This window comes from Papaver somniferum, chromosome 9 (genome assembly GCF_003573695.1).
Source record: "Papaver somniferum cultivar HN1 chromosome 9, ASM357369v1, whole genome shotgun sequence".
Classification (NCBI taxonomy): domain Eukaryota; kingdom Viridiplantae; phylum Streptophyta; class Magnoliopsida; order Ranunculales; family Papaveraceae; genus Papaver; species Papaver somniferum.
In genome coordinates, this window is record NC_039366.1 from 145583319 (window position 1) to 145655407 (window position 72089).

At 38.0% G+C, this 72089-nt stretch overlaps 2 protein-coding genes across 3 annotated transcripts; one reads left to right on the forward strand and one right to left on the reverse strand.

The window, feature by feature from the left end:
- Nucleotides 1-22357: 22357 nt before the first annotated feature.
- Nucleotides 22358-24901, forward strand: LOC113308766 (very-long-chain (3R)-3-hydroxyacyl-CoA dehydratase 2-like). 2 transcript variants are annotated; one of them, XM_026557229.1, is made up of 9 exons: nt 22358-22447; nt 22520-22605; nt 22703-22750; nt 22842-22930; nt 23119-23172; nt 23844-23911; nt 23997-24046; nt 24149-24246; nt 24505-24901. In XM_026557229.1, the coding sequence occupies exons 1-9, from the start codon at nt 22389-22391 to the stop codon at nt 24607-24609; spliced, it is 657 nt and encodes a 218-aa protein (XP_026413014.1). In that variant the 5' UTR covers nt 22358-22388; the 3' UTR covers nt 24610-24901. The 2 variants fall into 2 exon arrangements, with proteins under 2 accessions (XP_026413014.1, XP_026413015.1); XM_026557230.1 differs by lacking the exon at nt 23119-23172.
- A 690-nt stretch (nt 24902-25591) lies between these two features.
- Nucleotides 25592-30102, reverse strand: LOC113313551 (eukaryotic translation initiation factor 3 subunit C-like). The gene is made up of 4 exons (XM_026562339.1): nt 29940-30102; nt 29730-29789; nt 27861-29651; nt 25592-26884 (listed from the first exon to the last, which is right to left on the reverse strand). The coding sequence occupies exons 2-4, from the start codon at nt 29745-29747 to the stop codon at nt 25910-25912; spliced, it is 2784 nt and encodes a 927-aa protein (XP_026418124.1). The 5' UTR covers nt 29748-29789; nt 29940-30102; the 3' UTR covers nt 25592-25909.
- Between the last annotated feature and the right edge of the window lie 41987 nt (nt 30103-72089).

The following is a 72089-nucleotide window of genomic DNA, read 5'->3' on the forward strand; positions in this document are numbered from 1 at the left end:
CAACAGAGAATGATGAAACACTAATCGTAAAAGAAATCATTATATATCACGGGGACTTGGTTTTCGCATTTTGAATTAAATCGAGGTGTTGGTTTGTTTTTAATTGTGTACTTTTGATTTTATAATTTGTATTTTACTTTTTTTGTAATTTTAAAAGTACTATTAATTTCATTTAAGAAATTTTATCGAGTTTGAATTTCATATATTTTATGTACTAAAATATTTTAAAATGAAAAGCCTGGTCCTATTACGAGTGGCGGTCCAGAAATTTGGACTTGCTAGCGGAATCGGACCCGACCCACAAGGTTAAATCCGTATCCGCTGGAAATCCGAAAATCCGGACAGTCACAGTAAATGAGCGCATGAGTTGCATATCCTCTGAGCTGCTTCAGGCAGTAAGTTTCTCACCACCTATTGATGTGCGCACATTTAGTTTTGTTTATTTTTTTTTTATTTTTAAATTATTTATCCTTCATCTGTTCCTCTCATGATCCTGATTTATGTATGAGATCAACAAAACTGGCTATGGACACAAAAATCATGGCTGTCAGCGGATGGTTTTACTGGCCTTGCAATGAGAAAGTGGCCAACAATGAAGGTAATTACTGGTGCACAAAGTGCGAGGCCGAAGTTTATCAGCCTATTCCTCGATATTTTAAAAGCCATGGCCCATTATTTCTTTATACAAATGTTGGTGTACAATATTTACCTTCTATTATTCATTTTATTCTTTCTCAAACGAATAATTTCATTTTTCCAAGATTATCATGATCATGTAAGGTTTTCTGGGGTGGTTATATAACCTTAGATTACATCCTGAGTCGTTTTATGTGCCTAATTTGTGCGCCCTTTATGGCTCCCTCAAACTGTTGTCGCAATTTCAGGATCCAAGGTTGTTGGATTTCCCATTATTATCTTTGGAAAACTTCAGTTTAACAGAAGCGGTTGCGTCATTGTAGGTTCCACCTGTAGGCAAATGCTCTTTATACGTCCGGTCACTTCGCATGGGAGGTGGCGCAGTTCTTGGTCTTGCACCCGCTCGGCCGCTCCTGAGTACACATTCGACATTGCAAATTACTTCAAGGTCATCAATTTACTCATTCCTGATTACTCTTTCTTAGTTGCAATGTCGAGCTTTCATACAAAGGAGGATATCTCTTGATATATATGTGTTTTTTATCTATATCCTTGCTTTTTCTGGATGCCTCTTATTTAATGAATTGTTAGCAATTAAATGGTTTGGGTTTTTCAAAACCGAATGGATTTTAATATACGTCTGAATTATGAACTTCTGAATATTAAAACCATGTTGTCTTTGAAGACCTCTGGCATTGGTCATAAGTGTTAATTGTAATCTTATATAGGCAAGGAAAATAAAATCAACATATTTTATTCATCGTTATCTCATTATCTTGGTGTATCCAAGGAACACGTCGGGGAGTTTTTTTCGTCTCTGTTAATATTAAAATATTTCATATTCAGAATGCATATGTTACTTTAAAGGATCAGCAGGGACTCAATACTGACTTATTCTTCCTGTACGTTCTCACCTTTTCAAAAATAACTACTTTTTGTGTTTTTTCAGAATGTCAATACATAACACTTCTATTTACTGTGATATATTAATCTTTCCTTAAATCATTGTATTCTAAAGCTTCGACCACCCAGAGGATGACAAACTTTTGGACGAGGGGCATCCGTAGGAATGTTGTAATATGTAGTTACATTCACTTAACACAAGATATGGTTTCACCATAATTTCACTCATTTTGTTGTCTTGAAACTCTCGATAGTTTAGAATATTAGGAATTTAGTGTCAGTTTGGTTAGTTAGTTTCTGATAATTTCGGGTTGGGGTTGTATTGGGGTATTTGATTACTATAGTGCATGCTTCAGATACAAGTTGAAGTGGTCATATTTGGCTGAGATGTCTTTTAATTTGATTATGGTGTGGCCATACTATCGTGTTTCCTAAAATAACGTAACATTTGATGTGCCATAAGGTGATGAACTGCATGGGGTTGTTCCTAAAACACTCAGACGGAAATTCAAGGCCCATCCATCAAGCATCACTGCGGTCGATTTTTAAACACACAAATGTGAGAATGCTTCTCATTATGATGATAATCAGAATCGAATTTCCTGAAAAAAGTTGGCGACGAAGCTTCCGTGTGGATCTTTGGTGAAGTATGATTGCTATGTAGTGGTTCATTTTAGTGATACTGTTACCACGCTGCAGATGTGAACTGCTAAAACTTTGAAGCAGACATTTTGTACAGTACTTATTTCTCTATTAATTTGAATCTAATACCACCTTTAAGTTATTTACCGATTACATGGGTGGTATACGACTTTAAAGGTCTTGATTTCTCTTCAATCGCCGATTTTCTTTAAGATAATGATGGTTTTGGATTTTTTACTACCTGATTAGATGATGAATCTAATGCTTGTTTCTTTTTGTTCTCTTTGAATCTCTTGATTTGTTTTAATTCATTGATTTCGATTTAAATGATGATTTTGAACTGTTTTGTTGTTGCATCTTCTTCACCATGATGTTACTGCTGCAGCGGTGTTCTTCCATAGCTAGGGTTTTGATTTGAATCTTCACTAGTTTTTGTTTCTTTTTTCCTCAGTTAAATGATTTTTTTCTTCCAGATTTTGTTCAGGTTTTGACGAATATAATGGTTTTAATTCGCATCACGTGTGGATTACGGAACACGTGTGAAGGATATTAATGTCTTTGCATATTTTTTGGACTAATGTGTACCTAGTCGGATCGGGATGGACTAATCCGTATATTTGGGGACGGTTTTGGACTAAACCATATTTTTTCCATTCGACTTCTGTAAAAGAACGAGGCTTGAGATTAAGTGGAGGTGTACAAAATAATAATAAAATATTTATTTATCATCTCTTTCCGTTACGTTCAGTGCTTGTGAATATATGATAAGTTTGTATCTAGCATGAGCCTGTATGAATATTGTATTGGTATCCTAATACAATACCAAACTAAATGAAGAAAGTGAATACAGTCCGAACCTACATAGTCAAGCTTTAACACGTTATCAGCACGAATTGCTCTATGGAAATCGACATGGGGTCAAATGATGCGGAAAATGATTACTCTCTTCAACTCATTGCATTTTAATATTATTAAATAGTTTTATGCACAATTTTTTTTTAGTGTATAATTTCGTTTCCTATTTTGATTAGGACTTGTTAAAGGAGAAGGTAGGCATCTTGTTTACTCATTATCCCATAAATAATTTTTGAGAGATAAGAAGAGATATCGAAAAATAGGTATGTTGTAGTAACGTATCATATTTGTGATATTATTCGATTTCTGAACTTAGCCACATATTTGAGTTTTGCAGTGTTTTGCTATTTTACTATTTAAACAAAAATTATCTTTGTTTGTACGCCAATGATTTTTGTGGTGTTAACGGTCTTAATATCGGCAGAGCGAGGAATTGTTGCATCCTGAAGGATAGCAAAATTTTAATATTCCTTTGCTATAGTAATCTCCAGAATTCAAAGTCGTTCCACCTAAGGTCGGAATGTGACGAAAAATGGACATCGGGTTAACACGGTTAGCCTGTCTCTATCAACGGTCCTTGAAGTGACCCACAATTGATATCGAGGCGATTTGTTTTATGGTATAAAGAATGTGTTCATATTTCAACTTTGATAAATTAGTATTTCGTCGATCCGAATAGACGAAGTTGGAGATTTGTCGGTATTATGTTAGAACCGTATATATTACATTTTTAAATGTTTTCTTCATTGTTTCACCATTGATTTTTGTAGTAAATATTTCGGCTTGATTTTAGAGAATATATATGTTCTATATAGACCGTTGCGGCGAGCGACAAGTAGAGCTGCAAAATTCTGCGCCCTTATATGCTCCGCTAGTTTTTACGGCAGTGCATAATATGCACCAATTATATGCATCGACGAAGCTTTAAAAATCTAGTTTGTAATTTGCACTTTGTATATGTCAACAACAACGAGTGTTGCATATGTTAACTGCGCCTCGTAGATATACAAATGTCGAGCGACAATGAGTGTTGCATTTTTGTAAATGATATTTAGAGTTAATATCATGTTTTCTCGTTGCCTGAGCTATTACCTAAAATCACGAATTTGGTGAATTAAATTTGCAGTAGTACCTATGCAATCTTTGGCAAAGAAGGAAAATACAATTGTGGTAGGCATATTGATATCGAGGCGATTTCTTTCGCCTGTCTCTATCAACGGTCCTTGAAGTGACCCACAATTGATATCGAGGCGATTTATTTTAGGGTATAAAGAATGTGTTCATATTTCAACTTTGATAAATTAGTATTTCGTCGATCCTAATAGACGAAGTTGGAGATTTGTCGGTATTATGTTAGAACCGTATATATTACATTTTTGAATGTTTTCTTCATTATTTCACCATTGATTTTTGTAGTAAATAATTCGGCTTGATTTTAGAGAATATATATGTTCTATGTAAATCGTTTCGGCGAGCGACAAGTAGAGCTGCAAAATTCTGCGCCCTTATATGCTCCGCTAGTTTTTACGGCAGTGCATAATATGCACCAATTATATGCATCGACGAAGCTTTAAAAAGCTAGTTTGTAATTTGCACTTTGTATATTTCAACAACAACGAGTGTTTCATATGTTAACTGTGCCTCGTAGATATACAAATGTCGAGCGACAATGAGTGTTGCATTTTTGTAAATGATATTTAGAGTTAATATCATGTTTTCTCGTCGCCTGAGCTATTACCTAAAATCACGAATTTGGTGAATTAAATTTGCAGTAGTACCTATGCAATCTTTGGCAAAGAAGGAAAATACAATTGTGGTAGGCATATTTGAATATGGGAACCATAATAGTTATCAGGTTTCAGAATCTGATAAACCCCGTACCACCAAAAGTGGAGAAATATGGGACGGTAGCATAGTGCTTGGTTTGAGTAATCCATCTTTGAGACTGGTAGACCTCTGCTATCGTTGTGACATAAAAGACGCGGTACGTGTATTTGAAATGTCGTTCATCGTTATTGATCTCTATCGGTCGTCTTGGCAGGACTTGGACTGATATCGAGATAGTGTCTGTGTTCACAGAATTTATTTTACAGTTTACTATTGACTTTACATGATAATGTAAATTCTTAAAATTATTCCAGCTGGGCAGTAAATGAGAGAGGAAACCTGATCAGTTACCTCTCACGGGTTGTGTGTTATTGTTGCTTTCTGCACCCAGTTTCTCCATCGATAGGTAAAATAATGCGGAACTGAAGGTTCTGTTGATGTGACATTCCCACCTTAGGATCAGGAGGAGAATCGTCGGCGATATTGGTTAGTTCCAATTGCGTTTCAGCTAAATTCCCACACCAAGAAATGCTTGAGGTGTTGGAGATTACTATGTTGCTAAATTTAGCAAGAGTGTGCTTGCTTGTTTCGGAATAAATTAAAGTCCTTGCAAGGCATGTCATGCAATCGCAGTAGTTCTTTTCGTCTGAAAATATGCTTAGAAGCATAGACGAAAACCTCTTGTATGAGGTATGCCAATCTAATCTTTTTTTTTTTCTGAATCACATACTTTTCATTGAAAAAATCAAACTTCCAAGTCAATTACAAGAAGACTCAATTTTTAAAATCAAATGATACAGACCTATATCAGGCCTGAATTCTAGACTTTTAAACTAAAATGTACAAGACTCAGGCCCAAACAATTCAGACCCACCAATTACACTTCATTCTTTTTTTTTATTCAAATCTATATTACTCAACATTTGGCATTTCAACTCTTGGCAAACATTGAGGTCTTCCAAGGTGAATTTGTCTAACTCCAGCTGCCAAAGAAGCACCTTTCTTTGCCATATTATTTGCAGAAAAATTAACTTCTCTATAACAATGTTGATATCTTATTTGATTGATCTTCCTTGTAACAATACTCCATCTTCCTTTCAGTAACCATGGAACATTTCCTTGAGCAAATTCTGTCATGACAGTTTTAGAATCTGAGATAATTACAATATTCATCATTTTCCATTGCACGACCAGTTCCAATGCACACATGATCCCATAAGATTCTGCTAGATAATTTGAAGCAATTCCAATACCACCAGAGAGAGCACCTAACACCTGACAGTTTGAATCTCTAACTACAACTCCAAAGCCTGCTGACCCAGGGTTACCAAAAGAAGCTCCATCACAACAGAACATTACATATTCTTGTTCAGGAGGGAACCATAAACATGTTTTAATAAGCTGAAATCTAGAAAATCTTGATCCTAACTGAAACTTATCAATAATTTCTAAATCATATTTTTGATTCCATTTAGTGCCAGTTATTCTTAATCCCCCTTCATTTACTAGCTTCATTATTCTACTTTTGAACCTGTGCATATTGGGTTTAATATTCTCAAAGAATCTTTTATTTTTTTGAAACCACAGTTCCTTTAGAATATTGCAGGAAGCAGTTATCCATACTTGTTTAATCAGAGGACTGTAATTAGTGGCTCCCTTCCATATGTCTTCAAAAGAATTTGGCTTGTTGAACTTAAATATGGTGCAAATCCAGCTCCAAATATTTGTGCTAAAACTGCAATCCCATAGCAAGTGTTCCATATTATCCTGTGCAGCTTTACAAATGCAGCATCTTGACACAACTTCACACCCATTCTTCATCATTATATGATCATCCACATATATCCCCTGAATGAGTTTCCAAACATTACTAGCTATTGAAGGATGTAGAAACTGAGACCATATGTTCTTGGACCAATGAACTGGTTGTTCTTTATGTCTCATTTTATCAACTTCCACAGCAGTCAAGAATTCTCCTTTTAAATTTCTTGTCCAAACCATAGTATCCTCTCCCCCCATTATAACAGGCATTTGAAGATTGTAAAAGATCTGATGAAGTTCACTATTGATGGTACACTCACCATTTGATAAGATGTCTGAAACTTTCAAGTGTTTATTTTCATTGACATATCTATGATGTTCAAATCTATCTATTAAGGCACCCTCTTCAATCCAAGAATCAAACCAGACAGATATTTTTTCTCCATTCCCTATAATCCATCTGATATCTTCTTTCATCATTTCCCAAGCCCATTTCAATCCATACCAAACTGAAGATTGTTGCCACTGATTTTTCCATCTCCCATTTTTAACTTTATATTTAGCCTGAAAGAATAAAGCCCAAACATCTTTAGAAGTATTGATTTTCCACATCATTTTCATAAGTAGTGCTCTATTGATTACCTCAAGTCTTCTAATTCCCAGACCACCTTCTTTAAATGGAGTACAGACTTTTTTCCAAGAAAATTTGTTATACTTTCTTGTATCTCCATCACCTGACCACAGAAAGTTTCTCATGATTCTTTCACAAATCTTTATCACTGATGTAGGCCATCAATAGACTGCCATATTATAAACTGGAATACTACTCAAAACAGATTTTATGAGAACTAATATCTCTTGAAAAGATAATAACTTGCCCTTCCAACTAGCTAGCTTCCTATGCATCATTTCAACCATTGGTCATATTGTTTCCACTTTCACTCTCCCTATTGTAAGTATAAACACCAAGATATTTGTCAGGAAAAGAACTCCTTTCCATTTGAATTATCTCCTTAATCTGATTTTTCCTTAATTCAGAGGTCCCATCAATAAACATTTTACTTTTACTCTTGTTTATGACTTGACCAAAACTTTTTTGGTAATCCTCAAGAAGATTCATAAGATTCAAAACACTCTTCTTGGCTCCATTAATGAAGATAAATACATCATATGTAAAGAATAAAGTGTGTTGGATGAATACCTTTCCTTTCCACCATAGGACAAATCAAACCTTCTTGCACCATCTGAGAAATTCTTCTACTCAAGGCTTCCTCCATTAAAACAAATAAAATGGGAGACAGGGGATCACCCTGTCTTATTCCTCTACCTACAGAGAAGAACCCACAAGGTCCACCATTCACCATTACAGAGATTTTAGCTGATTGAAACAAGATGAGAAGCCAATCACACCAACATTTAGAAAACCCAAATTTCTGCAACACTTGAAATAAGAATTCCCAGCTCACTGAATCATAAGCTTGGATATATCAAGTTTAAGTGCTACATTTCCACATCTTCTCTTTTTGGACATTTCATTAACCAATTCTGAAGCCAATAATATTTGATCTTGAATGCATCTCCCTTTAACATAAGCTGCTTGTCGAGGTGATACTAATTTATTCATTAATGTACCCAGCCTTGTAGCAAGAATTTTTGTAAAAAATTTGAAGCTGACATTGCTCAATTGGTCTAAATTGATGTGGATTCCTTGCTCCTTCAGATTTAGGAATTAGAACTAAAAAAATTAGAGTTTAACCTTTTAGGAATGAACTTCCTTCTCCAGCAAAATTGTATTGCATCCACTACATCTTGATGAACAACATTCCAACAAGCCTTGTAGAAACTCATAGAAAACCCATCTGGCCCTGGAGCACTATCTTCATCCACTGCAAATAATATTTGTTTAATATCCTTTGCACTTGGAATTTCCCCTAGCATCCTTTGATCCTCATTAGTTATTACTTCTGGAATACCATTAAGCATATGGTCAACTTTTTCAACTTCTTTATACTTGAATTTGTCTTCAAAAAATTTAACCAAAACATCTTGTATTTGCTTCTGATCATCAATGGCATTACCATTACCATCCTCCAATTCAGTTATTAAATTTCTTGCTTGTCTGATCTTAAGCTGAGTATGTAAGAACCATGTATTAGCTGCACCATGCTCAATCCATTTACTTCTAGATTTTTGTTTAAGAAAAGTATTCAGCTGAACTTCTTTAGAGTTAAATAAATTTTGTGCTTCTACCAGATTATTCAGAGCTATTTCATCAAATGGATTATTATCTGAAACAACCATTGCTTCTTGCACTTTTGCTTCGGCTTCCTTAATTTGAACATTAATATTACCAAAAACCTTTCAATTCCATTCATTGAGTACCTTTTTTAATTCCTCTAGCTTCTGTTGAAATACAAAAGCAGGATCACCTGCTATTTGCTCAGACCAACATTCTTCAACAACCTCCATAAATTTTGGATGAGAAATCCACATTTTCTGAAACCTCATTGGAGCATTATGTGGTTTTGAAATTTGAGTTCCTCCACCCAGCAAAGGAGAGTGATCAGATGCCACTCTTAGTCCCACTTTGTAACTCCAGTTTTCAAATTTTTGTAACCATAATTAGTGAATACAACTCTGTCCAACTTACACAAGATCATTTTATTACCATGTTGACAATTAGACCAAGAATGATGAAGACCAGTATTGGGAGCTTGTATTAGTCCACATGTATCCAGACAATTATTGAATTCCATCATAGAGTTTCTATTAGGACTTTTACCACCAATCTTCTCATCAGCTGAAAGTATAGCATTATAATCTCCAATAGCTAACCAAGGCTTATTTAAGCCACTTATAACTTCCATTTCTGACCATAAGTATCTTCTTTGAACAAGACTTACATGAGCATGAACACCAGATATAAGAACATCACCAAATTCCACAGTTATCATTTGACTTGATAGACACCACTGTAGGAGTAGGTAAATTCCTATTCCAGAATAACCAAATGTTACCTTTATTATTTGAGACTGAATTATGAATCACCATACTATTCATACCTGGAAGATTCAATTTATTACAAAAGGAAGAAGTACAATAAACTTTTGGTTCTGCAACCCAAACTACTGAAGGATTAAATTGATTTATTAATGCCCATAGTTTATTCTGAGACCTGGGTCTTTTTAGGCCTCTTAAATTCCAATATAAGACTCTAATGGTTTGGAATGGAGGCCTTTAGTGCCTCCTTTTCCTTGGTTTTTCCTTAAATTATACTTGCTAGGCAATTGAGTACTAGAAGAATCTTGAGCATTAGTTACCTGACCAATTGAGATTTCTTTGTCCACTGAATCATTCTTTGTAGATGGAGGTTTTTGAACCACTCTTGACCATGAAGTTACAAGGATTCTTTCAGTAGACACTGTACCATTTTTACCATTAATAAACTTGACTTCACTTTTTTCCAATGAATTATCTTCAACCACTTTAAGAATTTTTGCAGGAGTCAGATAATCTTGATCTTGTCTGGGACTACAATTTTTTTCAGCCACAATTACTTCATCATCCTGTAAAGAGCTAAATCTTCCACTTGAGATAGGAATTTCATTACTCACTGGAGGAGCGCCATTATTAGGTGTTATACTTTCAACCACCTTTTTAGGAACTTCTGAAGGTGGACAAATATCAAAAGGATTTTGAATGTTATTAAATTTAGGTACTTCAGCTTGATTTTTCACTCCCTGAGGTGAAGATGTTGTGGGATGAACATTTGCATATCCTTTCTAGAATCTACATTCTGATAAGCTATGACCAACAATCTTACACTTAGAACCGAATTTTGGAAGATTATGCAGTAAAATTTCCCGAGAAAAACATCCATACTTTGTAATGATCCACAACTTGTTAGGAATTGGATTGGAAAGATTAATTTCTACCAAAACCTTTGCAGCAAAACCACTTGAATATTTAAGAGTAGCAATATCAACCTTCACAGGATTACCAATTGCATCACAAATAGTAAACAATGTCTGTTCATCCCAGTATTCCAAGCTTAACCCTGGTAGAGAAACCCAAATCAATGCATGAGATGTTCTTTGATTTGCAGGCCTGAAATTTGGTATCTAATTCCTAGTTCTCAATACCTGATCCTGAACATCCCAACTATAATTTATAATATAATTCTGATATACTTCATTGGATAACTTGATAATAAAAAAATCTTTGCCCAAAGGAATCAATTGACATTCACCAGTTAACTTCCATTGATTTTTTAAGATCTCCATTGCATCACTAAATTTAATTCGAAGAAAATCTAACCTACCAATTAAAGAGAATTTCCAAATATCATACTTGTTATTATTATTATAGATCGAAGGACATTTTTCAGATGATTCTGATAGGTTTACAACCCTAGAACCATTCACAGGAGCTTCGATATCCATTTCATTTTCCATTACTTCCACTAAGTATCCATTTTAGTCTGTAAAAAACCTGAATAACAAGTTGAATTTTCACCTGAAATTAATGAAACACCTGAAGCAATTAAGAACTGAGGATAAATTTCGAGATTTCGGGAAGAAATTTCCACCGATTCTGTCGCCCGAGTCGCAGAGCTCAACTCAGCCGATCCTCTTGCAATTGTTCAGTTTTTGTCTCCTATGCCAATCTAATCAAATAATGCCCATATTCTCTTTGAGTTGTGAGTTGATATCTCATGACGAGGAGCATGTCTATGAAATTTGCATGGATATCTCATGGATAAGAATATCCGGAGATTGAATTTTGGTACCAAATGGATTAGAATATCCTCTTATTCGAGAGAATGATGTGAGATCGTTATTAACTGATTCTTAACTGGTTGTCGATAATGTTCAAAGTAGCTACTGAAATCAATGTGTATGGATATCCCCCCTTTGCAAAACAATTATCGACATGGTTCATATGATTGGATAATATGGATATCATTCCATATTGAGTTTTTTTATCACTTGTATGTGCTTTTAGGACCTTGGTCCTAGGTCCACGAACTTTAGTTCGAAATTTGATGCTTATAGAAAAGCATATATAATGAGAGAATTAACGGTGCTTATTGTATAGCGCCAACCTTGGCATTGAGTTTCCGCAGATGCTATGAGTTTCTGCATAAGCTAACCAGGTTGATGGGAGTATAGTATGGTAGTCATAAATGACTCGACATCTCACCTGAGTGGTAACTGTGTATATATACTCATATAGATTTTAAACGAAACTCTTGATTGTCAGTCGTTGATGTTGTATCATCTTAGTAAACACTCTAAGCATTGATGATGAGTATTTTATTGTTCTTGTGCATTCATTGAATAGTTTAGTTGATTCATTCATAAAGCATTTTGAACTTATTACTCATGAAACCATTGTCATGTTTTCTGTTTGAGACGTACTATAGTCCACTGCATGTGATACTATGATAATATTTACAAAATTTGATGAGAGAATATTCCCACCATTTGGGGGAGGAAAGGCTACCGCCTGAAAAAAGGCGTGAAGTATCCTGGTTTACACAAAGATAAACCAGGATGTATCTCATCTTTATGCTTTCATTAGTGAAAGACATGCAGAAGATTTGATATCTTCAGAAATTACAAATCAAGTTTCTTTCATGAGAAACTGTGTATGTAGTAGTTGTGTCAGTAAAAACACTCCACAACATGGAAAACCAATTGATTTAAAATATTTTGCACCTCTGAAAGGAAGAACCATTCATAGTCATTGAAAGGTAGAGCTCTTTAAGAAACTATCAAAGGAAGATCTGATTTCTCCGAGCATAGTTTTCATTATATGAGAATGCCTTTGCAATGGCCATGGAACCTCAAAATAAAAGGATTTCCACAAGGCATGAATGCCATACAGAAATTTGTGATCATAATACAATGATTGTTGGTGACATACATAAAGTATCCAATGATGTTTTCATATATGATGTTAGTGTTAAACCACTCTCTATATGAGAATGTCGTCAAAGGAATGATTGGTTAAACTTGAAAGGAGAGATCTAAGTGGAATAACCGTTTCTCACAAAGATGTATAGTTTTGGTATTGCATCCCAAACACTCGATAATGAGAGTTACTCTTGGCCACGGACGGGTGTTTGCGGTCCCAACATCCGATAATGTAACCCCTAGTGGCTACAATCGGGTGAGTGCGCATTGAGAAAAGAAAAGTCAACTAATGGCACAAAGTCTTTCGCAGAAACATGAGATGGATTTCATTATAACATATTCCCTATTATGTATGCAACTACCTCTTTGGTATTTGTATGACAGTCTTTAAAGATTCAATGTGCATCTATTGGATGTGGTTATTGCAGATATGTATGAAAGACAAGATACAGATAATTGCATACAAATTCCTGAAGGTTTTCACCTATTAGTAAAATTACCATGTCATATGCATTTGATCAATAAGGACGTGAGTAGTCAATCGTCTAAGTGAATGCGTATATTATCCTGGAATGTGTGAGCCATCTTATATACCCATATAATGTGCACTTACTAGAATTCATACAACATCTATTTGATTGGAACTTCTGAAGAATTCTCCAAAGTACAAAAATGCTTAAAGCAGGAGTTCGAGATAGAATTCTCGGTAAAACAAGGTCTCGATCTATTGGTTGAGCATTGGAGTTAGCAATCCATTAATTTCGTCAACCTTAAAGGTTTAGACATATTAAATGGATAATTTGACACAATTGCAGCTACGCGATCTCTTACTTTTAAGATTGATCGTTTATATCTCAAATGAGATGTAACACTCTGTGGTTTGTACACAAAGATGTGCAAATGGATCATTAGCTGAAATATGATATAGATACCTGATATTGGGTATGTAGTGAACATGTAAGCCTGGTTTTATCCAACACCAATATCGAGACATTGGTCCGAATAAAACTTTTTCATCTTCGTGGTACCATTGAGCTTGGTCTTTTACATAAAAGATCGTTGGATATCTCCCACAGAGAAAAGCTAATCAGACTGTTTGAGTTTTGATTTTTAGGAAGGTTTGTTAAAGCATCTAAACATTTTTCTAGCTAATTGTCTGGTAATAGAGGATACTTGTTTTCTTCCAATTTTTTATGATTGTATAGACAAAGCTAGTAGAGATGAAAGGCTGGAAAAACCAGATGATCATTAGAAATTGCACAGAATAAAATCGGACCAAGTTTCTCAAGTAAAAGGAAGTCACTGAAGACATTCAAAGATGGTTCATGGTCTTTATTAAGTGTTATCGGGCAGAATAGACAACTGAGAAGGCTACTCACCAGGGGGAGTAACGCCGTAGAAGACTATGGATATTGGCCACGTTGGACCTTACGTCGTGTACTCTTTTTCCTTAGTCAAGGTTTTCTCCCACTGGGTTATTCTTGCAAAAGTTTTAATGAGGCATGCGAGTCCACTGCTCTCCGCAGTTCGAAATGTTGTACTATTTTTCTTTCGTTCTGGTTTTTGTCCCACTGGGTTTTTCCAGACAAGGTTTTAACGAGGCCACATTTGCGGGTCTATCATTGTTCTGAGTATGCTCTCATGTTTTCCTAAGTTTTTGTCCCTCAGGATTTTTCCTGTCGAGGTTTTTAATGAGATAACAACTTTAGAACAGTAATCATTATTTAAAGGGATGTATCCATAAGTTTTCTCGAGCTTCAATTATCGAATAACCGCCTGTATTATCTAATTCAGTTTTTTTTTTCAAGTTATTTTTTCCTGATAAAGATTTTTCAAGGCACCATGTCAGTGATAATCTACAAGGCTCGAAGTGTTATACCTTTTACATTAATTCAGTATTGAATTTTTATGGTGGAGGTTTTCATGAGACGGCATTTTTGGGTGACCAATAGCACTTCGAAACTCGCGGTTTTGCATTCTCTTTCCAAACAAAGCAGTGGTACTAGATTGGTGGTCATCCAAGGGGGAATGTGATGAAACAAGTGTCTCAAAGTGGCTGACCCACCAAATGCAAATAGGGACTAAACACCCAAGCTGAATCTAAGTTAAAGGATTAACATATTGAGGACACATCCTCTTGTACGTGTCTTCATTATTTCTGTCCATGTGTCGTCATTATGCACATGGGTTATGCTATAAATAGCCATTCGAGTTTTGTAAAAGATTGAGCCCAGAGATTAAGTGCCTCGTTTAATTGGGGGTCTAAAAACTAATTAGGGTCCTCACCCATTTTATTTTCACCCCAAAATTTTCAGGGGAATATCAATAATAAAGTGAAAATATTGTTTTACCCCTTATTATGAACGCGCGATTGGGGGATATCAAAGCTAATTGGGGATAGAGGAAAAGGACAAAAACTGGATCCAAATATCAAATCAGGATCACCCCTTATCTAATTAGTTTTTTAATTCCTAATCTACCCCTCACTAATCAGGTTTAGTGGTTAATAATAATTAGTAAAATCTTAAGATTTTTGATAAATGATTAGTGTGTATTTTTATTTGAATTTGTGTGAGTGAGGTGAGAGTAGAAGGAGGGAATTTTTTTTTTGAGAGGGAACCTTTTTTGTGAAAATGGAAGATGATTGTGAGAAGAGAATTGCAGCTGCTGAATCTTTAGCTCAACTACAACAAGAAGCATATCTTCAATCTTCAGTTAATGATAACAACTCACAATTAGAATTATATGAAGAACCAACACCCTTGGATCATGATTTTTGTGAGCATGAAGTGTTTTTTGAAGAACCAACCCAAGAAAGTAAACCAGTTCAACATACAAGCATCCCCAATACACATGTAATGCTGCTAAGAGGTCGAAAATTTGATTTTTTTTTTTTTTGAATCCGCCATTTTTTTCTCTGAAAAAGCTCTGTGCCGGCATAGAAATAGTATGAATACCATGCCGGCACCATCAATACCGGCATAGTATTCATACTATTTCCATGCCGGCTAACAATATCCCCCATTTTGAAACATTTACCGGCGTGGTCTTCAACCAAAAATTACATATCGGCGCAGAGTTAACTTTTTACCTACCACCGAATATTCTATGGAATATTCCACCGGCATGGTTTACTCCTAACTTTACCATGTCGGTTCCCCAATAAAAACATCCAGGAGTTAAAGAATTTTGAACTTCAATACCGGCGTGGTATATAAATTATCGAGCACGCCGGTTCTACATTCCGGCTTTGGACCTTATAAAAAGAGCATGGTGGTACCACAAGAAAAACATCCAGAAGTTAGTGATTTTGGTAGTAATATACCAGCGTGGTTTTTAAATTATTGACCGTACCGTCTCTTGGTTCCGGTGTCGAAACTTGTGTAATGAGCATGCTGGCAATTCCATTTCCGGCATTTATCTTCAAGAAAATACAATGCCGGTACTGTTTAAAATTAGGTCCTATTTTTCAAGTGCAGTTCCGGAATTCCGGAACATTATTCGAGAATGCCGACACCGGTTTCCGACTTTGGTTGTTTTGAGATTAATATGCCGGAGTTGTCGTCGAGCATGCCGGAACTAGTACCCGGCATAGTAATTTAATTTTATTTGGAACTAATTCAATTTTCTTTTCGTTCATTCCTTAGATTGTGACATACATTGATCCAACAAATTCCAAACCGCTTGGTCCGGATACGTCCGAATACTATAAAATACCTCCGGTATGTTACCAAACAGTACTTTTCACCTAGTTTTTAGAATTTTATGTGGGGATTGCTTGTAATGAACCTTATAATATCCCATTGTTGTCCTTATGTAGGGAATAAAATCTCCAGAGGAAGCAATTGCTTGGGCCAAAGAGACGGCTCTTAAGAACATGTGTGTGTTGGTGAGGAATACCCAACATTCATATAATCGTTTTGAGATGGTTTGCGAGAGAAATGGGCAATACAAGAAGAAGGATAGCCATAAGAGAAAGGGTTATGTATATCCAAAGAAGACTAATAGGGTATACAAGACTCGTATGAGGAAGGATAATTTCCCCTTTAAGCTTGTATTCCATTTAAGAGACAAAGAAAAGGAATGGGATTGTACGGTGTGGTTTGGCCGTCATAACCACCGGGATCCGAAAGATTTTGTTGGTCACTCCCTAGTTGCGAAGCTAAAACCTCATGAATTCGAGGATGTAAAGATAATGACCAAAGCATGTATCAAACCAAGAGTGATTCTCAGAGGCTTCAAGGAAAGGGATGATTCGAACGTTTCTTCTCTAAGTACAATTTATAGCACACAAGCAACCATTAGAAAGATGGAATGGGAAGGGAGGACCGTAATGCAATATCACCCGAATTTTAATTTTTTTCATATCTATTCCTTGTCGACGGAAAAACGGATGCACTTAGCACGTGCATCAAGCCTTTGAACCCTTAGGTGACCCTAGTGTACGAGTTATAGTATCGTGAGGGTTTACATAGAGGTCTACCCACAAAACCTAACCAAAAACTAACAAACCTATAGATCTTGTTACGAAGAATCCGTCTCCGATTCACCCAGCTGGTGGTACTCCGTAACTTTGGTTACTATGTGGTGGACGTTTTCATTAAATGTCAATGCTTCCCCCTTTTCCACCAAGTATCGCGCTTTGACGGCTTCGTTCTTCAAAAACAACACAAGGAGGTTTCTTGTTAAGAAAATAGACTAAAGAAAAAAATGGAATTTTTCGAATAAACAATTAGACACTTATGAGTTGTTGAGGGGTTAGGCTATTACGGTTACCATGCTCGATCCGGTGTTTGATTTTTAAATACTCAACCATCGAATCTAGGATGATGTCGTGTCGTTGATCGATTTGTTGAGCAGTTCTTCCTTTCGGGTTCCCATAATCGTGAGTAAATTGGTTAAAAATCTTCAACCACATTGAACCCCGCGGACCGTTATCTATAGTTGAAGGACGAGTTGCGGCGTACCATGCTTGGGTGATTGCTAGATCTTCTTCGGAGTCAAACGATGCCATTTCTTGTATGTAGATGAGTAGGTTAGGGTTTCAAAACTTAGCTACTAAGATTGTTAAGATATAGACAACACGCGGTTTTGGGCCATTTGGGGTATAATATGAGATCCATATATATAGAGAACCACTTCAACGGTCTTAATTTTTGAAATTCTCAATACCGGCACTGTCGACAAGCTATATTGAGCGCCGGAAAGAGTACCAGTTTTGATGTTGTATAAACCATCTATGCCGGTACACTAACAATTTCATACAGCAACATTGGCCAATCTGCAGATAATGTCGGTGTTGTTTATTTATATAAAATACCATGCCGGTAAAAATCCCGGCATAGGTTTTGTACACACGTCCATGCCGGAATAGGTGGAATTCAAGAAAAGCTCTTGCCAACGGGAGCCTTCCTCATTTCCCCAAACAAAGCTCTTGCACTCGGGTCTTCAATTTTATCAAGCTTTTTCACGACTTCCTTCATTTCTTCAATGGATAGCACCTCTCCTTCGTCGTACTCGCAACCAAACATCTTCTTCAGCTTGCCAAGTCGACGCCGCTAGTTTCATACATACAACACATAATTAGTATATGTATGTTGATATAAAATTATGTGTAAATTAAACGACTAAGCAATTAACAATACTTACTAGCAATCCAACGGTCTTATTAAGTTGGGCCATCGTAGGTGGTGCCTCTGTAGGAGTTGGAACGAGAGGGTTTTTCTGGGGTGGAATTTCGACGTCGTCCGGTGCACGGAAAAAGGATGTGACCATTCCAAGTAATTATCAATGTAGGCGGGATCGTCTTCATCACTGTTGTTCACAAGCTTCCAATTACTAGCATTTACCAAATGACGTGGTTCCCTATTCCTCCAATGTGTTGGTTCTGGAATCGTATCATACTCTACCCTCAACCTTGTGGAACTTGTCATGAACACAGAAAGGTCAAGCCGATACCTTTCAGTAGAGGATGTCATGAAGCAGGGTAATTGCTTATATCCAAGTTGCCGCATCACACGTCGAGGATCAGCCATAACGTATCCCTTTGGGTGGAACAAAGGCCCATTGTAAAATGCAACGTTATAAAACCTCAAATATTTGTGGTTTTCTCTAGCTTCCCTGTAAGGTTCGAACACAACATCTTTGGCAGTCATCGCGTCCAGAGCCAATCTCGTATCTGTTAGTTGACGATTGTTATCGGGATTCGGATGGTTGTTGAACTGGTGTCTCTTGGCTCTAGGATCCTCGGGGTCATCAATGGGTATAATCTTCAAGAAGGGGTTGTCCTTGAACAATGTTGGGAAATGTTCATAAGCCCACACTTATACAAATGTGAAATGATACATATAAAAATCAGTAAATTTTGTTTCTAAGTTCATGATAAGGGTACATGTGAACAATATAAATAAGAACATAAGTTTAAAAACAAAATTACCTGGAGTAGAGTGAAATTCCCGAAAAATTGGTTTGTAACCGCCTTAGAGGCCCTTCTCATCTCTGTCATCAAATGTGCCATTACCACGGTGCCCCAAGAATAGTTAAAGACCTCTTCCAACGGATCCAAGTATTGAAGGTAGTTTGCGCTAACCCTGTTTCCACTAGTGTCAGGGAATACCCTAGTGCCCAAGATGAATAACAGGTACGCAGCGGATGTATAACGAATCTGTGCAGGGTCTCATCCATCCTTGTCTTTTCTCTGCGCCGTGTCTTCAAACTTCTTCTTAAGCAGCGTCAACTTGATGGTCTTTGTCCTACTAGTCTTAGATACATAGAAGCTTTCCACAGAAGTTTTGTAGTCCCAACCAAATAGCTTGTTAGTAAGAGTGTGCAACTTCGACCATTCTAGCTCCGGACAATGATCTCCTTCTGCAATTGATTTGCCGGTAACACTCAAGCCTAGAATGTTCTGAGCATCATCAGGGATCAAGGTCATCTCGCCAAACGGGAAGTGCATGGTATCTATTTCACCATGATACCTTTCGACGAAGCAATTGACTGTCACGATATCTGGCTTCACATAATTTTCAACCAAAGGATATAGACCAGAATCTTTTACTAATGTTTGGACCTCTTCACATTCCTTAGACAAATCCCAATGAGACGCGGCTTTGTTTCGGCAAACACGCACAACCTTCTTATGACCCTACAATTAGGAGATAATACGATTAAGAGATTTTATATAAATACAAAAAAATACATATGCACGAGATAAAAATTCTTACATAGGTCATACGAGCCCAAGATTCCTTGTAGCCAAATAGATGCCCTGGATCAAAAGAAGTTGCACCCCAAATTCTACCACGATCAAGGTCAGGTATCATGTCATCAATATGAGGAAGGTGTGAACCTTTAACTTTTACTTTGCATTTGCCCTTGCCTTGTGTCGGTTGTTGACTTGGCCCACCTTGTTCCACTACTACTTGGCTTTGGGTTGCTAATTGACTTGGATCAATCTCATTATCTCCCTCCTCACTTTCCTCTTCATCTTGATCATCTTCCTCCTCAACTGCTCTGGTAGGTTCACGGATTACGAGTTTACTACGGTCACGACCACTCTCCCAAACTTCACCTCTTGTATCAGCCCCCAAACGCTTGTTGCGACCTTGTTTTTTCGCTCTAGGAGGCAGAGACTAAGGAGTACCAAGACCGTCCTTCCTTCTTTTCTTAATGCCAGCATCTTTAGTTTTTCGTTTGTTAGCTTCCTTTGCTTTAGCTCTATTTCAAAAGAAGCACGAAATAAATATAAGACAACTAACTTGCATTTCTAATACCGGCATAGATACACCACATAACGACATAGAATCATAACTATCGGCATACCTTAACAAAGTTTCGGCCATGCCATGACCAAAACACGGCATGGTAAATTCAAACCATTACATGCCGAGAATCATTACCGGCATTGCCAAATAATCGTCGTGGATGCCGGTAATTTCTAGGAAGTTCCTGGATACCAAAACACCATTGCGGGCACATACGTAAAATTGAAACACATGCCGTAACAGGGTACCGGCATGGAATCTAACCTAAAACCTATGTCAGTACCCATAAGAAAATCCTAGGGTTCTGTGTTTATTAGAAGCTCACTGCCGGCGTAATCGAATAAATTCAAATTAATGTCGTGGCTGAATACCGGCATGGTATTCAACCTAATTTTAACGCCGTAACAGGGTTTCGGTGTGGTCTTCATCCTAAATTGAATGCCGTAACTAAGTTCTGGTGCGGTCTTCAACCTAAATCGAACGTCGTAACATAGTGTCGGTGTGGTCTTCATCCTAAATTGAATGCCTTTACACTGTTCCGGTGTGGTATTCATACTAAATTGAATGTCAGAAGCTACTGAAACTCAACTGTTTCAGTTAGGGTTTGCGATTTTGACCTAAACCCATAGCTACAAATCGATTGAAACACTTATAAATCACTTACCTTCTCACAGAAGCCATGTTTACGAGAAGTTGATCGTCCGAAGCCTCTTGTTCTTCGTGTTCTTGCTCTTGAGCAATCAAAGCAATCCTCTTTTCTTGTTTTTGTTGAGCAATCGATTTTGATTTAGATTCGGCATCTGATTTCTTTCGTGGAGGCATTCTTATGGGTTGGTTTTAATCGACGAAGAAATTTTTGATTTAACGATTAATCATAGAGTATATGAAGAACGATGAAGAAGAGGAGAGGAAGATGGAAGAATTATTTTTTTCAAAACCTAACCCTAACACACGAGTATGCCGGCACACAAATGGGGGATAACTGATTTTGTGTTTGGTTTTGATTTTAAGTTTTTTATTTTGTGGGAAGGGTATAATAGTCTTTTCATAATGTTTTTTAATTAATCAAAGGGTGTTTTAGTATTTTCGCCCCAAAAAACACCCCTTAGCAGACATTTTTGGTTGGGGGAAGTAATTCATATCCCCAATTAATTTTGATATTCCCCAATCGCGTGTTCCTTATTATTTTTATTTTTTAAATCAATGACGACTCTAAAGAGTCGTTATTGTTTTCAATGACGACTCTTTGAAGTCGTTAATGTTCTTTAATAACGACTTTAAAGTGTCGTTATTGTAGAGTCGTCATTGAAACAATAACGATACTTCAGAATCGTCATTGAAAACTGTAACACAGTTAGAGTCGTCATTGATTTAAAAAAAAATTAAAAAATACCATGACAATTTTTCTTACAAATCTGAGGAAAAAGAAGTTGCAAACGTAAAATTTGAAAAAAAATAATTAAACTCTAATTAAGTAAGATTAATACTAATTAAATGAAATTATCACTAAATAGATAAGGATTAAATTAGTCATTACTAAAATATTTGGATAAGGGGTGATTCAAATTAAGTTTGGGTGATCTTTTTTGTCCTCTAGTGGAAGACCCTAATTAGTTTTCAGGGCCCCAATTAAACGAGGATTAAGTGGAGGTGCACACAATAATAATAAAATATCTCTTTACTATCTCTTTCCGTTTTACGTCCAGTGCTTGTGTATGTATATTTGACGAGTCTGTATCTAGCATGAGCATGTATGCATATTGTATTGGTATCTTAATACAGTACCAAACTAAATGAAGAAAGTGAGTACAGTCCGAACCTACATAGTCAAGTTTTAACAATAGTTACGCTGTATGTCTTTTGCATTTCATATCCGTCAGTATCGACGGATACGGTCCATATTGAGGAGTGTGAATGGGTACAGATAGGATACGTGCATGTATCGGCAGGTGTTTGCAGGGGGCACACAGCAAGGGTGTGTGAGCAAAAGTATGAAGAAATGGGGAGTGAATCTGAAATAGGAAGTCTCAATTAAGAGAAGTTTCACTAGTGTAAGTCCAGAAACAGAAACAGAAGCCTAAGGATGTCTCGACCATCAAACTTCTATCTAATTGCTTACAATTCTCTTCAAGCTCTTGGATGGTATCTCTCTCTCTCTCTCGCACACACACAAGCTCTCTGATTTCTCTCAAGCTTTCTCTGTTTCTTTTGCAGGGCAGTTTCTCTATCAAGGATTTTGAACAGCTTTGTCTCAACTAAGTCTTTAAATGGAGCTTACACCTTTGCCGGAGATCTTATTTGTTAGTCTTTTTTTTTATTCGCAATTGTACTTTCAAACCCTTTAATTCTGCCTCGCTCTTCTTAACTAACTGTGGGTATTGATTATTCTTCCTGAAGGTTTTTTGCAAACACTATCTTTTATGGAAGTTTTACATGGTGCCATTGGTATGTTCTGTATAATTTTTAAGTAGAAATTTGTATCTATTAGTGAATTTTAAAACGCGGGTTGATTTTTTTTTTTTTTTTGGAAATGGAGGTCTTGTTCCAAGTGGGGTGTTGCTTCCTCTAATGCAATGGGGAGGAAGGACTCATTTTCTACTAGCAATTGTTCGTAGACTTGATGAGGTTTGGATCTCATTATACCTTAATTTTGAATTTTAGAGTGTATAAAGTATCTGATTAGTACATTGTTTGCTATCAGCTGGTAAATACACCAGTTTAATTCTTTAGTTGCATGGTTAGTATAATTTTTTGACCAGGGTTTGATGTGTCTAGCTGATTGAATATCTGTTCCTCTTTTTTTCTTCTCCAAGGTTCAAGAGCTTCCATCTATTTTCATAACTTTTTTTGCGTGGAGCATAAGTGATGTGAGTTTCTTGCACTTTCCCTCGTATTACTAATGCAGTATTTGATCTACTTGGTGTGCCTATCTACCAGTAGTCTATTTAGTTAATCCCCAGATAGATATCCAAAAAGCCGCAGAGATAAATGCAGCCAATTCTTCTATAGGATTCAAGTTCAATAATGCTATGTCTTTACGTTAATGTTCGGCATGAGTGTATGGACCGTTATTAGATGCGGAGATTCTAGTCAAAGTGCTGTAATCTTCTATTGAGCTGTTATGCTCAATAAAAAGACTCCTACAATGTTCAAGTCAAAGTGCGGACCGTTATTAGATGCGGAGATTCTAGTCAAAGTGCTGTAATCTCCTATTGAGCTGTTATGCTCAATAAAAAGACTCCTACAATGTTCAAGAACTTTCATTTGGATTCTGTTGCCTTGGATAATTAAAGATCTTTATTTTTCTTTTAGTAACATTATGTAGACGTCAATTCTATACTTTAAGATGGGCGATTAGATACTTTGAATGTTACGACTGCCACTTCTCTTATTTGCAGAATTGTTTCTGTTCCCAAAACTGTAACTGCTAGATTACCTTTGACTTGTTTAAGAGGAACCAAATGTGTTATCCATTTTGTTTGTTCTGTCAAAAAAATTTATGTTTTTCATTTACAGTTAACATTTCATGCTAATACAGATAATCAGATACTCGCATTATGCCTCAAACTGCGCAGGATTTAGTCCATTTTGGATCACTTACCTCAGGTCAGCAACAATGCTAACATTTCCACAGCTGTCCAAGTTTTTTTTAAAATTACATCTAGTAACATGTTATTGCTTTATTTTCTAGGTATACAGCATTCATTGTATTGTATCCTCTTGGTATGGCCATTGGAGAAAGTGAGCCTCATTGAACCCCAGTTCATCTTTTTTTTTTTTTGGTTAGGATTCCATTTATTGTTTACTGTTTCGTTTTTGTACTGATTTCCTGTTTTAATGCAGTGTGGATTATGTACCAAGCACTTCCACTCATAAAGGAGAAAAATCTCTATGCTGATTTCTTTAATCGATTCCCCTTCAACTACTACTCCTTTGTGATGGTATGTAAAAAAGCACGTTTACATCTTGATGAAAGGATGTGTCCCTCTTAAAAGATATCCGTTTTCCTTGCACCGGTATATCCGTGTAAGGATATCCACCTCAATAACCAGACAAGTAGAGAAAAACGTGGGACGCATCCTATCTTCGCATCTTTTCCTGGATAACATCGTGTTTACCGCCCTACTTTATTTACGTATTAGCATTCTTGTTTTGATTCTTTGTCTTTATGTATTTTTCTTTTGGTCTGTTTTTATCAGGCTGTGCTTGTATGCTACCCATTTTTGTGGCTGAAGCTGTACCTCCATTTATTTAAGCAACGCCGGTCGAAACTGGGGAAGCGCCATTCTAAGAAGAAAAATTGAGGGTGTGGCATAGTTTATTTTAGCAATTGATATTTAATTGTCCATCTAGAGAGTCCGAATTTCTCTCCATTCGAAGAGGGGAAAAAAGCTGGTTCTGGAGTGTTCGTTTCTGTTTGATTGATTATATGTAGCCTATGTAAGAACCTCCTCTAGCATAGAGGTAAGAACTATGAAATGTGTTACAGTAACATCCATAAACACTATTAGTTGAAACAACAATACAGCTGTTTTTTGGATAATTGAGATCAATTATCTTGTATATGTAGAGCTACTTCGATGTTTCCCCTCTTTATAGTATTTTCTCATGCCTGGTACAAGACTTTGTATAGACATCGCCATTTGATACTTGATGTTGATGTTAACATGTACATCAAGTTTACCCCAGTCTGAAACCAGCAATTGCGGCAAACTGAAGCTTGAGACTTGACTGTGAATTGGATGGTTCAGAAAATTCACTACTGTGATGGGAGAAGTGGAGGATAACAGCCAAAATTTACTGGCTTACAGTTAAAGCCTAGATGATACAGGTAAATAAACCTAACAAGGAACATTTACTACATGATTAGAAGTGTCTATCGCAGTGGTACTGATGTAACCAAAAGGACTGTGTTGGGGGCGGAACACATGACAAAGGGCAAAAAACTGACCCAGAACAGGAAACACAATGTAGGTGAAATTTTGGCAGATCGGTCTTGTCTTTGTCATGCCAGCATTTAGTTGACTTGCTGCCCCTGATTCCATCTAGATCCTGCAGAAGATTATTTGGCAAAAAGGTATGCTTTATCAATCTACTGATACGATTCTCACACAAGTATGTTCGAAGACCAACACTCTGGCTGAGAGTTTTACTTTAACAAATTGTTGCGATGGCGATGTAACCTGATGAAGCAATTCAATAGGTTTTTTATTGGCTAACACGTGGGACAACTCTGAACGAGAGTTGAGAGAACTGAAGAAAAAGAAAAACCAACCAAACTAGTACCCCACACAATGATATTAAAAAATTTCAAGAACTACAGCATGACATCCCTAGCAAATCTTACTCGGTCATCAAAAATTCGAACTCTTTCAATAATACTCAACACTGTAATTAACATGGAATGTAATTGTTCAGCTAAACAAAAATCACAGGAGAAGTTGATATGCTTCAAGAACCAAGACAAGGACATAAATTAAATCAATAAAGGCAAAAATCTTAACCTGACAGCTCTACTTGAGGTTCAGATTATTTCGGAGTTCTAGCAAGTAGAAGTAAAAGCAAATCTCAAATTTCTTTCTTATGTGCTGACTTATCTCTCTCTTAATAAGCACGACCTGTTCTGTTGAGACTGACCATGCGGGCTGAAGCATCTCCTCTTGCCCCTGAACCTGTCTGATAAGAAGTTCTCCCATCCTGATAACGGTTGCTTTGGTAACCAGTAGAGTAACCACCTCCGCGAGCTTGACCTCCACTTCTTTGATCCCTGAAAGATCCTCTTCCTCCGGACGAGAACTGACGCCCACCACCATATCCTGAACGTCCACCATACCCACCTTGCCTACCCTGAGAGAAGTTCTCTTGCCACCGGCCTGCAACAGCTCCAGCATAATCCTGGCCCCCATCCCTGCGTCTTTGGGGAAGCCCATCAAGCCCTCCACCTGATTTCGCCTCAAATGCCCTCTCATTGCTATCTGCAAGGATGGCGATTTTCTCTGTCAGCTGGAATGCCAGAGCCTGCAATCTTGTGTGCTTTACATCATGGAACATGATGCACTTCGTAGGCTGGTCCCAGCTTGCATTCAATTCCTCCACAATCATCATCTTGCTTACAATGCTGTGTACCTGGGCTTCGGACAGATCAAACATGGCTGTAAGCTGGTCCAAGCTCAGGGAGTTGTAAGATGAGGAGAAGGTGAACAAGTAGGTTCTAAGGGCCTCCTCCTTGAATTTTGTCTTGAGCATCTCAAGGATGCTTACTTGGTTTCTGAGGAGCTTCCACACATCAAGCGACTTAATGACATCAAAAGCTTTTTGGAAATCTCCTTTGCTTAGGGACCTGGTTGCTGCCATGACATGGTCTCGCACATTCTCTGGAGGTCCTGTGAAGGTATGTCTCTCACTGACCTCGAGTAGTCTGCGGAAATTCTTACTAATGACTCTAGCTCTGGCATCATGACTGTTGGCAGCCATGTTGGGGACTTCTAGGAGCATGGCACATATAAGATGGACAGACTCCAGAAGCTCAAGATTAATGTGCATATGGTATGGCACTTGCCTTCTGCGTTCCAACTTTTCCTAATGGCACAGAAAATTTACCAACAAACAGATAAGTTCTTTTGTGTACCAACTTTTGCTAATGGCACAGAAAATATACCAAAAAATAGATAAGTTGCTTTAAAACTACAAACTATCTTTTCCATCAAAAAAAAAACTGCAGGAGCAAACTCCCGAACCTAAATCATGAAAGCCCTGGAAATTTGGGAAGATATTTAAAATAAGATTGGTAGTGGCCACTATACAAAGAAAATAATACAGAGTTCATTAATCATGATAAGAAATGGATGTCAAAGAACTTATGCATGAACAAACTCATCAAGACAAAAACATCCTCGTGTTAACGAAATGGCTTACTACTTGTTTCTCAATGCTCAAATACATATCCATTAATACATTGCAGGTTTCGGGGCTTCACATTAGATAAAAACTGTAGCCAACAGTCCTATACCGCATCATGTCAAGAACAGAACGAAAAATTACATATAAAAATCAGGACAGTTTCTTATGGTTCCCCCACTTGTAAGGTGGGGACGACAAAATCATCTAGCTGTGGGATGCAAAACCAGTCACCATCCCTCTTTATTCCATAGAAAAAATACCAAAACACCAACTCCCAAGCAAGGTTCAAAAAGACATTGAGGCGATGTTATGTGTTTTCCTTTGAAAAGTCAAGGGGGGCATCGATGCGGCATTGACGCGTTGCCTTGTATCACTAAAGGAAAATACTAGAAGACTATACACAACTCATAATCCTATATGAACCTAGCTAACACTCGGTAAAGCCTCCTTCTTGGTCTTAGTGTTTCTGTATAAGGTTACATTTAAAGGCTAAAAAAACAAGAAAACAAAGCATCAGGGCTAAGTGTCTGGGGTTTTAGACTTTTCAAAGCCCAAAAAGTGTGTGCTTCAAACAAAGACGGTGAGTTTTTACTTGAGAAAGCATATACAGGAGAACTTTGATGATTCAGATATCGCACTAAAAGAAAATATTTACCTGCTCTGCAGTCTTTTCATGGTAGCGGCTCTGTGATACACCTTGTGCAATCAACTCCCTCACTCTTCCACCTGCATAGAGTTCTGAAAGGCAACTGTGTGCCTCAGTAATCAATCCAGCTCTAAATGCACACAAACCGAGTTGGGCCATAGTTCTATTGAAAAGTATCTGAGTTAAGATATCCATGTGCTGAATCCCATCTTGCAAGTGACTCATTAATAGTAAGTCCCTGGAACTTGCATACTCATCCATGATGGCGTGATTATATATATCACAAAGCATTGCACGAGCTTTAGTGCGCTCATCCCCATGATTGTAGATAAGAGAGACTAGTGCATCCATCATTGTCCGGCAGTTCTCCGGAAAAGTGGGTCTTCGTGGCACAAGTTCCGGAGTAGCAACAAAAGCTGGTGGGCCACTACTTTGCTTGACCACTTGAGCCTCATCTCCTGCCTCAGTTTCAACATTTCCTCCAATCTCTGTTTTTCCAGCGAGCTCCCTCATTGCATCGTAAACCCCTTGAGGCTTGTAGTATACAAGCTCAACCAGCTTTACAGCAACCTTTGCCGCTGCCCTGAAGTCCCCAACATGTTCTAAATAATTCTGAACATTTTGGGCAAGAACAAAGAAAATGGGCTCATCCCTCATCCTATCCACATATTCTCGTGTGTGGGGATCAATGGTCTGCAAGCTCTTCATGAACTCGCCATCCATACGCTCAAGGAAAGCGACCAAGTTCCCCCAAACCCGAATGGTCCCCTTATAATCTGCACCTTTTTGGGACTCATTTTCCTCGGGATCCTCGGAGTCACTAACGACGATATTTGGATACTGCTCAAGCATATCAAGTATAGTGAGCATGTTCTGCGCACACTTCTTCCACACAGTTACAGGCATATGCCCGCTAAGACTAGGGTTCACATCAAATTGAGCGGAGACAACACTGAAGAGTATCTCAAGCTTCTGGGCAGGAGTCTTAGCAACCTTTGTCAAGAAGGTGAGTTGCTCAACCTGCTCAACTCGTCCAGTACCCTTACGCCCCCTAGCAGCTACACATTCTTTCAGTTTCTTGTCGACGATATCCCATGAGATTTCACTGGGGTCTTTCTCAAAAGGCTTTGTAAAAGGGTTCTTCTTCTTGGTCGGATCCACCCATGGTTGGTCATTATCATCATCCGAGCCGCGTTCCTCTTCTAATTCTGGCTCTGACATGTCCTCAGTATCGGTACCCGATTCATCATCCTCTGGCTCTTCATCCTCCTTGGTTTCGGGCTCACTATCTACAGGATTCTCCCTGAATTTGTTAATAAGATCTTCATATTCCTTATTATTCTTCTTCAGTTTCTGTTTCATGGAATTCAACCCCTTTGCATTGGTGCTGCTCATTTTCTTTTTTGCTTCCTTGTTAGCCAATGCCTCAACCAAAAAATCCTCCAACATGACAAGGGCTCTGATGTAAAGAGTTGGAGCCTTAACAGCTTCAGTTGCTCTAATAACCTTCTCAAGCTGCTTGTTCATCTTATCAAAGTTCTCTTGAATGCTAACCCAGTCATTAATCTTCATGCCATTCTTTAGCTGCTCAATCGTTGCCTTAATCTCATCGAGACGCTTATCTTTAGCAGATTTAACCACTCTTATCTCATCGTCAGTGTTGTCGTCACTTCCATTACCTTCAGTTAGGTATTTGCTTTTTAGTTGCTTTCCAGTGGCCTCCTCTCCACGTTCGATATCAGAACCAATCTCCGATCCTATCATACTATCATCATCTTCGGTGTCACTATCACCACCTCCCTAAAAAAAATAAAAAATTATTCACTCTTCACACTCATACAGAAATAAACCTAAAAAACAAACGAACTTTTAACTTACAAAAAATCTTGAAGCCATATTTCTCTTGGTTACGCTACGAGTCTCAACAAATCCAGCAACCTGGAAAATCTCTACACACAGTAAGGATACGAGATAAAATAGATCTAAAAATACAAACCCTAGAAATATCCAAACAGGGGGAAAAACTAGATCCAATAATCTAATTGAAAAATAGAGATGAAATTATTGCTGAGAATTGAAGATACATACCAGAAAATCTCTTAAGTTTTTCAAACCCTAATTTTGATGGTGATGCTGAAACGGCTGCCGAGAGAAACGAAAGAACGGTTAGAAAGCAAAATCGGGGTTTTTTATCCTAAACCCCACACCGCCTCTCTTTCTCTCAGAGCATCTCCAAGAGAGGGTGGATATATTTATTTTTAGTGACAAGTAGGATTTTAGACCCCGTTTGGCATAAATCCATCTCCAACAGTAGGGACCTACAAGTTAGGAGGGACCAATTACTAAATATGAAGGTGTTCAAGAAAATATTATCTACACCTCCGGTTGCACCTCCACGTCGTGTTTTTAACCAATTTTCTTTTAATTTTAAGAGTTAAAATTCTCATTGTTGGAGATGATTTTTAGATATGAGGTCCTATATTTACTCTATGTGTAGACCCCATAAATAAAAGGATTAAATAAAAAATCCACATAGGATTTTTTACACCTTCTGTTGGAGATGCTCTCACTGATGTATATTCCGAATTTAATTTAATTATATACTCATCTTTTACCAAAATAAATGTTTTTGAAGAACCCCCGTGGTGGAAGAATAATTAAACATGACTCTCGGTCTTCCCGAACTTGGACGATCTTCGGGCATACGTTTGTAGGAATTAACGTTTAGTCCCCTTCTTAGCGGGCTTCTTAACGATTTAGTCAAAATCAAGGGGATTAAGATTAACAGAAACAAAAAAGATAAAATAACCATTCACCATACATCCTGTCACAGGTTCGCAACACCCAAATGCTACAACCAACTTGACAATGACAACTATGCTCCACAACACAATTTCAGCCAACTTGCACTTAGCCAATACTTCAACTTCTTGACTAATTCTCTATTCAGCCCATACTAAATAGAGGTTCTGCTCACAAATCTTCCAAGCTTTCAACCAAATACACACACTCCTCTTGACACATAAACATAAGCCAAACACAAAGGGATAAATGCACCAACAGAACTTAGCTTTAAACTAGGCCATAGCCTTTTATTTATTGCACACTTAGGGTTACACACTCTTCTTGTTCCGGATTACCCAATCCCTTCACAAGATCAGACTTATATAGACTTACAAAAGCTATGTACAAGTAACTGTCAGGCAGTTACAGATTTACTTTATGCCGGGCAGTTAGCCAACCGTGCCAACTGACGCCACTACACTCCAAAGCTAAAAAAACAAGTCATACCCTTCAGTCATGCATTAAGTAACTCAACTTCCATGTAACCAACTCGAAACCGTCAAGGCCATGTGCCCGACACATGTCATCCAGCCTTGTTGCATAATGATTGCATCTGCCAGCCAGAGTAGCGCAATCATTGTTGAGCATCATTCTCCTAATGATGCAAGTGTGCCAATGCAAGTCTTGCTTGCATGCCTGCACGCCTCATGCATACAGTTTACTTGCCAAACTCATTTGGCAACTCTTGATGCTAATCATGCCATTGTCTAGCTGCAACTCAGACATGCACTCCACATATCTGACACTTTGGCCAAGCCATCGATAATGCACCACAAGTGCGCATATTCACTTGGCCACTTGACAGCCATGTCATAGACTCACCCCCCTGCTAAACTCGACTCCCTCGTCGATTCTTTTGCCGCAGGGAAGCCTGAATTTGTTCTTCAAATTGACACAATGTAGTATCTTTCTCCCAAGAAGGTTTGTAGTCTGGCAACCCTTGCCACTTAATCAGAACATAAGTTCTCTTATTCTTCTTGCTTTGCACCTTGTTGGTGGTGGATTTTCGACAAAGGTCAAAATCGTAAAATCATGATACTGCATGTTTCTGACCCGACTTCAGGAACGCATGTGACGATTCATATTTTACGATCCGTGAACCGTTTCACGAGCTCTGATCGGGTTCCCCTCAGAGCCATGATGAATATGATTCTCGAAAGGCCTCCCACTAGCTGAGTGTTCGATGCTGCGCATTACATCATGACCTCTATGTAGAATAACATGATTGGGCGGTCCTCCTACGTAATTGTTTGTTGAGAGAGCTTAACGCCTTCAGGACGTCGGCGATACTCGTTGTTCCCTGACTACATAGAGACTCCTCTCTACATAGAAGAAAGATTGGGTGGTCCTCCTACATAATTGTTTGTTGAGAGAGCTTAACGCCTTCAGGACATCGGTGATACTCGATGTTCCCTGACTATGAAGAGAGATCGTGTATAGATTCAGGCGGCTCTCTTACATAATTGTTTGTTGAGGGGGATAAACGCCTTCAGGACGTTAACAACGCTGCACGATTGTTCCCTGACTATGCACCTTTCCGAACGAGTATGATGCTTCAACTATCTCATATCTCGATTCTACAATAGATTAATTCTACCGTGACATTCGCCACTGAATTCCTAGAAAATAATCTATTATATCTCATTACTCCGTTCCATGAATCCCCGACTGACTCCATGGATTAATAATAAATAACCAATTCATCCCATTGCCTTGTTCCCTGAATTCCCCGGCTGGATTCATGGATTGGTAATAGATGCAAAATTCATGATTATTTCTCCGTTTCATGAATCATTCTCCGCTGAATTTCATAAATTAGTAATAATTACTCAACAATCGGGCATCTGGACTATCACCGAGTAAGCCCCAATGAAATGGTGCAAGTGTACTCAACAATGATGCACGAACGAGCACCCAAATACACGAACGAGCATTCGAAAAAATATGGACAAATGAGGAATCCTACACAAAATAGGAGAGAGAAAATAAAAAATAAAATAAATAAGAGGTGCCTAGGGACCGGGCCCACCGCCGCCGAGGCCGGTCCCCCACGCCTCTTCCTTTTATTTTTCTTATTTTGTTTATTTTCATGAACTCATGAAAACTCCTTCATTCAAGCAACTTTCCTTGTTTGAGCAAAACTCACGGTTTCTCCATATTTTCACGGTTTCATGAAAAATAATAAAATAGGGAAAGGTGTTGTGGGACCGGGATACCCATCCGTGGCCGGTCCCACATCTTGCAATCCCTTGTTTTTATAATTATTATTTCCCTCATCTCATGAAACTCCTCCGTTTGAGCAAAAAATCATGGTTTCTTCATATTTTCTCAAATATTGATCAAACCATGAAAAAGCCAAAAACTTAAATGGTCACATGACCGACTAGGTTATTCACGTCAAATAATAAAATATTATTATTTTTATATTCTCCAAATTTTGATCAAAAGAGCAAAGTCCAACTTGCTCATTCGAGCAAAAATCAAGAATTTCAGACAAAGATCGAACTCTTCTGAAAATCCAAAATATTTCTCAAACGCACATCAGAAAATACCGAAACTCTCAGGACTGAGACAAAGACATTATGGTGACGCGTGCATGCTTCCATGACCGACCAAGGCCGGACCTAAGGCTTGCAAGGAGCCGGTCCCACACATTCTTACAAATTTGACCTAATTTGCTCAATTGCTCATATTGGGTCCAAACTCTTTCCAACCAACTTGGAATTTGCTCAATCGACTATCATCTGGTCCCACGACCACCAAGGGCCGATTTCGCACCCCCTTGGTCGGTCCCTCACTTCTCCATAATTAGGTTTTATCACCTAACGCTCACACGGGCACTATTTTAATAAATGATGAAACCGGCATTTTATCATCATTCTTTCACCAACCGGTCAACTAAGGACCCTGGTGCATGCTCACTCAAGCACTTGGGCACCACATGGTCGTCCATCATCCCATGTGGTCAGTCCCTCCCTCACTCATGACCTATTTTCAACAATTCATCAATTGACGAACAATTGATCAAAAAATTAGGGTTTTGAACAAACGCTCCACGAATCATCATTTTGGGCAAGTTCAAACACTAATAAATTTATGTTGATCCATCAATCAACATATGGATTAATTATATAATATTTGATAGTCTACCAGTCACGTCACCAATAAATAATTCGTCGAATTGAGAAATACTTGCTCAGTTGCTCGAATATTTATCCAACTATCAATATTCAGTAATTTATCAGCAATTCGTCGAATTGAGCAATACTTGCTCAGTTGCTCGAATATTTATCCAACTATCAATATTCAGTAATTCGTCGAATTGAGCAATACTTGCTCAGTTGCTCGAATATTGATCCGACTATCAATATTCAGTAATTCGCTGCTCGAAATATTGATCCAACTGTCAATATTCGGTAATTCATCGATGCTCAGTTGATCGAATTTACAATATTTGCTCATACGAGCAATATCTAATAACGTTTAACATGTTCAATCCATAAATCATTGAGCATTTGATCACTCATGCTCGATTCATCAAAACTTAAACTCATTGTCTAATAGTCAACGACTGACTAATCAAATACATGTATGCCTTGCAGACTCCACGTTCGTGAGACATCAATCACGTCATATGGTGCACGTGTGTTCATTTACGATGAGAAATGTGAGTAAGTCGTGCAAACGGTTGAAGGAGTTAGAAAAGTAGTGGGTGGACGGTTAATCAAGTTCTCGCACGACATGGGACTGGTTTTACCACGATCTCCCACTTTCCCACTATTTCACTCATAAAACCGTCATACTTACCGGGATCAAGGAGTTCGTTGTTCTGACAATATAAATAGGCTCTGAATCGGTGACTGAAAGGACATTCATTTTTAACAATAACAATCGTCTACACACAAGTCTCGATCAAACTTATTTACACGTATTTGCAGAAACCTTCAACACATCCACAATCCTTGATCATCATTGATCCCACAATTCTCAGCTTCCCTCTTACAGATCAACCCATCTCCCTCTTTGTGACAGAATTGACTCCGGAACAGCCATTGGCTTGATTTAGGCCCAAGTCCTACAGATTGATCTCTAAAACTCAAAGCACTCCCGTGCAGTGCATCTGTGTGAGGTTAAGCAGTTTGCTCGGTTGAGGAGTCTCGCTCGAACCGTCATCTCTTCACTTCCCTAAAAAAAACAGCAAATCGTTTTTTCCCATCTACAGATTGGAGACCACAGTGGGAGATTAATCTCTCGGTTGCAAACTCACATTTTCACAAAATGGTTGATCTTAGGTCTGGGTTGGTTACAAATGCGAACAACGCTAGCACTAACAACAATAACAATGATGGTAGTCCATAAACCATCCCTGCTTACAACAATGGTGGTGATACTACTCCTCCTCAAACCAATGATGGAAATCATCCTCTCTTCGGCTGGCATCCTGAAGAAGTCAGAGAAAATCCACCCAACATAGCTGATCTCATGAAGTTTCAGGAAGTTCTCGCTAAGAATCAAACTGATATGGCTACTACTCATAAAGAGTTATGCAATTATCTCAAAACTCTCACAGACTAAATCTCAGAGAAAACTAAGGAAGGGTCGGAGAAAGGAAAATCCAAAGAAACGGACCCTGAAATTTCACCAATCCATGTGGTGGATATGATGAGGCCTGCAAAGCTGCAGAGAATCAACCGGAGAAGGAGTCTGCAGGTTTCATCACTCGTGAAGATCTGAAACGCTTCATGGAGGCTTGAGGAAAAGATAAGATACCATTTGTTCATCGTCATCAACCTCCCTATTCATCTGTTGTACAGAGAATTTCTCTCTCCGAAAGGCTATATTTCTCCAACGTTCACACTTTACAATGGAACAGGGAATGCCCGAGAGCATGTTTCTCGATTCCTGGAGGCATTAGGAGAACATGAACACAATCATGTTGTCCGACTGAAGGAGTTTTCAAAGTCTCTGACCGGCCGAGCATATACTTGGTACAACAATATCGCACCAAGGAGCATCGCTAGTTGGGGAGAAATGATTAATGCCTTCTACAGGAAATACTTTTTCGTCCCAGAGCAGATTACTCTTTCTGACTTAGGGAGAATGACTCAGAAAAACACCAAACAGCCGAACGAATATGTCAAGAGGTTCAAGATTCAAGCCTTGGATTGTCATGATCCTAATGTTACTGAGAAACAATTGGTGGACTTGTGCATCAACTGGATGATCCTTGTCTACATAGCCTTGCTGGAAAATCTCTGGTTCCAAACTTTCTCAGAACTCCATGAAGCATCCAAGCGATCAGCAACTACTGCTCCAGCCTTACTGGAAAGAACAAAAACTGCCAAAACCGAGTAGCCACGAGACACTCGAACCAGCACCAGGCGCTTAGTCAACAAACATTACAATGTTCAACCTTCCATGAATGTTTGCCGAAGGGGGCAAGAGAAAAGCTGATGCACAGCAACATAAGAATGCTCCTCCAACGTCTACGAAACACCAAGGAAGGACAACCAAACTCGAAATGCACAAGCGCCGGCTCAGGGTCAACAAAATGATCAGGAAGTGCCGGACTTTCCTTTCCCTATTGAAGAGGTGATCAAGTTGTTAGAAGTTTGGATCCAAGACGGTGCGATCAACTTACCTCCCGTCAGGAGAGAGCCGACAGATGAGGAAGTGGAGAATCCGCGTTATTGACGCTTTCATAGGTATGTCAGTCATCCGGCCAGTGATTGCAGAACCTTGAAGCGCATATTCAAAGAACAAGCCGATTCAGGATAATTGGGGACTAAAGGAGTGCACAAGAATCCTCTCCCAATCAGAACTTTTGAAATCTCTGAACAACCAGTCAAAGAAGCAGTTCAATCATTAATCGAGCATGACTGCGAATTGCTTTATTTGTCAAAGGCTCAAAGGGAGGACCTGTTCACGGCTCTGAACCATGTAGTGCCTGAAAAACGTTTATCTATCCCGGAAGTACTCTCTGAACCTTCAGTCTCTGACAAAGAGATGTATGATTGGGGACTGCTCACTACAGTACATCTCAAAGGAAATGAATTCAGAAGAGTGTTAGTCTATGTTGGCACAACTATCAATATTATCCCTTTGAAGACTCTCAGAGCTGCAGGCATTACTCGACAAGAAACCACTCATGCTCCTGTCTCTATCAGAGATCACGAAGGAATATCCAGAGATGCATATGGTTACATCAACCTCAGAATGAAAGTCGGGGAAACCTGGTGAGAAACCAAGTTTCACATAATTAAGGAGGACCCAGGATATGATATGATCCTTGGAAGAACATGGATTCATGATGAAAAGGTAACTCCAACACTTTCAATTGCACATATCTCTGTTGAAGAAAGCTCCAACTCAGAAGAAAGCTCTGACTCAGAAGAAACAAAGGACACTCCATCATTCGAGCATCTAAAGAAAGTTCAAGCCCTGATAGGACTTGCACAAAAAACTGAAGAGAGCGCACATGAATTCGTCAAAAGATTTCGCACTCAGGCAAGTCTTATTCCCCCTCATGCGTCCATACTGTCAACTTTCAAATATGCTACCCTGGTCCGGGGACTCAAATTTACTCATAACCAAGCTATCACCAAACGTTATGAGTGGTTAGTCTCGCCTCAGCAATATTTCACCAAGTGGTTAGACGCGGAGCCTCTCCGAATCCAGAGTCTCACCAACACAATCATTGCTAGAATACTGATCGAGCACGACAATCAATATCCTAGGTACTCTCCCTTGCGTGAGTGTTCACATGTACCGCAAGATTGGAAAGCTCCACCAACATGAAATCCCACTACACGAGAAATTCCGAACCAGCAGAAGATATTCGGGCACGAGCAACCAAGCCTAAAAATTTTCATGAAGGGGATTTAGTTCTCAAGGAAACTAAGCGTAATCTCCATTCCACAAGAAGTTCTAACTGGGAAGGACCTTTTATAATTGTTAAGTCAGTAGTTGGAGGATACTGTTAGAGCATTGCTCGGTCGAACTCGCATGCGTTGCTATCTCAAGCATGTTTGTAAATGTTAGTGATCAAAAATATAAGTCTTGATTTCTAATCTACTATATCTAAGGTCTCGGACTAGGATAAAAAGTGTAGTTGAGCTCAAGAACTCCATGACAATCATCATACAATACGAAGGACCACTCAAGGAACCGGTGGATCTTCATCGACTAAAAGGTATATGGAGAATTGAACTTATCTATCACTCAAAAGTCTATTTATCTCCTATCTTGAGACAAAAGTCGTTTTGCTATATAGACTTAGATTATACATATTTGCTATTTCGAGCCGAGTTTATCTCGCCTATCTATTTCTCGAAATATGTGTTGGTAAGCTTTCACTTTAGCCAAGTTCATCTTTACCTAGTGACGAAAGTCATGACAAGTTTCAATCACTTTAAAAATTGCTTACTTTTACGAAAAATAGTTTGTGAATAACAACTATAGAATATCAACGTCCTCTAAGAATGTTTCAATGATTGAAATGAGAGTTTAGATTATATAACCATTGGAGGACATAAGCATTGTTGTGGAAACACATATATGTATAAGTCCTTATTCCTTGAACGGAAGTTTGCGAACTTTGTTGATCAAGAGAATCAGAATAGTGGCGTGAGCCAAGTCCGCGAACTGGCGGAAGTTCTCGACCCGAGAAATTCTGTTGGAGTTTGTGAACTCCGTCCGGGAAGTCCGCGAACCTAGTCCGCGCACTTGAGTAGGTTATATCTTAAAACGATGTTTGTGAACTTATTCTTATATAAACTAAGGAATGCAAATTGCAAATCGTGGCTATATAGTTCATGAACCGATTCGAGTGAATCAAATCGTTTTTGCTTCAATTATGTCTTGTGTAGTTACATAAGATTTCCTTGCAATTGAACAACTCTCTAACTAGTTCATTTGAGTCACTTGAACTAGTTATGGTGAAGAAGAATATGGTTGATATGAAAGTGATCATATGGCTAACTGTTTGGTTGACTATTGTTGAACCAACAAATGTACAAGTTTGGGTACGGTTACACAAGCCTGGAAACGTGCATTTCATTTGTGTGTAACAAGCTAGTTTTTGAGCTAACGGTTGAAAGATATTAGCTTGAATCTAATCAGGTTTTTATCTAACGATGAATATTGAATGCTTTGTTACCAAGCTAACATTGATTGCAAACCCTGATTTGAAAGACTATATAAGGGAGAACTCTAGCAACTGGGAAACCTAATCCCCACACCTTCTGTGTGATACTAGTTGTGCTAAGCTAGAGTCGATTCTCCTTTAACCTTTGGTTTCTTCCTCTAAACCAGGTTAACGACTTAAAGACTTCATTGGGACTGTGAAGCCATACCGATACTACTTTCTTGTAGTTGTGTGATCTGATCTTGTTTCTATCGTACGAGTACAATTGTAATAATTGGCTTGAGATTGATATCTCTGATAGGCAAGATATAAAAGAAATCACAAACACTTCGTCTCGTCGTTTGTGATTCCGCAATATCTTTTTCGCTGCGTCGATTAAGATTATAGCGAGGTGATTGATAATACGAGGCTGTTCTTCGGGAATATAAGTCTGGGTTATCAATTGGTTCTTGTTCACCTTGATTTATCAAAAGACGGAACAAAACTCGTAGGTATATTCTTGGGAGACGGATTTATCTATTACCATAGACTTTTCTGTGTGATACAGATTTGTTTATTAAAGTCTTCGACTTTGGGTCGTGGCAACTCTTAGTTGTGGGTGAGATCAGCTAAGGGAATCAAGTGCGTAGTATCCTGCTGGGATCAGAGACGTAAGAAGCGCAACTGTACCTTGAATCAGTGTGAGATTGATTGGGGTTCAACTACAGTCCAGACCGAAGTTAGTTTGTAGTAGGCTACTGTCTGTAGCGGCTTAATATAATGTGGTGTTTAATATGGACTAGGTCCCGGGGTTTTTCTGCATTTGCGGTTTCCTCGTTAACAAAATTTCTGGTGTCTGTGTTATTTCTATTCCGCATTATATTTTGTTATATAATTAAAATATCACAGGTTGTGCGTTTGTATCGATCAATTGTGAAATCCAACCTTTGATTGTTGATTGGAAATTGATTGATCCTTGGATATTGGTCTTTGATACCATCCAAGTTTATTATCCTTGTATTTGATAAAGACTCGCAAATTCTTATTTGCTTGAGTAAAGATCAAATCAAGTGAGAGAGATATTAACTCCTCGATATACTTTTTTCTAGATTGAGTCTGACTGTCTAGTTGATTCTTTAGAAAGTATATTGGAGTTAGTCCATACAGATTGTTAATCGAAATATTGGGTGTGGTTGTTAGACCCCCGTTTTTTCAATTGGTATCAGAGCAGTCAAACACGTTAAAGACCTTATATGTATATGTTTGTAGCGATCTGATTATGGACGAGTCTATCTCTAATAACGTACCAGTTCAGAAATTACCAGATGATTCTAAAAACTTGGATTCACCTGAGAGAACTGTCACATGTAAGTCAATATCTAAACATTCTCTTGATGTAAAATTCTAGTGTCTGTGTTATTTCTATTTCCGCATTATATTGTTTATCTTTATAATTGAAATAATACAGGTTGTGCTTTGAAGTTCAATCAATTAGAATATCTGACCTTTTGGTTGTTGATTTACATTGATTGACACTTGGAACTGTCACATCTAAGTCAATATCTAAACTTTCTCTTGATGTTAAAACTGTTGATTGGGAAACTCTCCTAGAAGAACAGTTGGATGAACTTTCTGATGAAGGTGATTCAGATATTGATAGAGATGTTGATGAGGAAGTCTCGGAGTATGTTAAGTTTTTGGATCCGTGGAATATGAAGAAGATCACAACTTCTCATGTCTCACCTCTTCTGACTCCTCTCTGTCGAGAAAACAAGAAATTGAGAAGATGTTACGCAGGTGTTTATTTTTCGAATCGTTCTAACGAATCGATCCTCAAGGATTCTGAGGAAAACCTGCGTATGAAGTCACTTGAATGTGATAATTTTATCAAAATTATTTTTTGTTGGAAGAGAAACTTGCAGAATCTGAAGAAAGGTTTAACTCTCGACAAATTAGTTTTGATGACAGAGAAAGTGCTTGTCTCGTTCGAGAAAAACTCTCTGAGGATGATTTAACTGCTGCTCTTGATAAAATCAAGATGTTCGAAGATGACTTGAAAAAGTTCAATACTAGTTCAAGCAAATTAACCACTATGCTAGGAGAAAGTAAAAATCATCGTGATACACGAGGATTGGGCTATAAGGGAATAGATGCTCCAAATATTAGCAAAGAGGTAAAATTTGTCAACGCTAGTGATTCTTCTCAACAAAAGGTTTCCACTGATGGCAAAAGTGAAATACCTTCACCGGAAGTTAAGGTTCAAAAGAGCAAAGTGTATCAACCTCCAAAACCATCACACATAAATCCGGGTAAGAACGTTCCTTATATTTGTCATTATTGTGGAAACAAAGGTCACCTGGAAAGGAGATGTCGTTTTCGTATAAGGAATGAAAAACTTCACGATATTCTTGTCTGGGTGTCAAAATAAGTGATTAAACCGGGATCATATGTTAAGGCTAACACTCTTGACATTATGGGTTGTAAATGTCCAACCTTTAGGCAAAGGAATCAGTGTTGTGATAATCCTAGATTTGCATATAAACGTCATACGAAGTCTTTTCACAATCGTAATGGTTATCAAAAGGATAACTTCGTAAAGACTAAGACAAGATCCGATGCTCTCAATTGGAGAAAGACTAACTTGCAAGAGAATAGTCAATCCAATTCTCTTCTGAGAAATCTTGAAGAGAGTAATGGGAAGAAGGTTCCGGTTGTTCCTAAACGCACTCAGAATTGGCTACCGAAGAAATCCAATGATGCTTTGAGTATGAAAAGGAATGATCTTCCAGAAAATTCCATGACTATGTAAAAGGCAGTATCCATGATGTTGGAACTTAACAAGTTTTTTGGAAAAATGGAATTGGATGTGAAAGGTTCTAAAAGCGATCTCTTGCATGATAATCCAACTATCACTTGTGGTGAGCAAGACATTGTTCACCCCAATGCAACTTGATTGTGTTGTAAGTGCATCCTCACCAAGGAATGCCCTGCTATGTATAAGGTGAGGGAAGCACGAGAATTGGGGCACACAAATTATGTTCGGTAAGGCTGTAGAATTCGACTGGATTCTTCTAAAAAGGTACGTCTATAAACCTGAGCAAGATTTATGTTTTTATTTGCTTAGAGTACTTATAATGATCCATGTACCTTGCTTATTGTTCATTTCTACCTAACTTGATATGTGTTTAAGGTTCTTAAAAGTTTAGGTTTGAAAATAGTAGTTTGGGATATTTGGACTTCATGGTATACCTACCTGGTATGCATAACCTCATTTAAAATCAAAATCCAGGGGTTTAAGTAAGCATACCCGTTTGCATACTTTCCCAGGTCATGAAAATTCGTTTGCGAACCCGTATGCATACTTAACGTCGATATTCGGTTAACTTGTTTTGGCCGTAACTTCTTCGTCCGAACTCGGAATGACCTCATTCTTTTTGAATTCTCTTCCTCTTTGAATTATCTTAAAATTGGTGATGAGAAATACTAAATTTGAATGATTTGAGGTTGGTCTTTGTCCCGTATATTGTTTTTGAGTAATTTGCTCTGTTTCGTCGCACTTGTTCTACTTCTGTTGGACTTGGGCACTTGGATTCTTGGAGTAATTCTCTTATAAGCTCATTTGTAGATTTTACAAGAATGATGTTGGAGAATCACAAAGAAGGAAGTTCAAGAATAGGATGTAGTACGCATTGTTATGGGATTCTTGAATGTTCACAATCATCCCATGTGAACTATGATGCATGGTATTTAATGACTTTGTATGTTCTTCTTTGTTAAGAAAATATTTTTATACGCTTTTGGTAACCACTCTTGGTGTAAATCCGTGCGAAAAAGATTGATTCTACCTTCAAAGGGAAAAGATTGTTGCAGTATTAATCTTTATGGTTTCATATATTGCAATATGTTATGGGATATGTGTGCTTGCGTCCGTGAACTATTATTGTCCCCTACGATGTCAAAAGTTATCTCTTTCATATGTCGGTATGCAAGTATTGATACAAGATCGATGAACTTTTGACAAACAAAAGTTAAGCCTATTATGTCAATTCTTTGATGGAAGATGGGTTACAATCTTTTGTTTACAAGGATTATGTCTATTATATGTCATTGTGCAAATAGTGATGGCAAATAGAATGAATCCTTGTATATTCCGTAGTATTGATCTTCCCTGATCCATATTTTATGTATATATTGTGCGGCTCCATAAGTCTTCTTGTGTGAGCATTTCCAACTAGACTAATCATAGATTCGTTTGTGGTTATTTTGGTTGTGTATTCCGATTAAATTAATCATGGGTTCTCTTGTGGTTAGTTTAATTGAGAATTGTGGATACAAAATCATTTTGTGGTTTTTCGTGTCCAAAGAAATCCTTATTTTCTCGTAAAAGTAAGGTCGCTCTTGTTGCTTTCGGGAATGACATCATATGGGGGAGAGTTCTTAATTGAACTTGTGCTAATTGCCAAATCTTTGTGGGGAGTGCGGCTGTGGAATATTATAGGGGTTATCTTGTATCTTTATAAACTCCTTGATAAATTCATTTAGCTTTGGCTTTATGATTGCATCTAAATAAGATGATATGTGTTTGTTTCTTTTGGTCATGAAATGTCTCTTTCGAAAATTTCATTAGCATCTCGTTCTTGTACCTTTGCCAATTTTATTGACAAAAAGGGGGAGAATTAATATGTAGTTCACACTACAAATACATATGGTTTTCGGATCATTATATAAGGGGGAGTGGTTTCCATGTGAGATGGAGTATTGGCTAAGGGGGAGTGATACATATCACCATAGTATTGTTGTTGAAGTTGTGATACAATTGAACTTTGATGTTGTGTAATGATACTATGACATTGTATAACAATGATTGAGAACTCTTGTTTTCTCGTTGTTATAGCTACGGATTTTCAACAACGATGATGCTGAACTTACAACCTTTGGGATCATTGGAGTACTTGAAAGTGACGAAGATTTCGAGTAATGTTGAAGATTAGGCATGTGGAATAGGAGATACAAAAGTTAATTTATTTATTTTTGGTATTCCATATGTATTGATAGTTTTGTCACTAAAATTGACAAAGGGGGAGATTGTTAGAGCATTGCTCGGTCGCACTCGCATGCGTTGCTATCTCAAGCATGTTTGTCAATGTTAGTGATCAAAACTATAAGTCTTGATTTCTAGTCTACTATAGCTAAGGTCTCGGACTAGGATAGAAAGTGCAGTTGAGCTCAAGAACTCCATGGCAATCATCATAAAAGACGAAGGACTACTCAAGGAACCGGTGGATCTTCATCGACTAAAAAGGAACTTGAACTTATCTATCACTCAAAAATATATTTATCTCCTATCTTGAGACAAAAGTCGTTTTGCTATATAGACTTAGATTATACATATTTGCTATTTCGAGCCGAGTTTATCTCGCCTATCTATTTCTAGAAATATGTGTTGGTAAGCTTTCGCTTTAGCCAAGTTCATCTTTAACTAGTGACGAAAGTCATGACAAGTTTCAATCACTTTGAAAATTGCTTACTTTGACGAAAAATAGTTTGTGAATAACAACTATAGAATATCAACGTCCTCTAAGAATGTTTCAATGATTGAAATGAGAGTTTAGATTATATAACCATTGGAGGATATAAGCATTGTTGTGGAAACACATATATGTATAAGTCCTTATTCCTTGAACCAAAGTTTGCGAACTTTGTTGATCAAGAAAACCGGAATAGTGGCATGAGCCAAGTCCGCGAACTCAGACTGCGAACTGGCGGAAGTTCTCGACCCGAGAAATTCTGCTGGAGTTTGTGAACTCCGTCCGGGAACTTAAGTCCGCGAACCCAGTCCGCGAACTTGAGTAGGTTATATCTAAAAACGATGTTTGTGAACTTATTCTTATATAAACTAAGTAATGAAAATTCCAAACCGTGGTTATATAGTTCATGAACCGATTCGAGTGAATCAAATCGTTTTTGCTTCGATTGTGTCTTGTGTAGTTACATAACATTTCCTTGGAATTGAACAACTCTCTAACTAGTTCATTTGAGTCACTTGAACAATTTATGGTGAAGAAGAATATGGTTGATATGAAAGTGATCATATGGCTAACCATTTGGTTGACTATTGTTGAACCAACAAATGTACAAGTTTGGGTACAATTACACAAGCCTAGAAACGTGCATTTCATTTGTGTGTAACAAGCTAGTTTTCGATCTAACGGTTGAAAGATATTAGCTTGAATCTAATCAGGTTTTCATCTAACGATGAATATTGAACGCTTTGTTACCAAGCTAACATTGATTGCAAACCCTGATTTGAAAGACTATATAAGGGAGAACTCTAGCAACTGGGAAACCTAATCCCCACACCTTCTATGTGATACTAATTGTGCTAAGCTAGAGTCGATTCTCCTTTAACCTTTGGTTTCTTCTTCTAAACCAGGTTAACGACTTAAAGACTACATTGGGATTGTGAAGCCAGACCGATACTACTTTCTTGTAGTTGTGTGATATGATCTTGTTGTTTCTATCGTACGAGTACAATTGTAATAATTGGCTTGAGATTGATATCTCCGATAGGCAAGATACAAAATAAATCACAAACACTTCGTCTCATCGTTTGTGATTCCGCAATATCTTTTACGCTGCGTCGATTAAGATTATTGTGAGGTGATTGATAATACTAGGTTGTTCTTCGGGAATATAAGTCCGGGTTATCAATTGGTTATTGTTCACCTTGATTTATCAAAAGACGGAACAAAACTCGTAGGTATATTCGTGGGAGACGGATTTATTTATTACCGTAGACTTTTCTGTGTGATACAGATTTGTTTATTAAAGTATTCGACTTTGGGTCGTATCAACTCTTAGTTGTGGGTGAGATCAGCTAAGGGGATCAAGTGCGTAGTATCCTGCTGGGATCAGAGACGTAAGGAGCGCAACTGTACCTTGAATCAGTGTGAGATTGATTTGGGTTCAACGACAATCCAGACCGAAGTTAGTTTGTAGTAGGCTAGTGTCTGTAGCGTCTTAATACAATGTGGTGTTCAATCTGGACTAGGTCCCGGGGGTTTTCTGCGTTTTCGGTTTCCTCGTTAACAAAATTTATGGTGTCTTTGTTATTTCTATTCCGCATAATATTTTGTTATATATGTGTGTTTGTATCGATCAATTGTGAAATCCAACCTTTGGTTGTTGATTGGAAATTGGTTGATCCTTGGATATTGGTCTTTGGTACCATCCAAGTTTATTATCCTTGTATTTGATAAAGACTCGCAAATTCTTATTTTCTCGAGTAAAGATCAAATCAAGTGAGAGAGATATTAACTCCTCGATATACTTTTTTCTAGAATGAGTCTGACTGTCTAGTTGATTCTCTAGAAAGTATATTGGAGTTAGTCCATACAGATTGCTAATCGAAATATTGGGTGTGGTTGTTAGACCCCCGCTTTTTCAGATACTACAAATTGGCTGATATGAAGGGCAAGACAAGTGTGTCAGTGATTCACGAAAATTGGCTAAAGGCTTTTGACGCATGAAACATTCAGCGTCCCAAGGCGTTTTATGTTCGAGGCATGAATTCTCAAAGTACCTAACGTTTTCATTTTAGGATTTTCTTTCACATGTATTTTCAATTTCTCCAGGAGTTTGCAATTCATGCATTCAGTATTTGAATTCAACAATTTATCTGTAGGATCAGAATCTCGCAACGACAATATGTCAGCGAAATTATCAACAACACAATACAACAGCGTCGCAGAACAATTTCAGGAAGAATAGAATAAATGACGTCGGCTAAGATCACGAGAAAGATGTGATAGTCCTGCGAAAATTAGAAAGCTTGCGAAATTAATATTTGTAAGGTTGCGAGAATGTCGCAGATCATACCCGAAAATAAAGGACAAATTAGCTGTCATCCACTATGTATTTCCCTATAAATAGTCGTTCAAGTTGTAAAGAAAGGGATAGAGATCTTTTTTGAGTAAGAAACAAGTAAATAGGAGAGAGAAAGTCTAGAGCAGAGATCATTCTTGATTTCTTTATCTTTTCTTGTAAGAACATTCAAAGATTGATCAATAAAATTAAAAGTGTAAACCTAAAAATGAGTTGATTAATAATGAAATCATATGAGGGGTGTAGTGTAGGATTTCCTGCAACTACATAATGGCGCTAGAAACAGGGAGATTGAAGATTGAAAGATGAAGATTGTTGTTGAGAATATTCAAATCAAGAAAGTGATTAAATAAATCAGTGAACCAGTTAAAAGAAAGATGGATAAAATTAATGAAGATGACAAAAGATTGGAGTGTAATATGATAACAAAAACGATGGTTAATGAATTCCATGAAAACATCAAAGGAAGAATACATAAACGAAATTTTGAAGGAAGGAAAGTTATGGCGGTAGAAAAGACATCACCCTTGAAAGATTGGGAAAAGCAAAAAATTACATTCATGGCGGCAGAAATACCAAAAGAAAATTTGAACCACACATCTCCATTGGTTATGATAATGCCTATTACGCGAAAAAAGAAGGAGACAACGACAAAATCCACAGGAGAATGGATATCGACCAGAACTTTAATCGATACAAGAAGTTCAGTGGATATAATATTTTATCACGCATTCCGGGGAATGGGATTTAAAGATGAAGAAATGTCCAGTTCAACATATTTTGTTCACGGCTTTGGAAAATCCACAACAAAACCTAAAGGAGAGATAGTGGTACGAATTCCACTTGGAGAAATCGAAACACATGTAACGTTGTGCGTAGTGGATATGGAATCGCCATATAATATGTTATTAGGAAGACCATGGATACATGCGATAAAAGCTGTAGTATCAACGTTTCATCAATGTATTAAATTCCCCACACCAAATGGAGTAGGTGAAATCAGAGGAGATGTTGACAATGCGAAATTATGTCATCAAATTGAAGTAAAGCATTATGAAGGACAAGCAAAAAAGAAACAATTTTGCAGAAAGTTGGCAAAGGAAGCAAAGAAAGAAGAAGAATTTAGAGTATATATTATAAGGGCAAAAGAAGGCAAAGGAATACCCAGCGAAATTTCGGAAGAAGGAGAAGGACCTATGAAAACAATAAAATAACCAACACCAATGGGAGAAGCTAAACCCAGTTACACTGCCGCAGAACCAACAAAAAAAATAAACGTTGGGACTATAGAAGAACCTTTAATATTGAGAATTGGAACCAAAATGGATGTGGAAGAAGAAGAAAGAACTGTTAACTTGTTGCGAGAATATAAAGATGTTTTCGCAGGAAGCATGGATGAGATACCGGGAATAGATCCATCAATTGCATGCCACAAGTTGGAGATTAACAAAAATGTGAGACCATTTAAACAGAGAATAAGAAAAATTGCAACAACTTACCATTCCCAAATATAAGAAGAACTATAGAAAATGCTTGATGCGGGAATCATAAGAGAAACTAAATACCCAGAATGGATAGCGAATATGGTCATTGTCCCAAAGAAAAACAAAGGAATCGGGATTTGCATAGATTTCACTGATTTAAACAAAGCCTGCCCCAAAGATAGTTTTCCGTTACCAGATATTCCTCAAATGGTGGAATCCGCAACGGGAAACGATAGAGTATCGTCTTTAGATGGGTACAAAGGGTATAACCAAATCCCTCTCGCTGAAGAAGATCAAGAACATACTGCTTTCTTTGCCCATAGAGGTTTATATTGTTACACGAAAATTCCATTTGGTTTGCGAAATGCGGGAGCGACATACCAAAGGATGGTAGAGAAGGTGTTCGCAAAATGGATACACAAAACATTAGAAGTATACGTGGATGACATGTTAGTAAAGAGTAAAGAAGCTAAAGACCATGTACAAGACCTGAGGGAGATTTTTGAACAAATGCGGCAGTATAACATTAAATTGAATCCTGAGAAGTGTACTATTGGAGTTGCATCGGGAAATTTTTTAGGCTACATTGTATCAAAGGAAGGAATACAGGTTGATCCAGAAAAAGTGCAAGCAGTTCGTGACATGCCAACACCAGCAACAATAAAAGATGTACAGAAGTTGAATGGGCTTCTAGCTTTGCTGGGGAGATTCATTTCGCGATCATCAGACAAATGTAAATATTTTTTCGATATACTCAAGAAGGGTGCGAAATTTCAATAGACTGATGAATGTGAAAAAGCTTTTCAAGGGATCAAAGAACATCTTATGAATACAACTATTTTACAAAAAGCAGAATCAGGAGAAGAATTATTGATCTATCTTGCGACGACGTCGCATGCATTAAGTATTGTGTTATTGCGAGTAGACGCAGGAGTGGACAAACCCATTTATTACATTAGCAAAACTTTTAATACTGCCGAGAAGAATTACTCAAAGATTGAGAAGTTAATCTTAGCATTAGTTTATGCATCATTTAAGCTCCGCATATACTTTCAAGCGCACAAGATAAAGGTATTAACAAAAGTACCAATTGAATCAGTGATGAAGAATTCTAAAAGATCAGGAAGAGTGGAGAGAGGGAATGCACAAGTAGGCCACTTTGATATTAAATATGAAATTTTATCTTCACCAAAATCACAAGTTGTTGCAGATTTCTTGGCAGAATTTCCTTTAGAAGAAGATGAAGCAGTAGAAGAGATGATGGATGTAGAAGAAGAGCATGGAGATCCAAAAGATTTATTAACAGAACCAAATAGATGGGAGATATTGGTAGATGGATCATCAAATTCAGAAGGAAATGGAGTTGGAATTGTTTTAATTTCGCCAGAAGGAATAAAGATGGCTTTTTCATTCAGATTGGAATTTGCATCCACTAATAATGAAACAAAATATGAAGCTATGATACATGCCTTAAAATTTGCAATAAAAATGAAACTAGAAAATGCCAGGATCACTAGTGATTCACAGCTAGTTATTCGCCAAATAAAGGGAGAGTATACTACAAATGAACCATCCTTGAAGAAATACAAGAAGCTGGTTGAAGAATTGTCAGCGAAAATCCCAAAAATAAAATGGAGGCACATTTCAAGAAAGGATAACAGACTCGCAAACGCTTTTGCTTTCATCTCAAGCATGATGACAGATCCAACTGCGAGATGCATAAAAATACAAACACTTCTGTCACCATCAATCAATAAAGAAAAAAAAGACGTGGATGTGATGATAATAGACAATGAAAAAGAAGAACAAATGAACAATATCGCAGACTGGAGAAGGGAACTTCATGCATATTTGGCGAAAGGAGAAACACCAAGAAATAGATTGGAAACACACAAATTAAAAATCCGTGCAACGAATTATGAATTAAGAGATGGGTTGCTATACCGAAAATCCTTTAACGGACCATCACTCAGATGTTTGACACGAGAGGAAGGAGAAAAAGTGCTAAAAATGTTACATAGTGGGGATGCTGGCAATCATAGCGGAGGAATATCTTTGGCACATAGAGCAAAAACGCAAGGTTATTACTGGCCATACGTGCACGAAGATGCAAAACGAATATCAAGACGTTGCGAAGATTGTCAGCGACATGGAAAGAAAATACATGCACCTGGAGCACCACTATCATCTTCAACCAGTGTGTGGCCTTTTAGAAAGTGGGGCTTAGATATTGTGGGACCATTTTTACCAGGTTCTGGACAAAGAAGATATTTAATAGTCGCAACAGATTATTTCACAAAATGGACAGAAGTGAAGGCAGTACAGCATATTCGCGACAAAGATATCTTTACATTCATATTCGAAAATATCATTTGCAGATTCGGAATTCCTGCACAGTTGGTATCTGATAATTGGAAACAATTTGAAGGACAAAATATAAGATAAAATGTGGAAAGTCTACTCCTTTGTATCCACAAGCTAATGGGCAGGTAGAAGCAACAAACAAAACAATTGCATATATATTAAAGAATAAATTGGAAGGACATCATAGAGCATGGTGCGAATAAGTACATAATGCAATATGGGCTTATAATACAACTAGAAGAGAAGCTACTGAAATGTCACCTTTTTGTTTAACATACAGAGTTGAAGCGGTTTTACCAACAGAAGTTGTTATTCCGACAACAAAAAGAGAAGATTGGGAGAAAAATCTTAGTGCGGGCTTGATTTTAAATAAACTTGATGAATTAGAAGAAAGAAGAGAAAAATCTTTACAACATATGGAGAATTATCAGTGAAGATTAGCCCGAGAATATAATAAACGTGTCAAAATATGCGAATTTCAACCAGGAGATTTGTTCTGCGAGAAACACCAATATATCAGCGAGAAAATGGTGGAAAATTAGCGAAAAAATGGGATGGACCTTACATTATTAAGGAGATAGTTGGAACAGGAACTTATAGATTAATGGATCCAGAAGGAAGAGATGTTGGTCATAGATTAGATAGACCATGGAACACATTGTACTTAAAAAAGATATTATCCGTAAGAAGCTTTGAGAAGTTATGGATTCTGAAAGAATAATTGCAAGATTACTCATATCAAAAAAAGATCATGATGTGCGAAATTTTCGCAGAGATAATCACAGAACAATGACATAAAAGAAAGGGGCGAACCTTTATGGCGTATACCCTAGTTCGCGAATAAAATTTCGCAAGAGGCAAATGTAAGACCTAAAGTACGTCATATTAGGGGGTACCTGTTGCATGGATCAGGGAAAGGCTACACTGGCACCGGAACCTGAGTCATGGAGATTTGGGGTCAATAAAGCCCATCCGGGAGAGGCACCTTGGATTCTTAGCTTAAGCATATGACTTGGGTTGGGCGACTAAGGTAATAAGGACTCTCCCAAGGAGTGCAGATCTGATCAAGGCGCCGAGGTACACGGTTGATTCAAGAGTGACAGGGACGTTTGAAGCGTACCTTGCCATTCTTGACAAGTCTTGGTTTATACTGCACTCAGCCCGAAGAAAACCCCACTTAGGGTGCAGTCTCGTAACCATAAACCCTATAGGTAAAAGGGATAAGAGGCTGCGAAAACAACTGGTTGTTGTTAAAACTGGATGGGAGGAGCTAACCTTGTATGGTAGAAGTACGCCTCCTTGAAGGGGAAACCAGGAGGAAGATAAGGGTGGCACCCTCCATTAGGGAGCTGATAGGTGTCTTAAGACGCAAATGTCATGAGGCTTTCTATTCGCAAGAATATTAAGGCTTGTCATATTTGTGCAACAATCCTGAAGAGGCAATAATACAAAAGAAAAAGATAAGACGAGATCAATGGGTTTTCGCATGAAAGTGCAAAGACGTCCTGCGATTTCATCGCAAGACGACAATGTTACGGGGCTTTATTTTCGCAAGAATATTTAGGCCTGTCATATTGTCGCAACATTCCTGAAGATGCCATCATACAAAAGAAAAAGTTAAGGCAAGATCAATGGGTTTTTGCATGAAAGTGCAAGGACGTCCTGCGATTTTGTCGCAATGACAAGAGGTGGCATAATAAGACCTTTAATTAGGAAGGAAAAATAAGACCACATGATAAAACAAAATATTTATAAGTATTCGTAACAGATTATTTTTTGCAAGAAAGATAATGAGAGGAAAGTATGGGAATCAATACACAAGAATCATTATCTTTCTCATCAACAAAATATTAAAAGGAAAAGTTGATTCCAAGGTTGGTTGAAAAATGTAACTCGCAAAAGTGATAAAAATAAGACAGTTCAAGAAGACAAAGCTAGATAAGAAGCTCAAGCTTCAATATTAATTTCAGTAGCAGGAGATAACAGAAATTCTTCGCCAATATTCTCGCAAGCCTCTCCTTCATTTCGGTTTTGATCTTCGCCTTGACTAGCATCTTGATTATCGCCAGCAATTACTTCTTCAGGAGAAATTTCTTTCTCATTTTGATTAACACCAGCAGATGCTTCTTTAGAAGGAATCCTTCTTCATCTTCCAAGAAATTATCCTCTGCACCGCTTTCGTAATCATAATCACTATCAGCAGGACGAGGAACTTCATCATCATCTACTTCTAAAGGATCAATTGATGTAGGAGGAAGAGATTTGGACAATAAAATGTCATTTACAAGGACTTCAGCCCGGAGATGAACTTGACGAAGAAGTGCTCTCTGATGATTCCTATCTTGAATATCCTTAAAATAAGCAAGATAATCAAGTCTTCTTTCTGCTCGGTCGCGAGAACCAGTAAGGGCAGAGACGAGCAATGCATTTTCTTTGCGAATTTTGGCATATTTAGCCTCCAAAACAGAAATGGAAGAGAAGATTCTTCTCAGACTCTGCGAAAGATAGAATACAAAATTTCATTAAGATAAGAATTCAGAAGATATGACAAAGAAAAGATAATTAAGGCAGTCAAACTATTATGACTACCTTCCTTTTGCGAAATAAGGTGTTGAATCAAGGACAGACAACTATTCTCCCAACGGTCCATTGCGTCATCAAATTTATCTCCAACTAAACCTTTAAGTCGAGACTGAAGATTTTTCTCTTTAGAAAGAAAGGCATTTTTCTTCGCAAGAGAAGAATAAGATTCTTCTAATTTGGAATATTGTTCTTTAAGCTGATTCGCCTTTACACTTAAAGCTATTCTACCTTGAATGAGTGTATCTCTTTCAGCGATAGATGACTCTGTTACTTCTTTAAGTTCATTTCTCAAAGAGCGAAGAGATTGCTCTTGGTCATCACATACTTTTTGAAGAATACTAAGTTGTTGCGAAGATATGCCATCTTGTTTAAATAAGTTTGCTTCTCTTGAGATAAGGTTTTATTCTCATCTGTTAAAGTTTCCATCCCTAAATTAGCTTTAGTTAAAGAATAAGAAAGACGAGATACTTCATTACTTAATAAATCTTGTCTTTGAACTAATTGGGTATTTTCATTGGTAGGATTATTTATATGATCAAGGGAATATGAATAGAGGTTATCTAATTGGTTATATTGATCCATCAAGATTTCTTTATTAGCAAGGGCTTATTCAACAGCAGATTCAAATTGATATCTCTCCATTATTCGTTTCTGGTTTAAAGCTTAACATGCAAAAGAGGGATTTCAAGGATAATTAAATATGGGAAGGATAAAACCATTAAAGAGGCAAATTAAAGACATAGATAAGAAAATCATACCTCTCAATTCATCATTCTTCTTGCGAAGATTGTCACGATCCAGCAAAACATTCTGAAGCTTCTGATTTTCGAGACGAAGAGCATTACATTCTTTTTCCAAAGCTGTCTGCGAAGCAGCTCTGTCAGAACCCAAATGCTTGCTCAGAATTTCGCAAACATTAGACTTGATAGGATCAATAGAAGACTTCTTAACATCATCCAGAACTTCAGATAAAACTTTGAAGGCAATATTTATCCCTTCCACAGTTTCTTTCGAAAGAGGAAGAGACTTAGGTAGAGAACTGGTAGAGATAGAAGGTTGAGAAACATTCTCAATGGAAAGAGAAGAGGTTTCATTCACAGAAGGATCAACAAGGGGGGTTTCAATCATTGAAAGGTCAGTTGAAGAAATGAAGTCTGAGGCAACTTTTTCGCGAATTGGAGATAAAGGTTTATCTTGCGAAGATGTCGCAGGAGATTCAGAAGAGATGAGTAAGTGGAAGGGAACAGAAGTTGGAACAGTTTTAAGGTGGCGAAATTTCTTGAGAGGTTTATTAACATCTTTATCACCCTGCGAATTACAATCCAGATAAGAAACAGAGGCAACAATATTGTTATTAGAAAAGGATCGTGTTTCTTACTACCTTCTCATTCGCAGACTTTCTTTTATGCGCAACAACCTTATGCTGCGATTTAGGAATGTTAGGGTTCTGAACTGTAAATCTAGTGTTGGAGGCGCCTTTGCTGAAATAACAAGAGTATGTGAATCACATAAACAACATCAAATAAGGCAATAAACAAGATCAATTTCAGCAAAACTCATAAAGAAGAAAAAAGAAAACTAACCTTGATGAATCCATGGAAAGCAATAGCAGGGAGATTGTTTTGAAGAAAATTACGAACTATGAAGATCTGCAGAAGAAATAGTATGAAGATGAATAAGAACTTAAAAAGATTGAAGAAGAAAGAAGAAAAGTTGCAATAATGGAATTTTCAGAAGAACGATGAAGTTGCAGAGAAAATAAAAAGAAAGAAAAAGAGAGTGAGAAGGAATATATATAGAGAGGGAATTTTTACTCGAGAAAATAAACATGATTAACACGGAAAGATATAAGCGGTTAAAAAGCAACGGTTACAAAAGACGTGTCGAGAAATAGATGGAAGAAAGAATACGTGTGATAAATGCAGAATATGAAGAGGACAACAGTTGCGGCATTTCTCACATCATTCTCTTCTTCGCAGAAAAGATATGAGAAGAGGCAAGATGTAGGATCAGAATCTGGCAACGACAATATTTCAGCGAAATTATCAACAACACTATACAACAGCGTCGCAGAACAATTTCAGGAAGAATATAATAAATGACGTCAGCTAAGATCACGAGAAAGATGTGATAGTCCTGCGAAAATTAGAGAGCTTGCGAAAATAATATTTATAAGGTTGCGAGAATGTCGCAGATCATACCCGAAAATAAAGGACAGATTAGCTGTCATCCACTATGTATTTCCCTATAAATAGTCGTTCAAGTTGTAAAGAACGGGAGAGAGATCTTTTTTGAGTAAGAAACAAGTAAATAGAAGAGAGAAAGTCTAGAGCAGAGATCATTCTTGATTTCTTTATCTTTTCTTGTAAGAACATTCAAAGATTGATCAATAAAATTAAGAGTGTAAACCTAAAAATGAGTTGATTAATAATGAAATCATATGAGGGGTGTAGTGTAGGATTTCCTGCAACTACATTATCAAAGTTCTTTATTTTAATAAAATCTCTATCAAATCCAATAAGAAAATCCTCAATCACTCAAAAGAATCAAAACCAAAATGAAACCTCACATCTCTCAGAAGTTCAAGGTTCAAGAGATTATGGAAATAAAAACTAAAGGAAACCGACAAAGTTAGATTTTTGCTTCTCTGCATTCTCCAAGACTTGCAAGGCTACTTTCTCCAACTCCATCTTTTCAGTCAATTCAACAATCTTAGCCATTTTCTCCACCACAACATCACTGGTAAAAAGTATATTATTCTCTACTACGTCCTTAATGGTGTTGATCTTTTGACGAAGCTTCTTCAAGTTGAATCCAAGTTCTTCAGATTTCTTCAAGTTATACTCCCAATCAAAGAGTACATATTGAGTGATAGTACTTCTAGCCCTGGTCCGTATATCATCTATGACACGCAAAATATTTCCTACTTGCACTGTCAAGAAGTAACTAAGTTTTGGGTCTCTCTCAATGACGATGTGACCATACATCTTCCATAGCTTCTCGTACATATCAGCATACCATATGGGAACACTAAATCCACCAACTGATGTGTGATAGGGAGATACTCACCAAATGGAGGATCACAAATAACCCCTGCATTAGGGTATTCATGCACTATTATGTGGTTCTCAATTATTGGAGCAGCTTCAGCAATTGTGGGAGCAGTTTCTTGGGCAGTTTCTTCTATTATGGGTCATGTTGCTTCTATCTCTGAAGTAACGATGATTTGAGCTTCATTCTCCTCGACAACTTCAATATCAATATTCTCATAGCATTGAGGTGCAGAGATGGTAACATCATCAACTCGGTTCACCATATGGTTTGAATCATCATTCGCTCCATTATTCTCAACTTCGGCATTTGGTACCTAATATGAAGATTACATGAGATTAAAGCAATTCAAGCATGGAAACCAAAGGAAATCATAAAATCCAGCATGTAAGTGAACTAACACTATCTAATTTCTTTATTACACATCTAATACATGAGAAAATAGTGTGGAAGTCATAAAACACGTTTTTCAACAAGCTCGTCTGAAGAGATTTTATACTTCCATGTATAAGACGATGAACTGGGAGCAATTGGTAAGTAATATAAGGTTTAGTTATATACCATTCTCTTCGTATGGATGTTTTCTACAACATATCAAAATTTCATAGCAATTGGATAAACGAGTAAAGAGTTGTGGCCAAAACATTGGACTACATGCCAGCTGAAAAATTTCTGAAGGTCTCCTGGAGGTTTACTGTTTCACTGATTTCGACCCCTAAACATTCTCAAAACTTAAAAATATTCTATGTTAAAGCTTGGAAATTTCCTGGGCATAAGGATACATGGGTAGATCGCGAAAATCTGACATCGGATGAAGATTTTACGGCGTTTTTGCTAAAAGGTTGAGTTCTGAATTTTTTGGTGACGTATTTCGGTAAAATTTTTCACCTATTCATGAGGATTCTCATCTATTCATCAACAAATCAGCAATATTATACTTCTATAAATAGACTACAAAATTGATACTTACTTGAGGGGTTTCTAAGTCATTCGAAGGATTAATATGGTCGACACCAACATTGGAAGCACCATTATCATCATTCGGTACCGATTCTTGAAGGTTCTCTTTCTCACCACCATTCAAAGACGAATGAACAGCCTGACCATGTTGGTTTTCCACAAAAATTTCCTCCTGGATATGTCCACAACAATCATTATTATTTTATTCAAGAAATATCATGATTAATTATACGAAGGAATACTTACATCAACTTCATCTGCATCGCTGGATTCATGAGTTATGGACTGAGCAAAATGGAGACCGTCAATACTTGATGGAGCAAAATTTTGTAATGGCAACAAACATTGTTTTCATGATCCTAATTATGCGTACAAGGAAAAGTCATGGTAGAAAGAATATCAACAACTCACCAAAGAAGCGGCTAGGGACTGCACATTATTAGGTATCATCCTATAATTCGTCCTACTTCTGTTTTCTCCACCCTAGGGACTTTCTTTCACTTCTGAGAAGTCTACATGAATCCGAGATCTCATAACACGACCATCCTATAATAAAGTTAATGAAACAATTAAGGTGCGATCATCATGTCTTTACCAAAATTATAAGAAAAATACAAACATGTGAACGTTCTGGAGGCGTTTTTATTTTATCACCACTAAAAAGATGCTTCAACCTTGGTCGATCAGAAATCACATCAGCAGAAGGAAACTCTCGTACCAGAGACTTAACATCCATTGCAAACTTATGCAAGCGCTCAAGTTGCTGACTCCAGAAGTCTACATGACCCGGAGTCGCATAAGTAGCTCGGTCAGAATAAGGAAACAAATAATCATTTCCTTACACATGTGTGCAATCTAAGTGAGCCTCCAGATATTCAACCGATGGATTATTTATTCGATCAAGACCCATTTGTCGAGCCGCTCTGTCAATGTTATATTCTTCCACCTGGAAATTTCCGTGCATTACCGACATTAAATATCCAGGAGTGCAACTAAGTATAAGAGATTTTTCTCCATCACTCAGACTGGTACCAGACTTCAATACGACATTTTTTTCCAGCAGTATTGAAAGTGATCAATTGTGACAAGAGCGGAGGAACTGACTCCCAGGGACGAAAATCAAACTCAGACTCGATGTCTAAAACATTGGTGAGTCGTATCTTATGTTGTAGTTTCTTTGTCGACCAACGCATGATCCTGGCATTATTTTTCTCAAGGAAAGCATGGTGAGTGTCGACATTTTCCCTTGCAAGATTCTATGAGGAATCAATGCATACTTCTCAAAGTGCTCCCACATCAAAGCTTGGAGGAACATATTATTAGCATATGTTTCAATTTTCATGAAGCCGTTGGAGATACTGGAGTCTATGACTAAGGAGTCTAAATTGGAAAACAGTGAACCCAAAAACAGACTGTCGATAGGAAGTTTCTCACCTTTAGCCATCTTTATGGAAAAAGGAATCACAAATGGCTTCAACAAATGTCTGCTATCCTCAAGAACATCTCTGGAGAGCCACAAGCACAAGAAAGCATCGATGGTCAAGGGACTATCGACAGGTTCTTCAGGAACCTCATCTCTCGGCCACCAGTGTTTCAACCATTGAGCATAGCAAGTTTTGGGTGACTTGTTGAATTCATGCATTGTAGTTTCCAACACGTCAGATATCACATTTTCCTCTGCTGAGAGATCTTCAGGGAAATTTCCAGTAATTGGGAAATGCAACAAAGCGACTACATATTCTAAAGTGATGGTGAATTCTCCCCATCTGCATATAAAAGTATGAGTAGGAACGCACCAGCGAGCAAGCAAAGCCACCGTACCTGGTATGTCGTGGTGAATGACTAAATCCCCAGCAGCTTGAATAGCTCGTGTCACCTGTGCACGATCCAACATGGTCCTTACACGACTATGACCCAACATATGCCTTGCCCATCTAGATAAATGTTCCAGAGGCTTTAGAGAAAGCTTAAGTTCCACATGCAAACCCAAATAGTGTTTCCCACTCAAACAGAACCTAATTATTGCTTGAGGAGATACTAACTTGTTCCGAGTAGTACTCCTGGGATTTATGAGCAGCCGAAACGAGGAACCTGAGGGAAGCTTTTCGGGTTTATACAAAAACACGAAGAATTCATCATCAATATTCGGGATGTTCTTGGTATTAGGAGCTTCCTCTTTCTCCTCAGAAGTCCCAGAATCATCATTTCTGGAAGAATCATCATCTCTAGAAGACGCGTCTGTAGATACATCCTCTCTGGAACTTTCCTCTCTAAAAACATCATCTTCAGAAGCGCTACCACGAGAATCAGTCATCTTTGCGAAGTTGTTGTGACATCCATACACGAATTTCAGCAACACAATGGAATTAAAGCAACAGAGTAATTATGATGCTCACGTCAGCGTCTACAAAAATGGTAATCCTTAACTCTTACCTGTTTACGGTTTCACGAACTTAGTGATAATAACGTAAAACTTCGTAAATTTTCTCGCTCTTTCAAATCTGCAAAGACGAGTAAAATTCATCATTCAAGAGTCGACACTGACTTTTCACGAAACTATGAACAATTCACATAAAATCTTCATGTGAACGTTCCATGATTTTATGCCGCAAACACACATCATAAAATACAATTGTTTATCTCTAACAATTATTCAAAAAATTTTATTTGTTTTATTATCAAAAATTAAAAAAAAAACTCACGTATGTTTTTTTTTTAAATAAATCTCTTTTTTAAGTGAGTTAATAAAAAAAACTTATTTTCGCTCAAACGAGCATTCGTCTATGAAACAAGGGTCTTTTATATTTTTGTGAAGGTCCACATATTCCAAATACAATTTTAGAAGTTCACAAATAAAATTTTATCATAAGGTGGTCTATTTCAAAAACCTCTTTGATACCAAAGATTATTATTTATTGTTTTGACTAGCGAACGAACGTTCCTAAAAGTATTTGGAACCCTATGCTTTGAAAAAGAAAATTTCATGAAACTTCATAAACAAAATTTTCTCTACTGCAATTAAACCTTGTCTATTCAAAATATATATATCTCTTTCATGCGCATACCTATGGAATTTTGTTTTAAGCAACTCATGGAAACCTCATCAACTAACATCACAACAAAAAAAAAATATAAGAAAATCGCACCTGGTCGGTGCCGGCCGGAGGTTGATCGCCGGCGGTGAATTTCCGGGCGAAAAATTTCTCCTCCTCCTCTGGTTGCTCGGACGTGAGATCAAGGTGAAGGTGGTCGGTTAATCAAAAATTAAAAAAAACTTTAGGTCTTCTTCCCTTTTATATTAATTTTATTTCCACAACCTAATAAAATATGGATTTCCTTTTGGGCTCGGGCCCGTAAACACTAAAATGGCCAAATCAGCAGTGCCTCATCTCTTCGCGCCCAAGGGATGACATTCTATCATGCTATCAGGATCCTTATCTGAGGATTTGCTCGTACATTACGCCATTGGAGCAAATCGAGGATTCTGAAAATACCTTTGTACAACCGAGTTCAACTGCTTATCTCGTCGACTGGAAAATCACCATCTAATGCTTACTGCGGAACATGACTGTCCCTCACTAAGCAGGGGACTTAATGTTGATGGTGGATTTTCGACAAAGGTCAAAATCGTAAAATCATGATACTGCATGTTTCTGACCCAGCTTCAGGAACGCATGTGACGATTCATATTTTACGATCCGTGAACCGTTTCACGATCTCTGATCGAGTTCCTCTCAAATCCATGATGATTATGATTCTCGAAAGGCCTCCCACTAGCTGAGCGTTCGATGTTGCGCATTTCATCATGACCTCTATGCAGAATAACATGATTGGGCGGTCCTCCTAGATAATTTTTTGTTGAGAGGGCTTAACGCCTTCAGGACGTCGGCGATACTCGTTGTTTCCTGACTACATAGAGACTCTTCTCTACGTAGAATAAAGATTGGGCGGTCCTCCTATATAATTGTTTGTTGAGAGGGCTTAACGCCTTCAGGACGTCGGCGATACTCGTTGTTCCCTGACTATGAAGAGAGACAGTATGTAGATTCAGGCGTCTCTCCTACATAATTGTTTGTTGAGGGGGATAAACGCCTTCAGGACGTTAACAACGATGCACGATTATTCCCCGACTATGCACCTTTCCAAACGAGTATGATGCTTCAACTATCTCATATCTCGATTCTACAATAGATTAATTCTACCGTGATATTCGCCACTGAATTCCTAAAAAAATAATCTGTTATATCTCATTACTCTGTTCCATGAATCCCCGGCTGACTCCATGGATTAGTAATAGATAACCAATTCATCTCATTGCCCTGTTCCCTGAATTCTCCGGCTGGATTCATGGATTGGTAATAGATGCAAAATTCATGATTATTGCTCCATTTCATGAATCATTCTCCGCTGAATTTCATAAATTAGTAATAATTACTCAACAATCGGGCATCTGGACTATCACCGAGTAAGCCCCAATGAAATGGTGCAAGTGTACTCAACAATGATACACGAACAAGCACCCAAATGCACGAACGAGCATTCGAAAATATGTACAAATGAGGAATCCTACACAAAACAGGAGAGAGAAAATAATTAAAAATAAATAAAAAAGAGGCGCCTAGGGACCGGGGCCACCGCCACCGTGGCCGGTCCCCCACGCCTCTTCCTTTTATTTTTCTTATTTTGTTTATTTTCATGAACTCATGAAAACTCCTTCATTCAAGCAACTTTCCTTGTTTGAGCAAAACTCATGGTTTCTCCATATTCTCACGGTTTCATGAAAAATAATAAAATAGGGAAAGGTATTGTGGGACCGGGCTACCCAGCCGTGTCCGGTCCCACACCTTGCAATCCCTTGATTTTATAATTATTATTTCCCTCATACCATGAAACTCCTCCATTTGATCAAAAAATCATGGTTTCTTCATATTTTCTCAAATATTGCTCAAACCATGAAAAAGCCAAAAAAAATTAAATGGTCACATGGCCGACTAGGTTATTCACGTCAAATAATAAAATATTATTATTTTTATATTCTCCTTTGATCAAAATAGCAAAGTCCTACTTGCTCATTCGAGCAAAAATCAAGAATTTCAGTCAAAGATCGAACTCTTCTAAAAATCCAAAATATTTCTCAAACGCACATTAGAAAATACCGAAACTCCCAGGACTGAGACACAGACATTATGGTGACACGTGCATGCTTCCTTGACCGACCAAGGCCGGCCCTAAGGCTTGCAAGGATCCGGTCCCACACATTCTTACAAATTTGACATAATTTGCTCAATTGCTCATATTGGGTCCAAACTCTTTCCAACCAACTTGTAATTTGATCAATCGACCATCATCTGGTGCCACGACCATCAAGGGCCGGTTTCACACCCCCTTGGTCGGTCCCTCACTTCTCCATAATTAGGTTTTATCACCTAACGCTCACACATGCACTATTTTAATAAATGATGAAACCGACATTTTATCATCATTCTTTCACCAACCGGTCAACTAAGGACCCTGGTGCATGCTCACTCAAGCACTTGGGAACCACATGGTCGTCCATCATCCTATGTGGTCGGTCCCTCCCTCATTGATGACCTATTTTCAACAATTCATCAGTTGACGAACAATTGATCAAAAAATTAGGGTTTTGAAAAAACGCTCCACGAATCATCATTCTGGGAAAGTTCAAACACTAATAAATTTATATTGATCCAACAATCAATATCTGGATTAATTATATAATATTTGGTAGTCTACCAGTCATGTCACCAATAAATAATTCGTCGTATTGAGCAATACTTGCTCAGTTGCTCGAATATTGATCCAACTATCAATATTCAGTAATTTATCACCAATTCATCGAATTGAGCAATACTTGCTCAGTTGCTCGAATATTGATCCAACTATCAATATTCGGTAATTCGTCGAATTGAGCAATACTTGCTCAGTTGCTCGAAAATTGATCCGACTATCAATATTCATTAATTCGCTGCTCGAATATTGATCCAACTGTGAATATTCAGTAATTCATCGATGCTCAGTTGCTCGAATTTACAATATTTGCTCAGACGAGCAATATCTAATAACGTTTAACATGTTCAATCCATGAATCATTGAGCATTCGATTACTCATGCTCGATTCAACAAAACTTAGACTCACTGTCTAATAGTCAACGACTGACTAATCAAATACACGTCTGCCTTGCAGACTCCATGTTTGTGAGACATCAATCACGTCATATGGGGGGATATTACTTAGGGTTTTGGTCTGGCGTCTTACGACACGTGTGTTCATCCACGATGAGAAATGTGAGTAAGTCGTGCAAACGTTTGAAGGAGTTAGCAAAGTAGTGGGTGGAAGGTTAATCAAGTTCCCGCACGATATGGGCTGGTTGTACCACGATCTCCCACTTTCCTACTCTTTCACTTATAAAACCGTCATACTTACTGGGATCAAGGTGTTTGCTGTTCTGACAATATAAATAGGATCTGAATCGATGACTGAAAGGACAATCGAAAATAACAATCGTCTACACACAAATCTCGATCAAACTTATTTACACATTTTGCAGAAACCTTCAACACATCCACAATCCTTGATCATCATTGATTCCAAAATTCTCAGCTTCTCTCCTACATATCAACCCGTCTCCCTCTTTCTGACCAGAATTGACTCTGGAACGACCATTGAATTGGTTTAGGCCGGAGTCCTACAGATTGATCTCTCGAACTCCAAGCACTCCTCTGCAGTGCATCTGTGTGAGGTTAAGCAGTTTGCTCGGTTGAGGAGTCTCGCTCAAACCGTCATCTCTTCACTTCCCTAAAAAACCAGCAAATCGTTTTCCCCATCTACACCCCTCAAATCGATCATCAAGTATAACCTCAACTTGCTTGTTGAATTGTGATCTGATTACTGGTGGTGCACGCTTCGCTTGTTGTCTCGAAGTGTCCAGCAAATCAGGATAGTATTTCTTTAAGAAGCTGACATGAAAAGTGGGGTGCACTTTCAACCTTTCCGGCAACTCAAGTCTGTAAGCCACCTTACCAACTCTTTTTGTCACTTCAAAGGGACCATCATATCTTGGAATTAGGCCTCTATGCATTGTCTTGCTAGAAATCTTCTTCCAAATATGGGGCGTTAGCTTTAACAACACCATGTCTCCCGCCTCAAATTCCACATCCCTGTGATGCAAATCAGCATACTTATTCATTCGTCTATGCGCCTTGGATAAACTATCACGCGCCTGCTCAGTCATCTCCGTTTTTAACCTTGCATAACGATAAGCTGCTGGACATGAACCTTTCTTGTTAGCCTTTGGCACCTCATGATGGGTTAATGGTTGTTGGCCTGTTGCTAACTCAAAAGGACTCAACTCCATTGATGAACTCTTGTGCAAATTGTAACAAAATTGGGCCGTATCCATCAACGCCACCCAATTTCCCTGGCTTGCAGTCACATAATGACACAATTACTCCTCTACCAATGCATTTATCCTCTCCGTCTGACCATCGGTTTTGGGGTGATTGCTAGTAGAAAATTTTAGTTCGAAACCAAGCATTCCAAACAAGGCGGTCCAAAACCTGCATGTAAACCGTGAGTCTCTATCACTCACAATATCTCGAGGAAGTCCCTAATACTTTACTACATTCTTGAAGAACAGATCCGCTGCAATGTTTGCATTACAAGAATGGGGTCAGGGAATGAATGTAGCATACTTTGAAAAGCGACGACCATTATCGAGCTAAAGCCTTGCACCTTTGGAAGCCCGTTAAGAAAGTTCATCGACACGCACTGCCATGGCTTGTCTGGAATCGGCAAAGGCTGTAGCAATCCTGCTACATTTCTCCTTTCCGTCTTATCCAGTTGACACACTAAGCATGTCTTCACATACAATTCCATCTTAGGCCAGTAATAGGAACGAGCTATCAAAGCATGCGTCCGTTCCATGCCTGGATGGCCATCCCAAATGGAATCATGCGTCTTTCGGAAGAGTTCCCTTTTCAGTACACCTGAATTAGGTACATTTTTTTTTGGGTTATTTTGTTTTTGGTACTCAGGTTTTGTCCAACTTTTGAGTTTGGTCTAACATTTGTCCAACTCGGCATTTGGTACCTGGAATAAACGTTGACCTGCGTTGACTTGGATACAGTTTGACTTCTATTTGATAATTATTATAAAAATTAAATAAAATCTAATTAGTATTGTAGTTTACTGTTTTAGCCTTTTACTTTACCAAAAACGTCTCCCCAACTCCCCAAATCATTTTTTATTTCGCTTCTTCCACCTCCAGGCCCTCCACAAACACAGACATGAATCTTTCTCCTCTCTCAAATCTAGCTCTCTGCTACTGCCATCTCGATTCTTCAAAATCTACTCTATTTTTTTAAGAGACGAAGTGGATCTAGTTATGGTACAGTTTGTGTTTAGTTAGAGTTTTGTTGTTTTGAAAAATTGAGGTTTTAAATGAAAAAGTTATATTAGGGTTTCGATTCATCTTCGGGTTTCAATTTTGGCTCATGACAGAATCAATCTAATAGGGGTTTCAGTAAGTGTTTCAATTAGCGATCTTGATTAAATAAATCAATTGGGAGAAGTTTAGGGTTTGAAGAATCTGAAGAAGATATCAGGAAAGAGGGTTGTGATGATGTGATTTGTTGTTGAATCTCAATCGATTCAACAATATCAGGGAAGAGGGTTGTTGAATCTCAATTGATTCAACAAATCAATTGAGATGTTTTGATTTGCTGTTGAGAGATGGGATATTGTTGTTGAAAAGGGTTTTTGTGCAATGGAATTGCTGCTTGCAATTGGTCTGGTCTAAGGTGTGAAAGATGGTTGCAGCAGTGTGATAAATCTGAAAGGATACAATTGAAGAGATGGGATAGTGGCTAGAGATTCAGATGGCGTTGGTGGTTACAACTCATATTTGAGCTCATAAAGTAGATAGAAGTGATAATGGTTTCAGCTGGAATTGCAAAAGAAGCTGCAGAGAATAGGAGTTGATGTTGCCGCAATAGAGAAGGAATGAAGCTGGTGATGTTGTTTATGAGTTGAGCAAATGAAGTTACATATTTCCGATTGATTGAAATGCAGGAGTGTTCGATGTGCTGCATAAATGAATGATTTGAGTTGTATATGAATGAATGATTGTGCAAGAAAGGATTTGAAACAAATGGGTTGGAATTATGGTCAGAATTGATCAGATTTCAGATCTAACTCTGTCGGACTTATGTACCGGTGAGTAGACTCAGCCGATTCAGCAAATGAAGTTAAGGGTACAAGAGTAAATTTGTTTAGGTATTAGGTTTTATTTAATTCTTTTTGTAATTACTAGACAGAAGTCAATATTTAACATAGTCAACTCGGGTCAACGTCTTTTTCAGGTACCAAACACCAACCTGGACAAATGTTAGACCAAACTCAAAAGTTGGACAAAACCTAAGTACCAAAAACAAAATAACCCTAAATTTTTCCTCCTTTGGCGTAAATGACCCCATCATCTAGCCAATATCGACGAACGAGCCCATCACTGATCTGTTTAGTCAGGCGAACACATGCCTGATCATTCTTCGTCTTTTTTTTAATTCGAGGCAACAACTCTGCCTCAATCGTGGTCAGTGCCGCAACATATTCTGCCACCAACTTTCTGCTTAACGCATCTGGCACAGAATTAAGCCTTCATGGCTTATGCTCGAACTTGTAGTCGAACTCGCTCAAAAAGTCAAGCCACCTTGCTTGTTTTGGCGATAGTTTCTTCTGGCTGGAAAAGAACGTAATGGCCACATTATCCGTCCTTATGATGAAATAAGTTCCCAACAAATAATGGCGCCACGTTCTTAGGAAATGTATCACTACCAACTGATCACTGTCGTATGCGTCAAAAATAATTTTGGCGTCGCTGCCGGGGAGGCATAAGATTTATTATATATTTTTTAGTTTCTTTTTATAATTTCTGCTTTTATCTTTGCTTTTTGTTTTCTTGTCTTGTTTCTCACTTATTTGCGAGAATTGTGTTCAGGTACCTAATCTTGGCTTCTAAATATTGGAACTATCCAAGGTGCGGGATAGCTACTCGAAGAGGAACAATACTCCAACCAAGTCAAGACACAACGGAAGAACAAGAGTTAGAAGTGGAAGAAGAGCTACAACTAGAAGAAGAACAAGAGGTTCCATTCGTAGAAGAACCACTAGTTGAAGAAGAACCACTAATTGAAGAAGAAGTAATGGGTGATCGTACACTCAAGGACTTGGCTTCTCATAGGCTTGATGCACAAAGGTGGTGTACTGAAACAAATTCAACCTTCGATATCAAACCATGGTTGATTAGAGAGTTGCCGAAGTTTCATGGCATGGTGAATGAAGATCCAAACAAGCATCTCATGGATTTCCATACCATAGTCACGGTCATGCTTCCACCGGAGACTAATGTCGACGGTGCAATATTGAAAGCATTTCCATTCTCTTTGGCGGACAATGCTAAGGAATGGTTGTATTACTTACCATCCGGGAGTGTCACTACATGGAACGGGTTGAAGAAACTTTTCCTAGAGAGATATTTTCCTGCATCCAAAGCTACTCAAATTCGTAAGGAGATTTGTGGAATACAACAAAAGGACGGGGAGTCATTGTATGAATGTTGGGAACGGTATAAGAGATTGGTGGCAAGCTTCCCTCACCACCAATTTAGTGACGTGATGATAATACAATACTTCTACGAAGGTCTCCAACCAAGTGATCGATATCTTCTTGATGCTGCGGGTGGTGGAGCACTAGTGAACAAGACGGTGGCCCAAGCTACCAAGTTGATTGAAAGCATGGCTGCAAACTCGCAATAATTTTACACAAGAGGTGAACCAACGGTTAGGCGAGTGCATGAAGTTATTGATTCATCATCACACCGTGATCAAAGGATGGATAATATGGAGAGAATGATGCATAAGATGGCTGCGGTTATTATACCTTCATATGATGAAGAGTTGGAGCAAGCTAGTGCGGTCTTTCCAAATCAGCAAAGACGGTATGATCCTTATACCAACAAGCAAGGTGCGGTTCAACAACCTAATTTTAACCGTTCGAGTGGATTTCAACCACAACAACAACAATTCCAGCCGCAACAACAACAATTTCAGCAACCACAACAATCAATGCAAAATCAAGGTTCCAATATCGATGCAAAGATTCAAACGATGATGCAAGGCATTTCTACCATGTTTAAAGAAAGTTAGCAAGAGACTAAGAGTGCTATCAAGGAGTTGCAGACACAAATGGGATCCATGGCGGTTGATATAAACAAATTGAAGGAACAAAATAGAGGGAAACTCTCTTCTCAACCTATTAACCCAAAAGAGGGTGTCAATGATATTACATTGAGAAGCAGTATACAACTTGTGCAACCCGAAGTTACTGATTTGGGTAAAGAAGAAGTCCCCATGGAGCCGGTATTGGAGGAAAAGAGGGATGAAATTCCCCAAACACCCGAGGTACCTATTCCTAACTCTAAAACTCCGGTTTTTACTTATGTTCCTCCTTTACCTTTCCCTCGCAGATTTGCAAAGTCCAAGAAAGAGGAACTAGAAAAGGAGATTTTAGACATTCTCAAGAAGATCCATGTGAACATACCACTCATTGATGCTATTAAGCAAGTTCCAAAGTATGCAAAGGTGTTGCAAGGACTTGTGTACCAATAAGAAAAGGTTCAAAGGAAATGAAGTGCTAAGTGTGGGGGGGAATGCTTCGGCAATCTTACAACACAAACTCCCACTAAAATGCAAGGATCCCGGTAGCTTTGACATTCCCGTAAAAATTGGTAACACTACATTTGATAAAGCTATGTTGAATTTAGGTGCATCCGTTAATGTTATGGATACATCAATGTATAATTCACTTGATCTTGGTCCTCTTAAAAAGTATGGAATTGTGTTGCAATTAGCCGATCGCTCTAATGTCTACCCAATGGGTATTGTTGAGGATGTTCTTGTGCAGGTTAATCAACTTGTATTTCCAGCTGACTTTTGTGTGTTAGAGATGAATGAAGGTTCACCGGACTCGTCTCTTCCATTGTTACTTGGGCGTCCCTTCATGAAAACGGCGAAAAGCATTATTGATGTGGACAAGGGAACGCTAACTATGGAGTTTGATGGAGAAACAATACGTTTCAACATTTTCGAGACGATGAGATATCCTAGCGATGTCCACTCTTGTTTCTCCATTGATGTTATGGATACATTGGCACAACAAGTATTTGAATTGAATGGTGATGATGCTTTGGAAACAGTTTTAACTACATCCATGAATAATGGTGTAGAGTGTGGTAATGAAGTCAAAGAAGCCCTTGGTGATCTTAATTCACTACAAGGATGCCCGGAAACTCATAATATCTCTTTTATTTCTTTACCATGCAGTGATGAAAAGCTTGTACCTTCAATTGTTAAATATCCAAAGTTATAATTGAAACCTCATCCCAATTACCTAAAGTACTTGTACTTAGGTGACAAGGAAGATTTACCTGTGATTGTTTCTAACGAGCTTAGTGAATTACAGGAGAAAAAACTTCTAAGGGTGCTAAGGAAGTACAAGACGGTCATAGGATGGACAATTGTTGATATCAAGGGTAATAAGCCCTGCCGTTTGTATGCATAAGATTCATTTGGAGGACGATGCAACGCCTACAAGGGAAGCGCAACGTCGTATGAACCCCCCCCCCCCCATGATGGAAGTTGTGAAAAAGAAGATACTTAAGCTTTTGGACGTGGGTGTTATCTACCCCATATCCGATAGCAAGTGGGTGATCCCTGTACAAGTAGTACCAAAGAAATCAGGTGTGACGGTGGTGGAGAATGATAAGAACGAACTTGTCCCAACTCGTGTGAAAACGGTTGGAGGGTTTGTATTGATTACCTGAAATTGAATGCCACCACTAGGAAGGATCATTTTCCATTGCCTTTTATTGATCAAATGCTTGAACGTTTAGCTGGACACTCTTACTATTGCTTCCTTGATGGCTATTCAGGTTACAATCATATTATGATAGCGCCGGAGGATCAAGAGAAAACTACTTTCACTTGTCCTTTCGGTACTTTTGCTTATAGAAGGATGCCTTTTGGCTTGTGCAATGCTCCACCTACCTTTCAAAGGTGTATCATAAGTATTTTTTTCAGAATATGTAGAAAACATAATTGAAGTGTTCATGGACGACTTTAGTGTCTTTGGTGATTCATTTGACCTTTGCTTGAACAACTTGTCACTAATCCTTGAACGATGTGTTGAAACAAACCTTGTGCTGAATTGGGAGAAGTGCCATTTCATGGTAACTCATGACATAGTTTTAGGCCACATAATATCTTCTAAAGGCTTGGAAGTCGATAAATCTAAGATAGACCTTATTCCTGCTTTAACCCCTCCCACTACAGTGAGGGAGATACGCTCTTTTCTTGGTCATGCAAGTTTTTATCGAAGATTCATCAAGGACTTTTCCAAGATAGCATCACCACTTTGCAACTTATTGCAAAAAGATGTGGTTTTTAACTTTGATGAAAAATGTATGGCGACATTCAATCGTTTGAAAGAACTTTTGATTTCATCCCTTATCATTAAACCACCGGATTAGAGAAAGAATTTTGATCTCATGTGTGATGCAAGTGACTATGCGGTTGGTGCGGTGCTTGGGCAACGTGTGGGGAAGATACCTCATGCTATTTATTATGCTTCTAGAACGTTAAATGAGGCCCAACAAAACTACACAACCATTGAAAACGAGTTGTTAGATATTGTTTTTTCTTTGGAAAAGTTTCGCTCTTATCTAATTGGTACAAAAGTTGTTGTCTTTTCTGACCATGCAACACTTAGGTACTTGCTAATGAAGAAAGAAGCGAAACCGAGGCTCATACGATGGATTCTACTCTTACAAGAGTTCGATATTGAAATCAAGGACAAGAAAGGAATTGAGAACACCGTTGCGGATCATTTGAGCCGTATTTATGTGGACAAGGAAGCTATCCCATTGCGTCAAAGTTTCCCGGATGAGCAACTATTCTCAATTGCCTTTGGAGAACCATGGTATGCTGACATTGTGAACTACTTGGTGTCTAAACAAATCCCAAAGAAATTGTCTCGTGCTGAGAGGGACAAACTTAAGAAGTTGGGGAACCAATACATATGGGATGGTCCATACTTATGGAAACATTGTAACGACCAAGTAATAAGAAGGTGCGTTCCCGAATCTGAATTTCATTATATCTTGTCCTTTTGTCACTCTTATGCTTGCGGAGGATATTTTGGGAGTAAGAGAACCGCTCACAAGCTACTTGAAATCGGTTTCTATTGGCCAACCTTGTTCAAGTATGCGTATACATTTTATACAACTTGTGATAGGTGCCAAAGAACAGGCAATATAGGTGCCCAAAATCAAACGCCACAAACTTTTATTCAATTTATTGAAGTTTTCGATGTATGGGGTATTGATTTTATGGGTCCTTTTGTCAACTCTCATGGGAATTTTTATATCTTACTTGTTGTTGATTATGTTTCCAAATGGGTGGAAGCTAAGGCCACCCCAACTAATGATTCTAAAGTGGTTTCAGATTTTGTGCAAGCTAATATTTTTGCAAGGTTTGGAATTCCAAGAGACATAATTAGCGACGGGGGTTCTCACTTCGAAAACAGGATCTTACAAAGCTTGTTGAAGAAGTACAATGTGTCGCACAAGATTGCAACACCTTATCATCCCCAAAAAAATGGACAAGCCGAGGTTTATAACCGGGAGGTGAAATCCATTATAGAGAAGACGGTGAATCCAACAAGGAAGGATTGAAGCATGCGACTTAATGATGTTTTGTGGGCTTATAGAACTGCATACAAGACACCTATCGGGATGTCTCCCTTTAGACTTGTGTATGGTAAACCTTGTCATTTACCCGTCGAAATTGAGCATAAGGCGTTTGGGGCTA

Bases quoted from the DNA above. Each gene is read 5' to 3' on its own strand.
- LOC113313551 (XM_026562339.1), bottom strand. The intron at 26,885-27,860 runs GTAAATATTTTC...CTGTGCCATTAG, and splicing joins ATGAAAAGACTGCAGAGCAG to GAAAAGTTGGAACGCAGAAG.
- LOC113308766 (XM_026557229.1), top strand. From the start codon at position 22,389: ATGTCTCGACCATCAAACTTCTATCTAATTGCTTACAATTCTCTTCAA. The intron at 22,931-23,118 runs GTTTGGATCTCA...TTCTTCTCCAAG, and splicing joins TTGTTCGTAGACTTGATGAG to GTTCAAGAGCTTCCATCTAT. The intron at 24,047-24,148 runs GTGAGCCTCATT...GTTTTAATGCAG, and splicing joins TGGTATGGCCATTGGAGAAA to TGTGGATTATGTACCAAGCA.